The 52382-nt window shown below is 36.5% G+C and overlaps 9 protein-coding genes and 6 non-coding genes across 15 annotated transcripts; 9 read left to right on the top strand and 6 right to left on the bottom strand.

The window, feature by feature from the left end:
• Nucleotides 1-6548: 6548 nt before the first annotated feature.
• LOC123423594 (30S ribosomal protein S18, chloroplastic) lies at nt 6549-12708 on the bottom strand. The gene has a single exon (XM_045107871.1). It carries the CDS (start codon nt 12647-12649, stop codon nt 12137-12139), a length of 513 nt encoding a protein of 170 aa, XP_044963806.1. The 5' UTR covers nt 12650-12708; the 3' UTR covers nt 6549-12136.
• A 1326-nt stretch (nt 12709-14034) lies between these two features.
• On the top strand, nt 14035-14108 carry TRNAP-UGG. Its single transcript has one exon. It is a non-coding gene; the product is annotated as a tRNA-Pro (tRNA).
• Nucleotides 14109-14247: 139 nt separating this feature from the next.
• On the top strand, nt 14248-14321 carry TRNAW-CCA. The gene has a single exon. It is a non-coding gene; the product is annotated as a tRNA-Trp (tRNA).
• An 8107-nt stretch (nt 14322-22428) lies between these two features.
• On the bottom strand, nt 22429-24284 carry LOC123423591 (ribulose bisphosphate carboxylase large chain). Its single transcript, XM_045107868.1, has one exon. It carries the CDS (start codon nt 23970-23972, stop codon nt 22533-22535), a length of 1440 nt encoding a protein of 479 aa, XP_044963803.1. The 5' UTR covers nt 23973-24284; the 3' UTR covers nt 22429-22532.
• Nucleotides 24285-24373: 89 nt separating this feature from the next.
• LOC123423590 (ATP synthase subunit beta, chloroplastic) lies at nt 24374-26343 on the top strand. The gene has a single exon (XM_045107867.1). The coding sequence runs from the start codon at nt 24755-24757 to the stop codon at nt 26249-26251; it is 1497 nt and encodes a 498-aa protein (XP_044963802.1). The 5' UTR covers nt 24374-24754; the 3' UTR covers nt 26252-26343.
• Nucleotides 26344-28669: 2326 nt separating this feature from the next.
• LOC123423585 (NAD(P)H-quinone oxidoreductase subunit K, chloroplastic) lies at nt 28670-31086 on the top strand (the record flags this gene model as incomplete). The annotated part of the gene is made up of 1 exon (XM_045107863.1): nt 28670-31086. A coding segment is annotated over one exon (873 nt), but the record flags the coding sequence as incomplete, so codon positions are not given.
• TRNAF-GAA lies at nt 30711-30783 on the bottom strand. Its single transcript has one exon. It is a non-coding gene; the product is annotated as a tRNA-Phe (tRNA).
• Nucleotides 31087-32379: 1293 nt separating the features above from the next.
• On the top strand, nt 32380-32452 carry TRNAT-UGU. Its single transcript has one exon. It is a non-coding gene; the product is annotated as a tRNA-Thr (tRNA).
• A 1215-nt stretch (nt 32453-33667) lies between these two features.
• On the bottom strand, nt 33668-33754 carry TRNAS-GGA. The gene has a single exon. It is a non-coding gene; the product is annotated as a tRNA-Ser (tRNA).
• Nucleotides 33755-34046: 292 nt separating this feature from the next.
• On the top strand, nt 34047-36729 carry LOC123423593 (photosystem I assembly protein Ycf3). Its single transcript, XM_045107870.1, has 3 exons — nt 34047-34488; nt 35248-35475; nt 36199-36729. The coding sequence occupies exons 1-3, from the start codon at nt 34365-34367 to the stop codon at nt 36357-36359; spliced, it is 513 nt and encodes a 170-aa protein (XP_044963805.1). The 5' UTR covers nt 34047-34364; the 3' UTR covers nt 36360-36729.
• A 104-nt stretch (nt 36730-36833) lies between these two features.
• LOC123423586 (photosystem I P700 chlorophyll a apoprotein A1) lies at nt 36834-39283 on the top strand. The gene has a single exon (XM_045107864.1). It carries the CDS (start codon nt 37031-37033, stop codon nt 39281-39283), a length of 2253 nt encoding a protein of 750 aa, XP_044963799.1. The 5' UTR covers nt 36834-37030.
• On the top strand, nt 39213-42358 carry LOC123423587 (photosystem I P700 chlorophyll a apoprotein A2). The gene has a single exon (XM_045107865.1). It carries the CDS (start codon nt 39309-39311, stop codon nt 41511-41513), a length of 2205 nt encoding a protein of 734 aa, XP_044963800.1. The 5' UTR covers nt 39213-39308; the 3' UTR covers nt 41514-42358.
• Nucleotides 42359-42363: 5 nt separating this feature from the next.
• TRNAR-UCU lies at nt 42364-42435 on the top strand. Its single transcript has one exon. It is a non-coding gene; the product is annotated as a tRNA-Arg (tRNA).
• Nucleotides 42436-42454: 19 nt separating this feature from the next.
• LOC123423589 (ATP synthase subunit alpha, chloroplastic) lies at nt 42455-44178 on the bottom strand. The gene has a single exon (XM_045107866.1). It carries the CDS (start codon nt 44073-44075, stop codon nt 42561-42563), a length of 1515 nt encoding a protein of 504 aa, XP_044963801.1. The 5' UTR covers nt 44076-44178; the 3' UTR covers nt 42455-42560.
• Nucleotides 44179-46505: 2327 nt separating this feature from the next.
• Nucleotides 46506-48075, bottom strand: LOC123423592 (ATP synthase subunit a, chloroplastic). The gene has a single exon (XM_045107869.1). The coding sequence runs from the start codon at nt 47678-47680 to the stop codon at nt 46820-46822; it is 861 nt and encodes a 286-aa protein (XP_044963804.1). The 5' UTR covers nt 47681-48075; the 3' UTR covers nt 46506-46819.
• Between the last annotated feature and the right edge of the window lie 4307 nt (nt 48076-52382).

Here is a 52382-nt window from a genome sequence, read left to right as displayed (position 1 = left end):
CTTCTTTTTTGACTATATATTATATTTTTCTGTTTTAACAAATTCAATATAAAAATAAAAAAAAACCTAACTTTTTCTATTATCTATTAATGTGTATCTATCCGTACCGTAATATTTTTAAATATTATGGAATTAGAGAAATTTATTTACATGCTTTCTCATTCCATTCGCGAGGAGCTGGATGAGAAGAAACTCTCATGTCCAGTTTTGGAGTAGAGATGGAACTAAGAAAGAGAACCATCGACTATAACCCCAAAAGAACCAGATTTCGCAAACAACATAGAGGAAGAATGAAAGGAAAATCCTTCCGAGGCAATCGTATTTGTTTTGGTAGATATGCTCTTCAAGCACTTGAACCCGCTTGGATCACGGCGAGACAGATAGAAGCAGGACGAAGAGCAATAACACGATATGCACGTCGTGGTGGAAAAATATGGGTACGTATATTTCCCGACAAACCGGTTACACTAAGACCCACGGAAACACGTATGGGCTCGGGAAAGGGGTCCCCCGAATATTGGGTAGCCGTTGTTAAACCAGGTCGTATACTTTATGAAATGGGGGGAGTATCTGAAACTGTAGCTAGAGCAGCTATCTCCATAGCGGCCAGTAAAATGCCCATACGAAGTCAATTTATTCGATTAGAGATATAGAACCCTAAAAGGGGTATGGAAGAAAAAAAATGCCCGGTTTTTCTTTCTGGAAAGACAATATTTCTTTCATCCTTTTGCATTGAAATAACAAATTGAAATCAAAATAATATGATTCAACCTCAGACCCTTTTAAATGTAGCAGACAATAGTGGAGCTCGAAAATTGATGTGTATTCGAGTCATAGGAGCTGCTGGTAATCAGCGATATGCTCGTATTGGTGATGTTATTGTTGCTGTAATCAAAGACGCATTGCCCCAAATGCCTCTAGAAAGATCCGAAGTAATTCGAGCTGTAATTGTACGTACATGTAAAGAATTCAAATGCGAAGACGGTATAATAATCCGCTATGATGACAATGCTGCGGTTATAATTGATCAAAAAGGCAACCCAAAAGGAACTCGAGTTTTTGGCGCGATTGCCGAGGAATTGAGAGAATTGAATTTTACCAAAATAGTTTCATTAGCTCCTGAAGTATTATAAATACTAGTAGGCGAAATTTAGATCAAAGAATTAATATTAGTAGATTGTGTTTTACGTATATGTTTTAAAATCCAAAATGAAAAGAAAAAAAAAGAAAACATGTTGATTATAGAAAAATTAGGAGGAACCTAGAATTAGAGTCTTATGGGCAAGGACACTATTGCTGATTTACTAACTTCTATAAGAAACGCGGACATGAATAAAAAAGGAACAGTTCGAGTAGTATCTACAAATATTACCGAAAACATTGTTAAAATACTTCTACGAGAGGGTTTTCTTGAAAGTGTTCGGAAACATCAGGAACGTAACAGATATTTCTTGGTTTCAACTTTGCGACATCAAAAGAGAAAGACTCGAAAAGGAATATATAGAACAAGAACTTTTTTAAAGCGTATTAGCCGACCCGGCTTACGAATTTATACCAACTATCAAGGAATTCCTAAAGTTTTGGGTGGAATGGGAATTGCTATTCTTTCTACTTCTCGAGGGATAATGACAGATCGAGAAGCTCGACTAAACAGAATTGGGGGAGAAGTCTTATGTTATATATGGTAATCGCCCCGCCTATAGTGCTCGAATTCTACCTCGCCCTTCCTATTTTGAAAATAAAAATGGAAAAATAGGAGAAAAAAATATGACAGAAAAAAAAAATAGGAGAGAAAAAAAAAACCCGAGAGAAGCAAAAGTTACTTTTGAAGGTTTAGTTACGGAAGCCCTACCCAATGGAATGTTCCGCGTTCGGCTAGAGAATGACACCATCATCCTAGGCTATATTTCAGGAAAGATCCGGTCTAGTTCTATACGAATACTGATGGGGGATAGGGTCAAAATTGAAGTAAGTCGTTATGATTCAAGCAAGGGACGTATAATTTATAGACTTCCCCATAAGGATTCGAAGCGTATCGAAGACTCGAAGGATAGCGAAGATTTGAAGGATAGCGAAGATTTGAAGAATACCAAAGATTCAAAGGATTAGGTTTTTCTTTTTTTTTTCTAGGGTAATAAATTCTAAGTTCTAAAATTCAAGCGAAGAGACTTATTTTTTTCCAAAATATTAGATTCATAGTTTAAAAAAGGATACGGAAATATGAAAATAAGAGCTTCCGTTCGTAAAATTTGTACAAAATGTCGACTGATTCGTAGGCGTGGACGAATTAGAGTGATTTGCTCTAATCCGAAGCATAAACAAAGACAGGGGTAATCTTTCGAAAAAGAACTTTACTGTCTAAAAAGTAAAAAAAAAGTACCCGCGGAAATGTTCCAATTCCAAATAAAATAATTTCAAATAATTAAAGTAAAGGGTGTATTTTACCCTGAAACGGATATCTTTGTATCTTTTTTTTTATTTCTAACTCATATTTATGAGATAATAAAATATGGCAAAAGCTATACCAAAAATTGGTTCACGTAAGAAAGTGCGTATTGGTTTACGTAGGAATGCACGTTTTAGTTTACGGAAGAGTGCACGTAGAATAACAAAAGGGGTTATTCATGTTCAAGCTAGTTTCAACAATACCATTATAACTGTTACAGACCCACAAGGTCGGGTGGTTTTCTGGTCCTCGGCCGGTACTTGTGGATTCAAAAGCTCAAGAAAAGCATCACCCTATGCTGGTCAAAGAACAGCAGTAGATGCTATTCGTACAGTAGGTTTGCAACGAGCAGAAGTTATGGTAAAGGGCGCTGGTAGTGGAAGAGATGCCGCATTACGAGCCATTGCTAAAAGTGGTGTGCGATTAAGTTGTATACGCGATGTAACACCTATGCCGCATAATGGATGTCGACCACCTAAAAAAAGACGTCTGTAAAAGAATTAACCCGCTTTCAACTTTCAAGAGAAATAAACGATTCAATGATAAAATAATAATACTAGTCTATTATGGTTCGAGAGGAGGTAGCAGGATCCACTCAAACACTACAGTGGAAGTGTGTTGAATCAAGAGTAGATAGTAAGCGTCTTTATTATGGTCGTTTCATTCTGTCCCCGCTTAGAAAAGGTCAAGCGGACACCGTTGGTATTGCCTTGCGAAGAGCTTTACTTGGCGAAATAGAAGGAACATGTATCACACGTGCAAAATTTGGGAGCGTGCCACACGAATATTCTACAATAGCAGGTATTGAAGAATCCGTACAAGAAATTTTACTAAATTTGAAAGAAATTGTATTGAGAAGTAATCTCTATGGAGTTAGAGACGCATCAATTTGCGTCAAAGGTCCTAGATACATAACTGCTCAAGATATCATCTTACCGCCTTCCGTAGAAACCGTTGATACGGCACAACCTATAGCTAACTTGACAGAGCCCATTGATTTCTGTATTGATTTACAGATCAAGAGAGATCGTGGATATCAGACAGAACTCAGAAAGAACTATCAAGATGGAAGTTATCCTATAGATGCTGTATCCATGCCTGTTCGAAATGTGAATTATAGTATTTTTTCTTGTGGGAATGGAAATGAAAAACACGAGATACTTTTTCTAGAAATATGGACTAATGGAAGTTTAACCCCTAAGGAAGCGCTTTATGAGGCTTCTCGTAATTTGATTGATTTATTTCTTCCTTTTCTACACGCCGAGGAAGAGGGCACTAGTTTCGAAGAAAATAAAAACAGGTTTACTCCACCCCTTTTTACTTTTCAAAAAAGATTAACTAATCTAAAGAAAAACAAAAAAGGAATTCCATTGAATTGTATTTTTATTGATCAATTAGAATTAACTTCTAGAACATATAATTGTCTAAAAAGGGCCAATATACATACACTATTGGACCTTTTGAGTAAGACTGAAGAAGATCTTATGAGAATTGACAGTTTTCGTATGGAAGATAGAAAACATATATGGGACACTCTAGAGAAGCATCTCCCAATTGATTTACTTAAGAATAAACTCTCGTTTTAAATCCATTGCAATTTTTTTTCTTCTTCTTTTTCGAGTTAGAATAGAATAAAAAGAAAAAAGAAAACAATTTTGCATCTTTGGTACAATCTATATTTTCGCGAAATGGATCATAATAAAATAATAAAATGGATTTTAGGTATCTAGGGAAGATTCTACTTGGAAGTAACTATTTCCTAGATACCTATGGTACTTCATGGTTGAATGAATCAAAAAAAATCTAAAAAAGACCTAAAGTTAACGATTTATCAATGGGTAGTGTTGCTCCAATACCTAACCAAAGAGCTACTACAGTACCGATTAAAAAAACGGTCGTAGCTACTGGGCGGCGAAATGGATTTTGGAATTTATTGACATTCTCTAGAAAAGGTACTGTCAATAAGCCTGTTGGCACAGAAACCATTAAGAGAACGCCCAATAACTTATTGGGTACCGTACGGAGTATTTGAAACACGGGAAAGAAGTACCACTCGGGTAATATTTCCAAAGGAGTTGCAAACGGGTCTGCCGGTTCACCAATCATTGATGGCTCGAGAACCGCTAAACCTACATTACATGCAATAGTACCTAGAATTACTACTGGAAAAATATATAAAAGATCGTTGGGCCATGCGGGTTCCCCGTAATAATTATGTCCCATCCCTTTAGCTAATTTAGCTCTTAATACAGGATCATTTAAGTCTGGTTTCTTTGTTATTGGGATAGGTGAACTCTTTAGGATCCATCCCCCAAAGGAACCGGACATGAGAATTTATCATCATCCGGCTCGAGCAAGAGTGAAAGAAATAAGACCGCGGAAGATCCTTAATAGAATTAAGGTATATAATGACTCAATGACTCTAGACAAAAAAAGCTTTATCAGATTCTCTTTTCCAAAGTTGCACCTACCACTACTCATTGAAAATAATCCTATTCTTATGGGTAAATGCTCAATATCCAAGTGGGCTTACAAATTTGATCATGATCAATTGCTTTGTGGATTGTCTCATGTCTCTTGATTAGTTGGTATTTATCCCCTCAATATCGCAAGTTTCTTACCTCCAAACAAAATATTTACTTGTTACTAATAAAAAATCAAAAAGTTTAGCCTACATTCTTCCTTAGATCCCTTCTTTTACTCCGATAGTATTGCGGATCACAATCGATGCAAAGAAAATGAATGCATTTCCATACTATAATAAAAAGGTAAGTGTAATAAATAGAGAATTGGATCATGTCACATGACTGATTCCATTTCCACTCTATGGGATCTTACGGAGCCTGTTCATGGATGACATGGTTGCGGTATGATCATAGAAGATATTCTCCTCAAGTGAACCAGCCTATCCTTCCTAGGTAGGGGACTTACATGTTGATTGGATGCGGAGACACCTTTGGTTGTGAATTCTAATGTGGCAGATCCAATTCTTTATCTGCATGGCCAAATCAATAATTCAAGTCACACACTCCCATAATCCGCCTTTTTTCTTTCGTAAAATTAACTTCAACTATTTGTATCGTATAAAAATACTTCGGAGTTGAAGAGAAGTATCCAAATGACATGTGTTATTTTACAATAACCCATGCTTGTAGCAATGAAATACCACAACCTACCCGATATGATATATGAGAATTAGAATTCTCTATGATATGCCTTCCCTATAAAGGACCCGAAATACCTTGCTTACGTATCATTGGAAAGTGCATTAACATAAATACGGCAGTAAGCAGAGGCAGTACAAAGGTATGTAAACTATAAAAACGAGTCAAAGTGGATTGGCCCACACTAGCACTTCCGCGTAATAACTCCACTAAAGGCGATCCTATTACCGGAATGGCGTCAGGTACACCTGTCACAATTTTGACTGCCCAATAGCCAATTTGATCCCAAGGCAAAGAATAACCAGTTACACCAAATGATGCAGTCAAAACAGCCAAAACCACACCTGTCACCCAAGTTAATTCACGGGGTTTTTTAAATCCCCCTGTGAGATACACACGAAATACATGCAGGATCATCATTAAAACCATCATACTTGCTGACCATCGATGAACTGATCGGATTAACCAACCAAAGTTGGCCTCGGTCATTATGTATTGAACCGAGGAAAAAGCCTCTGTAACGGTTGGTCGGTAGTAAAAAGTCATAGCAAAACCGGTAGCGACTTGTACTAGAAAACAAGTAAGTGTAATTCCCCCTAAACAATAAAATATGTTGACATGGGGAGGAACATATTTACTAGTTATATCATCCGCAATTGCCTGAATCTCAAGACGTTCCTCAAACCAATCATATACTTTATTGAGATAGGTAACTAACCCACGCCCCCCTCTAAGAGCCGTATATGAAAATTTCATCTCGTACGGCTCAAGCAGAAACACACAAATTTTCAACGAATATTAGAAAAAAGGTTCAAAACTTCATCAGCCACTGAATCGGGTCGATTTGCCTTGAAGATAGCAAATAAAAAAAATCCGGAATATCTTCTTTGTGATGATAATGCCAAAAAATCTCAAGTTGGCGCGTCTTTCTTTCTTCCTTTCCCTTATGTTGGTCATTAGAGGCTTCTTGACTTTTCTCTTCCCTATTTTGGATTTTTTTTTATGCGTAATATAGAAATTATCTTGTTGTGATCCTATGAATCAGTTCAATTAAAACCTTAGATTCATACTAGAGCCACGATGATTTAGTCTCAAGCTAAACAAAAGGCAAGGGTTCTTCGAATAAGAACCGCTTGATAATCATTTATTGAAATTGAATCAGTGTAATGACTCGACAAAATCGATAGAAAAAAAGTTGTCTTTTGGGCAAACAAAATTGTAAGGAAGAAAATTTCTTTTTTATTTTTATTTAAGAACTACTTGAATTTTTCAGTCTGGTTGCGAGGTCTTAATAGTGAGTATGAATCATAGTTCCATTTTTTTTGATCCACTCTATCTATTTCGTGTTCCAGATACTAGAATAAATAATATCTGACGAATTAGAATCATCTTGATAGAGATAACAGGCCCTTTCTATGTATTATCAATAGGATCAATTCTAACAAGTCACACACTCATATTCCAGAGATACCGAAACAAAAAAATTCCGCGGTCGAACTACCATAATATCTAGAAATGTAGAGCTTAAACTAGAAAGGCTTTTTTGGATGGAAAAACTCTGACTTCCTAGTTTTAGTTAGTAGAAACCTAATTGGTTAAAATTCCATCCAGTAAAATGGAAGAATTATAAATTTCTAAAATGATAGATAGGAATATAGCGAATAAAGCCATTGCGACCCCCATAAAAGGAGTAGTCCCCCAACCCGGGGCGACTTTCCCATATTCCGAATTCAAGGGTTTCAGTAAACTACCTGCACCAGTTCGTTTTGGCCTAGGTTTAGAACTATCTTCAACGGTTTGTGTAGCCATAAATTATATTTAATCATTGGTGTTGACTTTGTATACTATTCCGTTGTAGTTGTAAATACACGATCTTTTCGTAGATCCATTGTAATCTTGAAATTCTATAAAAATGGAAACAGCAACTTTAGTCGCCATCTCCATATCTGGTTTACTTGTAAGCTTTACTGGGTATGCCTTATATACCGCGTTTGGGCAACCCTCTCAACAATTAAGAGATCCATTCGAAGAACACGGAGACTAATTTAAGTAAGAAGTCCCCCTATCTGGGAGACTTCTTACTTAAATGAAATTATTTTATTCTTTTAGTTGGAGTTGGTGGAACCTTAGGTGGTTCTCGGAAGAAGATAGCGAAAAAAATTATCCCTAAAGTCGAAACTAAAAGGAACGTATAAACCAATGCTTCCATAGATTCGATCGTGGTTTATTTACAATTATAACTTCCACACCTATTCATTTGTCATTTGGGAGAATTTCCCATATAAAGAAAGAAAAAGAGTCAAAGAAAGGATGGGAGATGTCAAATCAAAAAAGAGAGGTGAAAGATACCATAACAATGTGTATCAGACTGCCTGTTTCTTTGTAGTTGGATCTCCCACTTTTTGGAATGTTCCAAATTCCACTTGAGCATCCAAATCTGGATCAATACCAGCAAAAACATCTCGGAACAATGTTCTAGCGCCATGCCAAATGTGTCCGAAAAAGAAGAGCAAAGCAAAGGTAGCATGACCAAAAGTGAACCAACCCCTTGGACTGCTGCGAAAAACACCATCGGATTTCAAAGTAGCCCGGTCTAATTCAAAAATTTCCCCTAATTGAGAACGCCTCGCATATTTTTTTACAGTAGCAGGATCAGAATAATTTACTCCATTAAGTTCGCCACCATAGAACTCCACCGTTACGCCTACTTGTTCAACACTATATTTGGATTCTGCTCTTCTAAAAGGAACGTCCGCTCTAACAATTCCCTCCTCATCTACCAAAACAACCGGAAATGTTTCAAAAAAAGTAGGCATACGGCGTACAAAAAGCTCACGTCCTTCTTTATCTCTAAAGACGGGATGTCCTAACCATCCAACAGCTATTCCATCCCCATTGTCCATTGAGCCCGCTCTGAATAATCCCCCTTTTGCCGGATTATTACCAATATAATCATAAAAGGCTAATTTTTCGGGAATTTTAGACCAAGCTTCTGATAAACTAAGATTTTCGGCTAAACCATTGCTAACTCTTCGATATATTTCTTGCTGAAAGTATCCCTGATCCCACTGATAACGAGTAGGCCCAAATAATTCGATTGGGGTCGTTGCTGACCCATACCACATAGTTCCAGCAACTACGAAAGCTGCAAAAAAAACAGCAGCGATACTACTGGAAAGTACAGTTTCAATATTGCCCATACGTAATCCTTTATATAGACGTTGAGGCGGACGGACACTAAGATGGAATAAGCCCGCTAATATACCCAATGTACCCGCAGCAATATGATGAGAAGCTATTCCCCCCGGAACAAAAGGATCAAAACCTTCTGCACCCCACGCTGGATTTACAGCTTGTACTTTTCCAGTTAGTCCATAAGGATCGGATACCCATATCCCAGGACCATACAAACCCGTTACATGAAATGCCCCAAAGCCAAAGCAAGCCACCCCTGCAAGAAATAAATGAATTCCAAAGATCTTGGGCAAATCCAAAGAGGGTTTTCCCGTCCGCTCATCAGAGAATATTTCTAGGTCCCAATATACCCAATGCCAGATCGCTGCCAAGAAACACAAGCCAGAAAACACAATATGCGTAGCTGCCACACCTTCATAACTCCAAATACCCGGATTTGTTACAGTTCCTCCTGAAATACTCCAACCACCCCACGAATCCGTTATTCCTAAACGAGTCATGAAGGGAATTACGAACATACCTTGTCTCCACATTGGATCCAGAACAGGATCAGAGGGATCAAAAACTGCTAATTCGTATAAAGCCATTGAGCCAGCCCAACCAGAAACTAGAGCTGTGTGCATTATATGCACCGCAAGCAATCGACCCGGATCATTCAATACGACAGTATGAACACGATACCAAGGCAAACCCATGGAAATACCCCTTTAGCAAAGAAAAATAGACACGATGTCGCTTTATTTTATCGCATTGAAAAAGATTATCCATTGTACCTAACCCTTCTAGGGGATTCTGTGTCAGAAAGCGCGAATATTTATTTCATTCCATTAAAAATAAGAAGCCAATTCTGTTCATAAGAAGAAAGAGAAGCAGATCTATTCTATACTCGATAAGTGCCAATATGCAATGGGTAACTTGGCCAATTTGGAAAAAACGAAGAATAGATCGCTACCCCTCTTTGTTTAGCATTCGAATCACCCATTCCTTTTTCTTTATTCAATCTGTCTTACCTTTCTTATATGTATAACCTTTCCATCTATGTATTAATAGAATCTATAGTATTCATATAGAATAGAATAAGAATAAAATAGAATAGAATAAGAATAAAAATTAAGACAATAAACTGCAGATTCTTTCTTTCTGTTCCATTCTTACGTTTCCATATTAAAGTGTTTCTTACTTAAATTTAATAATATTAATCTAATATGCCCATTGGTGTTCCAAAAGTACCTTACCGGATTCCTGGAGATGAAGAAGCGACTTGGGTTGACTTATACAATGTTATGTATCGAGAAAGGACACTTTTTTTAGGTCAAGAGATTCGTTGCGAGATCACGAATCATATTACAGGTCTCATGGTATATCTGAGTATAGAAGATGGAATTAGTGATATTTTTTTGTTTATAAACTCCCCAGGCGGTTGGCTAATCTCAGGAATGGCTATTTTTGATACGATGCAAACGGTGACACCAGATATATATACAATATGCCTCGGAATAGCCGCGTCCATGGCGTCCTTCATTCTGCTTGGAGGAGAACCCGCCAAGCGTATAGCATTCCCTCACGCGAGGATTATGCTTCACCAACCTGCTAGTGCTTATTATCGGGCAAGGACACCAGAATTTTTACTAGAAGTAGAAGAGTTACACAAAGTTCGCGAAATGATCACAAGGGTTTATGCACTAAGAACAGGCAAGCCTTTTTGGGTTGTATCCGAAGACATGGAAAGGGATGTTTTTATGTCAGCAGACGAAGCCAAAGCTTATGGACTTGTCGATATTGTAGGGGATGAAATGATTGACAAGCACTGCGATACTGATCCAGTGTGGTTTCCGGAAATGTTTAAGGATTGGTAGTGTCCGGATTTCTTGTAAAGTTATTTCACAGCTAAATTCGTGTTTTCCTCGATTTAATAGAAAATAGAAAGACTTCATGATGAGCAATCATCAGGTTAAGATGGATCTAAACCAATCCATTTTTTTCTATATACATACAACATGCCAACGGTTAAACAACTTATTAGAAACGCAAGACAGCCAATACGAAATGCTAGAAAAACGGCTGCGCTTAAAGGATGCCCTCAGCGTCGAGGAACATGTGCTAGGGTGTATGTGCGACTCGTTCAGATCATGACTTCAAACAAATATAAAAAAAATTTGAAGTATCCCTGATTAGTACCAATGAATAGGATATAGCTTCTCTATCCTAGATTTCTATGGTATATGGAATTTCTGGTTTCCTTTGGTGCAAATCGAATTATCTAAATTTGGAAATAAGAAGCAATTCTCCCATTGGTAGCAAATGGTTATCCATTAAGCGGAGGAAATAGTAATAAAAAGAAAAAGGCTTATGCTCTTTTATCTTATAAAGAACGGACTAACAGGGTCAGCTACTTAGCCAACTTTCATAATTAAATACCGTCACTGTATGGATAACTCTTATTGTGAAAAGAGCTATTTACTCTATAATGGATAGGTAGAGCCAAAGAATGTGAACTATACAAGTTCGTAATACTTTTTGATGAAAGAAAGGGCTCCGGTGTATAGAGAGGGCCTCACCGTTTAAAAGGGAACCATAGAAACGATGGAACCCACTATTTTTTTTAGTATTATTTAGAATGAATTTGTTATTTCGTATAGAAATAACTGAACGGAGTGGAATAAAAAATCGTGGTTGGGAAGGTTACTATAGCAAAAGCCATTGGAATTAATATTTTATATATCGGAATAATTAGTTTTGTTATTAATGAGAAAAAGGGTGGCTAAAAGAAGAGAAATCATTAGTTATTCATTAAGGTTAATTTGATTCAATGACCAGAGTTCCGCGAGGATATATAGCCCGGAGACGACGAACAAAAATGCGTTCATTTGCCTCAAACTTTAGAGGGGCTCATTTAAGACTTAATCGAATGATTACCCAACAAGTAAAAAGAGCTTTTGTTTCCTCTCATCGAGATAGAGGTAGGCAAAAGAGGGATTTTCGTCGTTTGTGGATCACTCGGATAAACGCAGCAACGCGGGTATATAAAGTATTCGATAGTTATAGTAAATTAATACACAACCTGTACAAGAAGAAATTGATTCTTAATCGTAAAATGCTTGCACAAGTAGCTGTATCAAATCCAAATAATCTTTACACGATTTCCAATAAAATAAAGATCATCAATTAAAGGTATAAATAAAGTAATATACTGGAATAATAAAAGATGAATTCCCGGAGAGGGAACTCCGGGAAGATACAATAAATTAAGATTAAGTGGTAGGAATCGACGAGCTGGATTACTTTCTTTATAATATATATAGGTCTGGCCCTTGCGAATTCGAATAAAACATCAACAATCGGAACTTAAGTTCCGGTTGTTGTTTCTTAAATTTTGGTTGTAGTTTCTTAAGTTTCGATTGGAATTGTACTTTTGCGTTAATTGAGGAATATGTCTATTTTTTCTGGGTCTAGAACCTGTAATTATTGAAATTGACTGGGCTTGAAATTGTTTTTCGTTCTCATAGTTACGAAACGGTAAAAAAGATAAAATACGAGCCTGTTTTATAGCAAGAGTAATTAATCGTTGTTGTTTCAAGGTTAATCTATTTATTCGTCTCGATAATATTTTTCCTTGTTCACTAATAAATCTATTAATTAAACTCATGTTTCTATAATCAATTCGATCTCCCGGGCCAATCCGGGGACGCCTACGAAAAGGTTGTTTAGATTTACGAAAAGGTTGTTTGAATTTACGAAAAGTTTGCTTGGATTTACGAAAGGGTTGCTTGGATTTATTAAAAGTTTGCTTGGATTTACTAAAGGGTTGCTTAGATTTAAGAAAAGGTTGTTTAGATGTATACATGATTTATTCCTTATTTAATTTAAAATTGGAAAATGCACTTCTTTATTTTATTAATTTAGGATCCAGAAGAAGTAGTTTTTCTTTGATCCATATCTTATTTGATTCATATTTATAGTATATGAATACCCTCTATACATATGAAATAATATCGACCGGAAATCAGATGAGTTGATTTGTATTTTGTATTCTATACTATGTTTTATTTATATATAAAATATGAAGTTCTTACTCTTTCTGTTGTTTGGAAAGATCGAATACACGATGTTCCTATTTCTTTATTTCGTGATGAGTCGTATGCTTGCGACAATAACGACAAAATTTTTTGAATTCTAATTGTCCGGGTGTATTGTGGCGATTCTTTTGAGTACTATATCTAGAAATCCCCGTCGATTCCTCATTGGCACCTTTTCGAACACAACTGATGCATTCCAAAATAACTCTGATTCTAACATCTTTTCCCTTGGCCATGAACCTCCTTTTCCTTTTGGATTGACTTAATTTAATTCTTCTACTTATTCTTTTATTCTTCTATTTTGAATCCGAAGAAGAAGAATAAAATTCATTAGAATAATTTTTTTTTATTCTTAAATTAAGTAATAAAAAATAGAGAAATAATTAAAGAATACAATCCTTGTCGAATTAGCAAAGATTTTGGTTCGAAATCCTTTCATTTAATTAGTCAGCCCCGCCTTTTTCTATGCTCTGATTTCTGAGGCCTGATTTAGCTTGGGTACCCCTTTAAATTGAATTTCTATTTTTAAAAATAGGGTTTACCAAATTTTTAATGACTCTGAGGTTCAACCCAATCCATCTTTTCTTTCTTTTTCCTTCCGATACTAAAAAAAGATTGAAAAGGATAAGATAAAATTTTGTCATATCACGAAGAAATCTATCCCTCCCATAGCAATAACTAGAATTAAAAAAAAGGGAATGACAAAGCATCCGGGAATAAACGATTAATTTCTATCAATAAACCTGCTAAAGCACCAAACCATAGAGTACTTAGCACGGGTGCTACAGAGAGATATGTTTTTATATCCCGCATTGAAAATCCTCCTTCCTTGTTGGAATACATATATGATCATAAACTTATGCTATATATAAACTGAACCATAATCGACGAAATTTTCCGAAATTGTCCTATCCCTAAAAAATAAAAAGATGACCCCTTCTTCCTATATATTATCAAGGAAAAGTAATCTTTCTTTTATAGGCGAAATTCTATTGGATTTTAGCTGTATATAATTCCTTAATTATATGAGACCAAAAAGAAGAAATGACACGAGGGTTCTATATATAGATAGAGAAAGAATAAGAAAATTATGATGTGGAAAAGAAGACAGGAATTGTGTACAATGGCATTGCACAACAATTTAATTTGGAAAAGGGATGTAGCGCAGCTTGGTAGCGCGTTTGTTTTGGGTACAAAATGTCACAGGTTCAAATCCTGTCATCCCTACCTATTACTTCTTTCTTCTTTATAGGCAGTAGCAACGAGATCAATTAAAGTAAAGTGGGTATAACTGGAATTTGTGGAGACTATACGTACGTGAGATACATTAGGAATAGAAAAAGATTTTCTTTTTGAATGAATGAAAGCGCTCTTAGTTCAGTTCGGTAGAACGCGGGTCTCCAAAACCCGATGTCGTAGGTTCAAATCCTACAGAGCGTGATTCCATCTATCTTATGTCGAAGCAGAGTAAAATAATTTAACAAAATTGAATTGTAACTCCAATTTGACCTCCTCCAGACCAGAGAGGAGGTCAATAAAAAAAAAAAAATGACTCAATCAAAGATCCAACTGATCCCCACGCCTGTATTGCAAATACGCAGTCACGAATAATCCCGCTAAAGTAATAGGAATTAGGCCTAAGACGATTCCAAATAGAAAAACTTCAATCATTTCGATTTGTTCGGGGGGATAAAAAAAGAGGTACGATCTATCCCTAAATAGTACTCTAAATTATCCACGAATCTCAATGACCAAGAAAAGAATTCCTAATTAGTCTGGAAAAGAGTCGTAGAATATCAGGAATCCCAAAGAAAGATTTTGCTTTTCTGAATTATTATTATTCAGTCAATTCAAATAAGACGTATCTTGTTCAAGCCAATAAATAGAGCTGGGGTTATAGTTAAAGCAGCCAGTAGAAAACCGAAATAACTAGTTAAAGTAAGCATGAAAGAGTTAAATTCCATTTATTTTTTTTTACTACACTACATATGTTGGTAAAGCATTTACCTAAGTTATGGAAAATTCATAATTCATCAGTTATTTTAGATAATACTAAAAAACAAGATAGAGTGAGATACAGAAGTGTAAAAGAAAGTGGATTCATCAGATGATACATGAGTCCCTAATTTCGAATCAAGAGATTTGTTATGGAATTTTTCAATTGAGTAAAGTAATAATATTAAGAACTAGATCATATAACCCCATTGAATGAAAAAATGAAATTGGATTTTCAGGGAAATTTCGGAATAAGAGATAAATAAACAATTGAATTTGAAAAAAAAACTTCTTTCTATTTTGGATAATTTCTTTTTCAATAGGACCCTCTTTTTGGACTGAACGATCGAATATTCCCCTATTCCTTCTTATTTTAATTTTAACTGATTGTATTCTATATGGAATAAGAGGAGAAGAAAAGCATTCCACGACCTCCCGAGGGTCTGTTAAAAAAAAAAGAAAGCTCTTCCTTGAATTTACTTTATTTTTATTCCTTTTTCGAACTCCAACCAAAGTAGATTCGAAGACGAGTCACTTCAATTATCCTTTTAAGTTCTATTCTATCTTCTGTCTTTCCCTATTTCATCTCGTAAAGTTCCACGCTCGCAGTTTGGTCAAGAAAGTTAGACCTAATCCAACAAACAAGACAAGGATTAATTACGAATTATGAAAGGATAAATTTCACATATATATACTTGTCCTTGTATTGTGTCAGTATGAGAATATCCTTCCTAAATTATTTATCCAAACCTATTGATCATTAACTTAGATTTTCCCAAGATTTTGGCTGCTATTCCGAATTACTCTATTATTCCGAAGCCAAGGAAAATAAATAGAACCTACAAAAAAGGGGTTTTCTATTGACGCCTTGAATAACATATAGCTTACCTATAGACAAAAAAAAGTAATTATGTTTCGGAACCAGGCAAAACCAGATTGCTGTGCCATAGGAAGGATAGCTATACTAATTCGGTATACTCAAAATACACCTTTGGTACAAAATTGACAATCTCACAAGGATGAAATATCAGTAATTTTCTATTTACTGGTTGATCCCATCTTTTACGGAATCAATTCCTTTTTTGAATGTACAAAAATTTTGGGAGTTCAGCATGTCTGGAAGCACGGGAGAACGTTCTTTTGCTGATATTATTACCAGTATTCGATACTGGGTTATTCATAGCATTACTATACCTTCCCTATTCATTGCGGGTTGGTTATTTGTCAGTACGGGTTTAGCTTATGACGTGTTTGGAAGTCCTAGGCCAAACGAATATTTCACGGAAAGCCGACAAGGAATTCCGTTAATAACCGACCGTTTTGATTCTTTAGAACAACTCGATGAATTTAGTAGATCCTTTTAGGAGGCCCTCAATGACCATAGATCGAACCTATCCTATTTTTACAGTGCGATGGCTGGCTATTCACGGACTAGCTGTACCTACTGTTTTTTTCTTGGGATCAATATCAGCAATGCAGTTCATCCAACGATAAACCAAATTCCAACTATAGAACTATGACACAATCAAACCCGAATGAACAAAATGTTGAATTGAATCGTACCAGTCTATACTGGGGTTTATTACTCATTTTTGTACTTGCTGTTTTATTTTCCAATTACTTCTTCAATTGAGAGAAAGAAAGAGACTAATAAGAATTCTCTTATCCCATTTGGAAAGATACCATCCTTATAACTACCCATGACTGTTTTTGTCTCTAGCATGACCAATTGATAAAATGTGGAGGAAAGTAGGGGAAATGGCCGATACTACTGGAAGAATTCCTCTTTGGCTGATAGGTACTGTAGCTGGTATTCCTGTGATTGGTTTAGTAGGTGTTTTCTTTTATGGTTCATATTCTGGATTGGGTTCATCTCTATAGTAATCGGAGGGACCAGATTGTAAACATGAAAAAGTAGGAGCTTAGCGGGTCCTTACCCCCTTTATCTGATTAGAGCGGAAAGGACCCGCGGAATTTTTACTCTTATAACGCGAATTGAATCTATTCGATTCACTCTTATGAAGCAACAAGAAAAAGAGATCACTCGAGGATCCAATATCTTATTCCACAAAGGAAGTATCCTGAAAATCCTTGATTTAGTTTCGAGTAATAAACTAATAAAACCTTAATCAAAACTATTCAACTAGCCTAAAAATAAAAAAAAAACCTTCAATGGAAGAGTTTACTTTTTTTTGCAAAATTTCTGTAAGTTTGAAGTTAAACTTAATTAAACAAGCCAAGCAATTCTATTTGCTTACAATCACAAGAAATTTGTCCCCCGCCATATTTTCTTCCCCTCTGTTTGTCCACTACCTCGGCTAAACCTAAGCAAAAGAAAAAGAGGCCCAAGAGACAGACCCGAATAAAGAAGAAATAGTAAAGTAATCTTTGACGAATTAGGAAGAAAAAGGATTCTTATTTTGATACAAGAAGAATCGGCACAAGAAAAAGCCTTTTTCTTGTGCCGAATAGACGATTAAGAAGACCTGCAATCCCTCGAAAGAAATTTAAATTTTATTGTTCTCGCCTTTGCCTTGGATTCTCTTCTTTTGCATGAGATATAAATAAGGAATTCCAGACATCTCGTAAACAAAAAAAAGTCTAAACAAAAAAAGGATTTCCAAAAAAGATCATAGATAATTCTAGCAATTGCCAATAAATCGAGGCTTTTTACCAACTTGATGGTAAGAAATTCCGGGACCTAGAAATTCATTTCGTACAATTGAACCTTTTCAAACTGTTTCTTTTTGAGAACCAAAAAAACTTGTGCCAAAATAACGGATGCGAAGAAGAACAAAAGGCCTTGGACACGTAATGGATCCTGAAGCACGATTTCTGCGTCCCCCTGACCAAAACCTCCCACATTAGGATTGCTTGTTAATGGTTGATCAATCTTGATGGATTCCCCCTCTGAAACAAGAAGTTCTGGTCCGGGAGGTATAATATCAATCACTTGGCGTCCATCTGATGCATCAACTATGGATATTTCATACCCCCCTTTTTCTTTACGTAGTATTTTTCTTACTATACCTGTTGACGTAGCATTATAGACTGTATTGTTACTCTTGCTACCATCAGGATAGATCTGTCCTCTTCCTCGGTTTCCCCCTACATATATAGGATATTTTAAGAAATGAGCATCTTTCTTCGTAGCAGGATCAGGGGAAAGAATGGGAAAGACAATTTCACTATATTTCTTACCGGGAACAGGGCCTATCACAAGAATATTTTTTTTATCGGGACGATAACTCTGAAAAGCAAGATTTCCTATCTTTTCTTTTAACTCAGGGGAAATACGGTCGGGCGGCGCTAATTCAAATCCCTCGGGCAAAATAAGAACAGCACCTACATTCAACCCTCCCTTTTTTCCATTAGCAAGAACTTGTTTCAATTGCATATCATAAGGAATTCGAAGAACTGCTTCAAATACAGTATCGGGAAGCACAGCTTGGGGAACTTCAATATCGACGGGCTTGCTAGCTAAATGGCAATTGGCACATACAATTCGCCCAGTTGCTTCTCGTGGGTTTTCATAACCCTGCTGCGCAAAAATGGGATATGCATTTGAAATAGATGTCCGAGTTATTACGTATATCATGATCGATACAGAAATCGATCGAGTTATCTGTTCCTTTACCCAAGAAAAAGTATTTCTATTTTCCATGTCCAATCACAGATCCCAGAATTTCTACAATAAATTAGATAGGTAGCTAAGCTAATCTAGTTCCCTATACACGAATTTGTTGGCATTCTACTGCAACAGTTGTACTGCAATGATGAATACCTTAAAGCAGGTATAAATAGAAAGAATTTTGGTAAAATGGAAAAGGGCTTTCTTTCTAAAGAAAGATGCTAATTTGATTAATATTAATATCGGGAGATCAAATGAATTTATGCTTCACTAATTGAATGATAAATGACTACAAGCGAAGGAGATAGACGGTTTAAACAAAAAAAGACCCAAAATTTCAAACATGTATCTAGAATTACTGGAAAACTACAAACAAAAATAGTGAAAATAAGCTCATTAGGAGCCCATCCAAAATCGTTATAGACCCAACGAATTACTAGTTCCCAACCACGGGTGGAGTGAAATCCAACAAAAAAATCAGTAACTAAAAGAATAAAAAAAGCTTTTATTGAGTCATTTAAATTATAGAAGAATTCCTGAACCCAAGAATTCAAAATGACAAGTTCCTCTTTACCCAGAAAAAAAGAACCACTTAGAATAGCCAAACAGATTATATTTGTCGAGAAATGCAAAATGATATGGAGATGATCCTCATTATTTATTTTGACCCATTGTATTATTTCCTTGTGTATTCCTGTAGGAGGTTTTTGTACATGTGTCTTTAGTTTCCCTTTTATCATCTCGTCCAAGAGAGAAAGTTCTTCTAATTCTATGAATCTTTCTAGAATCCTTTTCTCTTGAATATCAGTTAAGAGAGTTTCGGATTGCCTGGTATTCCACCAATTCTTAATCCAAAGTTCCAGACATTTGTTAAATGAGGAAGAGACCCCCCAAGGCAAAAGTACGATAAATACAAGATATAGTAAAGAAGGCAATGCTTTCTTTTTTTTCATTTTTGATCTGTAAATGGAGTTGTTAATGAATATGCTTCATTCGCTGACTCTATTCCATTCCCTGACTCTATATGATGATATTTCTATTTCATGATATTTCTATTTCTTTGAAGCAAAAACTCTATAGGTTTGATACCCTGTATCTATTCTTCTTTTTTGTATATTAGTGGAATTTCAGTGCATTGGGTTCTTTCTTAGATCTAGATGGAATGAAATAGTGAAATAGAATAAAAAAAGCCCTTTCGGGTGAAAATGGAAGAGAAGAATAGTATGCAATATATCTAACTTCGACAAAAAAAATTTAAAATAATTTTATCTTATCCTCGTTTGTTCCTTCCTTTAGATAAATACTTAAAAATCCCCTTACAATAACAAATCCAATTTCGAAGGGACTTCCTCCCCATGTTGAGAAAACTTTTCTTCTTCCAATTTATCTTTTCTTCATTCAATTCAGTTCAAAAAAGATACCTCAAAATACTTCAATTGGTACGCGCAAGAAATAGGCCAATTCGGCAGCTTTTTGTTCAATTTCTCGTGGAGTAAAAAACTTATCATCAGTACGAGTCAAGGGAATGATCCCCTGGCCCCGGATTTCCATATAAAGAATACGACGAGGATAAAGACCCTCTTTAACCTGAATTCTAATTGATTGGATATCCCGCATAAGGAATCGAAGGAAGACGCGACGTTTTATTCCAGGGAATCCCCAACGAAAAATGCAAACTATTCCCTCTTTTCTATCGAATCGGTCATAACCACTACCTACATTCCACAAAATAGTACACCACAGGTAGGAGCTAATGAATAGGCCTGCGATTCCGTAGAAAGACATCACGACCCCCTGCGGAAAAAAAAGAATTTCTTGAGATGGAAGTATAGATATAATATTCTTACCAAGATAACTGGAAGTCCCAACCAATAAGAATCCTAGTGAACCTAGAAAAAGAATACAGGCCCAGAAAAAATTACTCCTTTTTCGAGAACCTTTTAGAAGTTCTACCCATATGTGTTCTGATCGCCAATTCATATTAGATATACTAAATCCAGCAGCGGTCGATTGAAATTGAGAGAATAAGCTAAATAATTTTGCCTTTACTTTTTTTGATTCTGAAATCGCCTTCAGCAACTAGTACTCCTGTGAAATAATAGGTTAGATACATTGACTTTCTATTCAAAAAATATTCGTTGATTCAATTAAAATAAATAAAAAAAAACTCGCTATACCAAGCTCTGCATATTCATGCATTTATGCTCGTAGCCTATATCTGCATCCATAGCCGTTTTTCATTTGTGTGTAGAAAGTGTGTGTAGAAAAAGTCACATACCCTACCATATTATATTACTTACACTAAAAAATACTAGACAATCTTTTTTTTTTGCACATAAAGAAATAAAGAAGTCATTGCAATTGCCGGAAATACTAAGCCTACTAAAGGCACGAAAATAGAAGGTAAGTTTAAATCCGTCATGGAATAGGTGTCTCAATTCAAATTTACTATTTCTATCTAGTCGAAAAATATCTTAAGATTCTTATGATATAATTAAGTATATCTATTATAAGGAATATTGACTATTGTATTTTTTTAGTTTGCAAAATATTCTGTAAAAAAAATGATAAGGATAATAAGAAAATTCCAAAAAAGGAGAACTAATTAAAAAGATTTTTTTTATTTTCCCATCCTCATGGCCTTTCTATCTTTCTAATCTAATTTGAAATTGGATTCAAAAGAAAGCGACTAGAATTTACTTCCTGCATACATACTTCTCTAGAAGCGCATACAATAATGCGTGGTAAAGGCAGAAAAATAGTATATTCAATCAAAATCAAAGGGCAAATTATCTTACCTACTATAGATCCCCTACTACCCTCTTAAGATCCCCTACTACCCTCTTAAGATCCCCCCTACTACCCTCTTAGACTTTTAAAGGCGATATACCACCCAAAGAAAGGGTATGAAAATGCCGGGTGGTGTTAGCTTTTCGACGAAGACCCGTCCTGTGCCGCGAAGTCCTGTTAGTAAGACCCCGCGCAATAATGGATTATAGAAGAATAGTATTCAAAATACTGCTCTGGACGCATATAGTAGCATTGCGATTCCTAATCTTTTTTATTTATGAATATGAACAGAAAAAATTCATTGTATCGTTGGGTCGGAGCGGAGGTTTGGTCCAGAAAAATTAGGAACAAAACGTCTACTCTACCACACTGAAGTCTATAGCGCTGTATTTCCACGAAAGTATAATTCTTACCATCAGGATACGCTCCTTTCAACGTCTCTCCGATGGGTCCAGGTTCTATGTCCAATCCCAAATCAAGGATTTCTCGCTCTTGATCGGAGTCATAAACTAAAACTACCTTTTTATCCTTTTTATTAAGGTTATAGAAAACTTCCTTATCTAGTTCTAGCATGTTGACTCACGATTACGCCTGTTAAAAGTTTCAAACGTCCTCTTTTTTGAAATTGAAAGAGAGTCTTATAAAAAGGTCTAACTTCCAAACTATGTCTTTTTTCATTCATTCTCCTTTAGTTTTTTTCTCTATCTAGAAGTGGAATAGAATAACCCGGTTGAAGGGTAATGATCATACGTCTGTAATGCATTGTACGGCCCAGAATAGGTCCTATTCTTCTACCTTTTCCAGGTAGTCGATGGCTATTCACAGCTACCACCTTAATCCAAAGAAGAGTTTGAACCAATGCTTTATTTCTGTCTTAGTGAATCCCGATTCGACATTAAAAGTATATTGATTCTTTCCCAATAAACGAAGACTTTTTTCTGTAAATACTGCGTATTTGATTCCATTATCATATGATACTACTATATTTTATTATTTTCTTTTTATTTCTTTATTGTATTATACCTTAATATATATATATATTCTAGATATATAGAATAGACGAATCTCGATTTGTCAAGTCTCATGATCATATCATGATCTATTTTTATTCGGCTCAATCTTTTTTATAAAAAAAAAGATTGAGCCGAGTTTAATTGCAATCAATTAGAAGAATAAAGAAGAATTACTGCATTTCATAACTTATTTTTTTCTCTTTTTATTTCGTTTATTTTTTTTTAGACCTTCTTATCGATAGTATCTACCGGCTCGAACTCGAATTTGATCGCCTTCCATACTTCACAAGCTGCGGCTAGTTCAGGACTCCATTTGCAAGCTGCTCGGATAATTTCATTACCTTCGCGAGCAAGATCACGCCCTTCGTTACGAGCTTGTACACAAGCTTCTAAAGCCACTCGATTAGCTGCTGCACCAGGTGCATTCCCCCAAGGATGTCCTAAAGTTCCTCCACCAAATTGTAATACAGAATCGTCCCCAAAGATTTCGGTCAGAGCTGGCATATGCCAAACATGAATACCACCTGAAGCTACCGGTATAACACCTGGCATGGATACCCAGTCCTGAGTGAAAAAGATACCGCGAGCACGATCTTTTTCAATAAAATCATCGCGCAATAAATCAACAAAACCTAAAGTCATTTCGCGTTCCCCTTCTAACTTACCTACTACTGTACCGGAGTGGATATGATCTCCCCCAGACATACGCAATGCTTTAGCTAATACACGGAAATGCATACCATGATTTTTCTGTCTATCAATAACTGCATGCATTGCACGGTGAATGTGAAGAAGTAAGCCATTGTCGCGGCAATAGTGAGCCAAAGTAGTATTTGCGGTGAATCCCCCGGTTAAGTAGTCATGCATTACAATAGGAACCCCTAATTCTCTCGCAAATACAGCTCTCTTAATCATTTCTTCACATGTACCCGCAGTCGCATTCAAGTAATGCCCCTTGATTTCACCGGTTTCGGCCTGTGATTTATAAATAGCTTCGGCACAAAAGACAAAACGGTCTCTCCAGCGCATAAATGGTTGTGAGTTTACGTTTTCATCATCTTTGGTAAAATCAAGTCCACCACGTAGACACTCATAACACGCTCTACCATAATTTTTTGCGGATAATCCCAATTTTGGTTTAATAGTACATCCCAATAAAGGACGGCCATACTTGTTCAACTTATCTCTTTCAACTTGGATACCATGAGGCGGGCCTTGGAAAGTTTTTGAATAAGTAGGGGGAATTCGTAGATCCTCCAAACGTAGAGCACGTAGGGCTTTGAACCCAAATACGTTACCCACAATGGAAGTAAACATGTTAGTAACGGAACCCTCCTCAAATAGGTCTAATGGATAAGCTACATAACAGATCCATTGGCTGTCTTCCCCAGCAACAGGCTCGATGTGATAGCATCGTCCTTTGTAACGATCAAGACTGGTAAGTCCATCAGTCCAAACAGTTGTCCATGTACCAGTAGAAGATTCGGCAGCTACTGCAGCCCCTGCTTCTTCGGGCGGAACCCCAGGCTGAGGACTTACTCGGAATGCTGCCAAGATATCAGTATCCTTAGTTTCATACTCTGGGGTGTAGTAAGTCAATTTATAATCTTTAACACCAGCTTGAAATCCAACACCTGCTTTAGTTTCTGTTTGTGGTGACATAAGTCCCTCCCTACAACTCTTGAATTAAGAATTCTCACAATAACAGGGTCTACTCGATGTTAATTAGGCGTAAATGAAACTTTAGCAAAAATCTCGTAAAACAAAAAGGATATTCAATTAATATAATATCAACTCATTAAAGAAAATTGAGGGCATGCTTAGGTTAATGAATATGTTTCATTCATATATAATGCGTACACCCTGTGTATGTTCTATCCTATAGGAATTCCACTATAGGAATTCGATAGGAATTGAGTTGTTGTTATGGTAAGTTAACACGGTTCGTTATTAAACCATGGATTTGATTTACCAAATCCATCATTATTGTATACTCTTTGATAGGTATAGCGCAACCCAAATTAATCCCTAATCCTTATTTTACAAGTTCTTAATAGGTCTCTTTTCTTATTTGGAATGCAAATACCTAACTAAATACTAATAAAATTCTTTGTTGACAGCAATCTATGCTTCACAGTAGTATATATTTTGTATATCGAAGTCCTAGATAGGAAAGTAGAGTAGGCACAGATCCTCCACAAAAGGCAAAATGTATATGAAAAAAAGATTGATTGAACTTTCCAACGGACTCATTCCATGAGTAAACGATTGAATGGGATTCGCTTGGGCAACGAAATCAAGTCCTGGTCCCCTTTTCTCTCTTATTGAATTAACTAATTCATTTCCTTTTTACTTTTGGATTTTTTTTGATTTGATTTGGCATTATTCAACAATAAAAAAAGAAAAATTTCGACAAATTCCTTTTTTTTAATTATGTGATAATTATGAGAACCAATCCTACTACTTCTCGTCCCGGGGTTTCCACAAGTGAAGAAAAAAGTACAGGTCGTATCGATCAAATTATTGGACCCGTGCTGGATGTCACTTTTCCCCCGGGCAAGTTACCTTATATTTATAACGCTTTAGTAGTCCAGAGTAGAGACACTGCCGATAAGCAAATTAATGTGACTTGTGAGGTACAACAATTATTAGGAAATAATCGAGTTAGAGCTGTAGCTATGAGTGCTACGGACGGGTTGATGAGAGGAATGGAAGTGATTGACACGGGAGCTCCTCTCAGTGTTCCGGTCGGTGGAGCTACTCTCGGACGAATTTTCAACGTTCTTGGGGAGCCTGTTGACAATTTGGGTCCTGTAGATAGTAGTGCAACGTTCCCTATTCATAGATCTGCGCCTGCCTTTATCGAGTTAGATACGAAATTATCCATCTTTGAAACAGGTATTAAGGTCGTCGATCTTTTAGCTCCTTATCGACGTGGAGGAAAAATAGGACTATTTGGGGGGGCTGGAGTAGGTAAAACAGTACTGATCATGGAATTAATCAATAACATTGCTAAAGCTCATGGGGGCGTATCCGTATTCGGTGGAGTAGGGGAACGGACTCGTGAAGGAAATGATCTTTATATGGAAATGAAGGAATCCGGAGTAATTAATGAAAAAAATATTGAAGAATCAAAGGTAGCTCTAGTCTATGGCCAAATGAATGAACCACCGGGAGCTCGTATGAGAGTTGGTTTAACTGCCCTAACTATGGCAGAATATTTCCGAGATGTTAATAAGCAAGACGTGCTTTTATTTATCGATAATATCTTTCGTTTTGTTCAAGCAGGATCAGAGGTATCCGCTTTATTAGGGAGAATGCCCTCCGCAGTGGGTTATCAACCTACTCTTAGTACAGAAATGGGTTCTTTGCAAGAAAGAATTGCTTCTACTAAAAAGGGATCTATAACTTCGATTCAAGCAGTTTATGTACCTGCGGACGATTTGACCGACCCTGCCCCTGCCACAACATTTGCACATTTGGATGCTACTACCGTACTTTCCAGAGGATTAGCTTCCAAGGGTATTTATCCAGCAGTAGATCCTTTAGATTCAACATCAACTATGTTACAGCCTCGGATCGTTGGCAACGAACATTATGAAACTGCGCAAAGAGTTAAGGAAACTTTACAACGTTACAAAGAACTTCAGGACATTATCGCAATTCTTGGCTTGGATGAATTATCGGAAGAGGATCGTTTAACTGTAGCAAGAGCAAGAAAAATTGAGCGTTTCTTATCACAACCGTTCTTTGTGGCAGAAGTTTTTACTGGTTCTCCAGGAAAGTATGTTGCTCTTGCGGAAACTATTAGGGGATTTCAACTAATCCTTTCCGGAGAATTAGACGGCCTACCTGAACAGGCTTTTTATTTGGTGGGTAACATCGATGAAGCTAGCACGAAAGCTATAACCTTAGAAGAGGAGAACAAATCGCAGAAATGAAATTAAATCTTTATGTACTGACTCCTAAGCGAATTATTTGGGATTGTGAAGTGAAAGAAATCATTTTATCCACGAATAGTGGCCAAATTGGCGTATTACCAAACCACGCCCCTATTAACACAGCAGTAGATATGGGTCCTTTGAGAATACGCCTCCTCAACGACCAATGGTTAACGGCGGTTCTGTGGAGCGGTTTTGCGAGAATAGTTAATAATGAGATCATCATTTTAGGAAATGATGCGGAACTGGGTAGTGATATTGATCCGGAAGAAGCTCAAAAGGCACTTGAAATAGCCGAAGCTAACTTGAGTAAAGCTGAGGGTACGAAAGATTTGGTTGAAGCGAAGCTCGCTCTCAGACGAGCTAGGATACGAATCGAGGCTGTCAATTGGATTCCCCCATCCAATTGAAGACAATCCAGTGGTTTATAGTTGATACAAAGAAAAAGGGAAGAGGGGTAGAAAAAGTTATTAGATAGCGAAGCGAAGTAAGTCCAATGCTATCTAGTAATTTTTCTACCTACTTACCTACTATTGGATTTGAACCAATGACTCCCGCCGTATGAAAGCAATACTCTAACCACTGAGTTAAGTAGGCAATTTATCACCACAAAGGAAGACCCATTACTTCGATCGATTATATATTGAATCCCTTTTCTAAGCAATACCGCTCTGTTATTGGTCTGTTATATACTAAATACTAAACTAAATACTAAACAGATACAGATCAAAGGGATATCCTCTGGCATTAGAAAATATTCATCTTGACAAGAAATTCTCTATATGTTAAGATATCTCTGATAAGGGCTATAGCTCAGTTCGGTAGAGCAACTCGTTTACACGTGCGCCAATGCTTTTCAAAGGAGCTTATTATGCAATGAACATAATCGATCTTATTGCAAAATCAATGTCTTACTTCATAGATTCGAGAGAATAGGAGAACAGTAGCCTGACAAACAGTCGGTTCAGTCCGATTCAGGTGCCAATTCAGGTGCCTAATCAAATAGAACCCTTATGGATTTGCTAGTTGATAAGGTAAATATCCAGCCCACTAAATGCTAGGCGTAATGAGGATAAGGGCCTCCAAAAAACTTCTTTTCGTTCTATGAACTTTAAGGTGTATGAAGTCTCATAGTTAACTCTTGCAGTGGAACGATAGAGACTCCATTTCACTTAGGTTGATTTAATTTAGACCAGAGGCAGACCTAAGTCAAGGTAATCCTCCTTTGAAACACTTTGGTATTGCTCCTAGATAGATCATAATACAAAAAATCAATCAGAGCACAGGGAGCCATCTCATTATCTTTCCGTAAAGAAAAACTATGGTGGACTAACTGATCTTTAAATCAGTTTATGAAAGAGCCCAATGCAAAAAAATGCATGTTGGGTCTTTGAAACAGTTCAAATCATTTCGATAATAATCCGTTTGATCTGTTTTACCGAGAAGGTCTACGGTTCGAATCCGTATAGCCCTAATATGCCCTTTTTTCTATTTTAGGATCTCTATCCTATGTTTTCTTTAGTTTAGTATAGTTTTCATTTTCGCATTAGTATTTGTTTATAGACTGGATAGGCGCCTGCGACATAGAATAGAGATAAAAGCATTACCAAAGGCTCATTCATCGAAAATCAAAATCATACAGACAGGAAAAGAAAAACGAAAAATAGAAAAAATAAAGTAAAGAGTAAATAAGAAAACAGAATATTCTGTCTCATAGTTCTGAAATAGAGTTCTTTATTTTTATTTTTATAGTATTACTTCTCATTATACTGCATAGATTAGTCCTACTATCTTAATTAGGTTCTAATTATTCTAATTAGTAGTATTCTCATTTTTATTTAATAGTCTCTTATTATTATTAAATAGTAAATAAAGGATAGAGCTATTCTTTTTTTATAGAGATTCTAGAGAAAGCGAGACAAAGTGAAACGATAAAGTTTTCTTTATATAAGAATTAGATCTACATACACCATATCTAAATAGAATGGAAATCCAAAAGAAAGGGAGTTGGGATTCCATTGGATGAATCTTTAAAGAAGATGCAGCACAGAGGAAACAAAGGCTAAACTAAGCGCTTTTGTTTGAACAAAAAAGATTCTTGTTTCACCGAGGAAAAGAGAGAAGTTCTGGATAAATTGACAATGCTGAATTGAATTGACTAATTTAAGTTCCGCCTATTCCACATTAATGGGAGTACATTATGTTTCTGCTTCACGAATATGATATTTTTTGGACATTTCTAATAATAGCAAGCCTTATTCCTATTTTGGCATTTTCGATTTCAGGGCTTTTAGCCCCGGTTAGTGAAGGACCAGAGAAGCTTTCTAGTTATGAATCGGGTATAGAACCCATGGGAGGGGCTTGGGTACAATTCCGAATACGCTATTATATGTTTGCGCTCGTTTTTGTTGTTTTTGATGTGGAAACCGTCTTTCTATACCCTTGGGCAATGAGTTTCGACGTATTGGGTGTATCCGTTTTTATCGAAGCTTTGATTTTCGTGCTTATCTTAGTTGTCGGTTTAGTTTATGCATGGCGAAAAGGAGCCTTGGAATGGTCTTAACTGAATATTTAGACAAAAAAAAAGAAGGAAAAGATTCTATTGAGACAGTTATGAATTTGATTGAGTTTCCCTTACTTGACCAAACAAGTTCCAATTCTGTTATTTCAACTACACTAAATGATCTTTCGAATTGGTCAAGACTCTCCAGTTTATGGCCCCTTCTATACGGTACCAGTTGTTGTTTCATTGAATTTGCTTCATTAATAGGTTCACGATTCGATTTTGATCGTTATGGATTGGTACCAAGATCAAGTCCTAGGCAAGCAGACCTAATTTTAACAGCCGGTACGGTAACAATGAAAATGGCTCCGTCTTTAGTGAGATTATACGAGCAAATGCCTGAACCAAAATACGTCATTGCTATGGGAGCCTGTACTATTACAGGGGGAATGTTCAGTACGGATTCCTATAGTACTGTTCGGGGAGTTGATAAGTTAATTCCTGTGGATGTCTACTTGCCGGGCTGCCCTCCTAAACCGGAGGCAGTTATAGATGCCCTAACAAAACTTCGTAAGAAGATATCGCGAGAAATAGTTGAGGATCGAACTCTATCTCAAAATAAAAAAAGATGTTTTACTACCAGTCACAAGCTTTATGTTAGGCGCAGTACTCATACAGGAACTTATGAGCAAGAATTGCTCTATCAATCACCATCGACATTAGATATATCTTCTGAAACTTTTTTAAAATCCAAAAGTCCAGTACCTTCCTACAAATTAGTGAATTAGGAGGGGGGGGCTCTTTTGTGTAGAAAAAGAAAAAGCAGAGCAATCTTTCAAACTTGCATCCGAAATGGGAAATATTTATACAAAGAGGGAGAGATGAAGACAATGCAGCAGGGTTGGTTATCTAATTGGCTAGTCAAACATGAGGTGGTTCATAGATCTTTGGGCTTTGATCACCGAGGAATAGAGACTTTACAAATAAAAGCAGGGGATTGGGATTCCATTGCTGTCATTTTATATGTATATGGTTATAATTATTTACGCTCCCAATGTGCTTATGATGTAGCACCCGGTGGATCTTTAGCTAGCGTGTATCATCTTACAAGAATACAATACGGTATAGATAATCCAGAAGAAGTCTGCATAAAAGTCTTTGCCCAAAAGGATAATCCTAGAATTCCGTCTGTCTTCTGGATTTGGAGAAGTGCCGATTTTCAAGAACGCGAATCTTATGATATGGTGGGAATCTCTTATGATAATCATCCGCGCCTTAAACGTATCCTAATGCCTGAAAGTTGGATAGGCTGGCCCTTACGTAAGGACTATATAACCCCCAATTTTTATGAAATACAAGATGCTCATTGAATGATAAGAAATTCGTGCTCACTTATACAACACAACTCCAGATTTTATTCAAGTCAAGGAATATTTTTAGGTTCTTTTCCTAGATGAAACGGAATACCTATTTATAATTAATTCCTATTATACAAAAGCATTCCAGATAGACTGAGCCAAAAAAGGGTTTCATTTGGATTCCCCTATTTTGAAAATCACATATTAATTTCCTTCATATGAACAGAAAAATAGGATGACTCAAAGAAGTTCTCTACCAGGAACTTTGTATCGCGCACATGACTTAGCACAACTAGGAAAATAAGATAAGATAAAGATAAGCAAGACTAAAAAAATATTCGTCGGAATAGTGGAATACAAAATAAAGAAACGCAAAAAAATAAAGGGGAACCTAATCTCACCCCCTTCCTTATCATAAAGAAAGGGTATATTTTAAAACTTCTCTAAAAAGAAGTGCCTCTATATTTATATTATAGATTTATCCACTTAGATGAATAAATCATACTCTATCTATATTATATATTATTAATAAATATGTATCACAATCCATCTCGAGGTATTTGGATCAATACCTATTCGGTGGATCTTTTTTTTTCTCTGCCAGGAACCAGATTTGAACTGGTGACACGAGGATTTTCAGTCCTCTGCTCTACCAACTGAGCTATCCTGACCTTTTCTTGTGCATCATCCTAGTAGAGTATTTGTATCTATGTCAATTAAAAGGACTAAAAAATCAATTAAAGTATTTCAAATTCAAAATTTGAAAGGGGGGGGGTAGCCCTATGCATTGTGCATGGTTTACTTAAATAATACTTAAAAATAGAGTGAATAACCAAGATTTCTTGCCGATACTCTAATAAAAAAGAAATCTATTCAATGAATAGGATAAGATCCATTGAGTTCTCTTCGCATTCCTTTCCTTTGTGAAAGAGTAGAATGAGAAAGCTAATGAATCTTAAACCCATTGATAAAAAGAAAAAAAAAGAGGATTTGGGGATAGAGGGACTTGAACCCTCACAACTTAAAAAGTCGACGGATTTTCCTTTTACTAGAAATTTCATTGTTGTCAGTATTGACATGTAGAATGGGACTCTCTCTTTGTCCTCGTCCGATTAATCCACTTTCTTTTTAAAAGTTCTCAAAACTTTGAATTTGAATTGAAGAATTTGATTATTCAATATTCGAATGGAGTGGATTCACAATAATTCAAAATAAAATTATGATATGAGTTTTTTATTTCATAATCATTTCGAATTTTATTTTGAAATTTTAAAAAAGATAAAGAACCTATATTATAATATGAGTTCTGTGATTAATCGTTTGCTATGTCAGTATCTATACGTGTTTATTAAATGTATAAAGTATAAAACCCCTCTTTCTCTAATTTAGAATTAGAAGGAATTCCACTAACAACACAACGTAATTAACTCGATTCGTTAGAACAGCTTCCATTGAGTCTCTGCACCTATCCTTTTCCTTTGTATTCTAGTTCGAGAATCCCTTCTCAAAACACGGATTTGGCTCAGGATTGCCCTTTTTTAATTCCAGGGTTTCTCTGAATTTGGAAGTTACCACTTAGCAGGTTTCCATACCAAGGCTCAATACAATCAAGTCCGTAGCGTCTACCGATTTCGCCATATCCCCACTTCCCTCTTCTTTGAGACCAGGATTCCTTGTGTAATTTCATCCATCTCTTAGTTTTTTTTTTGAATCATTGAGTTCATCACTCAACGTAGTCTAGCAGTTCAGTTCGACTCTATTTGAGAGACCCCGCTTGCTTATTGCAATTCTGAATTACATTGATTCTATCCTTGATGTATTTGCAATTCAATCCGAATCAATATATCCAAAACTTTTTATCTCCCCCACCTCCCGTCTTACTTTTTTATAGTATTCGAAATTATACTATAACGCTGGATATTTATTCTTTTTTTCTAATCAGAATTATCAATTTTATTTACTCTGACTTTATGTTCCCCTTAGTGAAATATTAATCCTCAAATTATTAACAAATAATAAAGTCTATAATGATCGAATGAAAATACCCATAAAGTCTATAATTTTCTTTTTAAATATCCTATAGTTAAGCATATCAAGCTAACTTTATCTTTAAGAAGTTTTAGTATTTTTTTATTTAGTATTTTTTTATAAGTAGAACTTCAAATTTAGAACTAGTTAATAGCTAAGAGTAATAACTAATATCTGAGATTTTACGGATTTCCTATACTATACCTATTTCTATTTGTTACACTATTTCCGTTATGTAAGCCCACTTAGCTCAGAGGTTAGAGCATCGCATTTGTAATGCGAGGGTCATCGGTTCAAATCCGATAGTCGGCTTTTTTTTTCTCTATCGATGTTCTACGAACAAGAATCTCTTTTTTTCCGAATTAAATGGAGAATCCAGGATCTTTTATGTTTTTTACCTTACTATTTTGCTAGATACAAAACAATAAAATAAATAATATATATACAAAAAATACAAAAAATACAGATTTTGATGAAATTCCATTTTTTGTGGTACTTTAGTTGATTTTACTCTGTTTATCCTGTAGTTTAATTCAGTTTTAATTTCGATGTATTCTGTAATGTAAATACAATGAAATTAATTGTGTAAAATGAAATTTCAATAAAAAAAAGGAGTCTTCATGTCCCGTTATCGAGGACCTCGTTTAAAAAAAATACGCCGTTTGGGAGCTTTACCAGGACTCACTAGAAAAACACCTAAATCCGGAAGTAATCTTAAAAAAAAATTCAATTCTGGGAAAAAGGAGCAATATCGTATTCGTCTTCAAGAAAAACAGAAATTGCGTTTTCATTATGGTCTGACAGAACGACAATTACTTAGATATGTACATATCGCTGGAAAAGCAAAAAGGTCAACAGGCCAGGTTTTACTACAATTACTTGAAATGCGTTTGGATAATATCCTTTTTCGATTGGGTATGGCTTCAACCATTCCTGGGGCCCGCCAATTAGTCAACCATAGACATATTTTAGTTAATGGCCGTATAGTCAATATACCAAGTTTTCGTTGCAAACCCCGAGATATTATTACTACGAAAGATAACCAAAGATCAAAAGGTCTGGTTCAAAATTATATTGCTTCATCGGACCCGGGGAAATTGCCAAGCCATTTGACGATTGACACATTGGAATATAAAGGACTAGTAAATAAAATCCTAGATAGGAAGTGGGTCGGTCTCAAAATAAATGAGTTGTTAGTTGTAGAATATTACTCTCGTCAGACTTGAACTTAATGAAAAAAGGAAAGGTTCATAGAATTTTCTTCCCCTTCCCCTTTCCCCGAACTAAATAGCCCTAAGACCATTACCATTAATTCGTATTTTCCCATCAACTAGCTAAAATTGATTAACCCTAGGATTAGGATCCTTTTTGCTTTTTTCCTCTATGTTTACATACCACAGTAATTTGCTATAGAGAATTTTTAATTTCTATTAAATAAAAATAAGATAATATAAGATATTATTACTGGAATAAATTGCTATTTGATTTGATACATTGTGATCCTTAACGTTGATGAATTAAGAAAAACGGAAAGAGAGGGATTCGAACCCTCGGTAAACAAAAGTCTACATAGCAGTTCCAATGCTACGCCTTGAACCGCTCGGCCATCTTTCCTACATAACTTATTATGGAAAATAAACTGAGTGAATAGCGAGTTTTCTTATTCCTGCAGTACAGGTACAACCGCAACCGCTCGGGGGTTCCCTAGTTCTATTGGAAAAATTCCTTTTGATCTAGGTGGAAGGATACAGGATTTTTTACTAGAAATTGCGCTCGCTATAAAATAAAAGTTTTAATTTAGGTTTTCCCGCAACTAAAGAAAAAGAGAATGCAAGAATTCTTCTTATTGCATAATAAAATAAAGAAACCTTAGAATTCCGTTTGCATAAGATACGCTACACCATTGAAATCAAAAATAGAGTATGAGACAATTAATAACTTTGAAAACACGAAATAGTTGATGACATAAGTTGTTGTTCAGAAATAGGAAAGTGGAATGAAATCCAGTCTTAGTCAAATATTGCATATCTCTTCGTGTCCAAGCAGAAGGAAAAGGATACAATTTGAGCTGAGCGGAAAATCCATATCTCTCTTATCCATTTAAAACATATGGATTTAGAGCATATGGATCAATCTATTTATAATTATAAGAATCGAATGTGTTTGTTTTTATGTTATTTTGTGAAGGAATGAAAACAATTCTATATAGAATGGCTTGGGAATTATGCCTAGATCCCGTGTAAATGGAAATTTCATTGATAAGACCTTCTCAATTATAGCCAATATTTTATTGCGAATAATTCCGACAACCTCAGGAGAAAAAAAGGCATTTACTTATTATAGAGATGGTGCGATTTGACTCTTTTTTTTTTTGCTTTTTTTTAGACCTACCTATACCTCAGTCTTAGGAAAAAGAAAAGGGGTTGGCATAGAGAGAACCAAATTTGTAAAGCAAGCAAACCCACGCTTCGGGAAGGTGAGGCGAACTAACAATTCCTTCCGTCGTGTATCCTCGATTGATGCGGCTTCAGATACTTCAATTGTAGATTTGAGTATTGAGCGAAAGGTTACACCTACAGGATATGGTATGGTATGGATTACAGGCCACTCTATTAGTATCCGTAGGCAGCATAGGGGAGAAAAGCACTACACCTAGAAATAGGAATCAACAAGAGAAAAACTTTGGTAGAAATTACCCCTTTCCTGATCGGTATCAGGGCTGGGAAGAATGGTTGGGATAACAAACAACCATCAGGTTTGTACTTTGGATACCCCTATAACCATCAAAGATCGTTGAAGTAGCTAATTCCTCTAAATAGGAGGCGTTGAGAACAAAGAAATTATTGGAGCTATCGTTTTCCTCTAGCATTAATAGAATTCATTGGTGTTAAGAAAAACCTCTTGTGGGAAGGTTGGCTAGAGATTTCTTGGAAAAATACCAGCCCCTTTCGGTTCATAATGAGACGGGACTAATTCTATTTTGATTCTATAGATTAAGATTATTTCGCTTAGTACTATTATGTACAGAAGGGAGGAGCCGTATGAGATGAAAACCTCATGTACGGTTTTGGAACGGAGATTTTTTGAATAGAATGAACGACCGTAACGGATGTTGGCTCAATCCGAAGGAAATTATGCGGAAGCTTTGCAAAATTATTATGAAGCTACGCGACTAGAAATCGATCCCTATGATCGAAGTTATATACTCTATAACATAGGCCTTATACACACAAGCAATGGAGAGCATACAAAGGCTTTGGAATATTATTTCCGGGCACTAGAACGAAACCCCTTCTTACCGCAAGCTTTTAATAATATGGCCGTGATCTGTCATTACGTGCGACTATCTCCACTATAGAAAGACAAAAAAAGAGAGGATCAAATTTTCTAGTAAATACTGGAAAAAAGGGCTTTCTACATAGGGATCGTAAAAACAACGATTTTTCCCTATCAGCTGTAGGAAGGAAGGACACTTCACGAGAATCAAAAAACGAAGAAAGTATGGCCTATACTACTACTCTATGGATAAAGTTTCTCAAATTGATAGAGAAAGCACCGTAAAGATCAATTAGTGAGCGACTGGGTCGATACAACTAAAAAAAACTGCTTACTTATCCCATGATATGGGGCAAAATTTAGGAATCCGCTTATGTAATAGAGCCGATCCACTAAGGGATTAAGCAGCGGTGTAGTATCAGATCCCAAAGATAGTAAGTTCTTTTTTCTTTCTTATGGAAAAAAGTCTTTTTCAAGGATTCTATAGAGATTTCATATATGAAACCGGGATAGTTACCTTTCAGAAAATTTGAACGAAGGCTCTATATCTATCTATGCTTCATTCTTCTGAAGGTGGGAAAAAAGATCAAACTAATTATTGAGAAAAATTAGGGTTTGAAACTTAGGTAATTAATTTCTTCTGCTTAACACAAGAACAAATTGGATCGATTTTTGATAAATCGAATTCAGTTAAGATAGGGGAAATTAAGATAGCAATTTCTGAGCCGTATGAGGTAGGAAACTCTCAAGTACGGTTCTAAGGGAAGGAACTGCCTATTCCGACCGAGGAGAACAGGCCATTCTAGAGGGTGATTCGGAAATTGCGGAAGCTTGGTTTGATCAAGCTGCTGAATATTGGAAACAAGCTATAGCGCTTACTCCGGGAAATTATATTGAAGCACAAAACTGGTTGAAGATTACGAAGCGCTTTGAATTTGAATAAGACCATGCTCCTTTTTTTTCCTAAAATGGATGGTTTGGTTGTTGATCCATTAATCAAATAAATTAGGTCGTAAGATCGAATCAAGAATTTCATTATATCCATTTCTTATACCTTCTATTTTATAAGATATTTCATAAGAATAAACCATAGGGATAGGGTCTAGAATAGAAGTAATAAAGTGAATAAAAAAAAGGGGGCCAATCTAAATATTGCTAATATATTAGAACCATCTTATTAATAATTCTAATGAGTTATCTTGGAATTTAGAATCAAATAAAAAATAAAAAACCCTATATTATGCTCAAGGAAAGTAGATATAGATAGGAGCTTATGCCCTAAAAAAAAATACACTAGTTTCTTAAATTTAAAATAAAAAAGATTTTTTCTTACGCCGAGAAATATTTGTTTTTTCAAGATAAACAATGTCCGTTAGGCACCTAACCTTTATGTCATAATAGATCCGAACACTTGCCTCGGATTGACTTTAATATATAATTGCTCCAGTGAATAACTAAAAAAAAAGAAGGGTGGTAGTATAGTAAAGAAAAGAACTAATCACAATATCTATCTTTCAAAATCTATCTTTCAAAATCTATCTTTCAAAGATTCACTAAAAAAAAAGACAGTTGGCGGGTCTCTTTGTATGTCTTGTCCGGAAAGAGGAGGAGTTAATGATTATTCGTTCGCCGGAACCAGAAGTAAAAATTGTTGTGGATAGGGATCCTGTAAAAACATCTTTTGAGGAATGGGCGAGACCCGGCCATTTCTCAAGAACACTAGCTAAGGGCCCTGATACTACCACTTGGATCTGGAACCTACATGCTGATGCTCACGATTTCGATAGTCATACTGGTGATTTGGAGGAGATTTCTAGAAAAGTTTTTAGTGCTCATTTCGGGCAACTTTCCATTATCTTTCTTTGGTTGAGTGGCATGTACTTTCATGGTGCCCGTTTTTCCAATTATGAAGCATGGCTAAGTGATCCTACTCACATTGGACCCAGTGCTCAGGTAGTTTGGCCTATAGTAGGGCAAGAAATATTGAATGGTGATGTAGGTGGGGGTTTCCGAGGAATCCAAATAACCTCTGGTTTTTTTCAGCTTTGGCGAGCATCTGGAATAACTAGTGAATTACAACTCTATTGTACTGCAATTGGTGCATTGGTTTTTGCAGCGTTAATGCTTTTTGCTGGTTGGTTCCATTATCACAAAGCCGCTCCCAAATTGGCCTGGTTCCAAGATGTAGAATCCATGTTGAATCACCACTTAGCGGGATTATTAGGACTTGGGTCTCTTTCTTGGGCGGGACACCAAATTCATGTATCTTTACCAATTAACCAATTTCTTGACGCTGGGGTGGATCCTAAAGAGATACCACTTCCTCATGAATTTATCTTGAATCGGGACCTTTTGGCTCAACTTTATCCTAGTTTTGCCGAAGGAGCAACCCCTTTTTTCACTTTAAATTGGTCCAAATACGCAGAATTTCTGACTTTTCGTGGAGGACTAGATCCAGTAACCGGTGGTCTCTGGCTGACCGATATTGCACACCATCATTTAGCTATTGCTATTCTTTTCCTAATCGCAGGTCATATGTATAGGACCAACTGGGGTATTGGCCATGGACTTAAAGATATTTTGGAGGCTCACAAGGGCCCATTTACAGGACAAGGCCATAAGGGTCTTTATGAAATCTTAACAACGTCATGGCATGCTCAATTATCTCTTAACCTAGCTATGCTAGGCTCTACAACCATTGTTGTAGCTCATCATATGTATTCTATGCCTCCCTATCCATACCTAGCTACTGACTATGGTACACAACTTTCCTTGTTCACACACCACATGTGGATTGGCGGATTTCTAATAGTCGGTGCTGCTGCACATGCAGCAATTTTTATGGTAAGAGACTATGATCCAACTACTCGATACAACGATCTATTAGATCGCGTCCTTAGACACCGCGATGCAATCATATCCCACCTTAACTGGGTATGTATATTTCTAGGTTTTCACAGTTTTGGCTTGTACATTCATAATGATACCATGAGTGCTTTAGGCCGTCCACAAGATATGTTTTCGGATACCGCCATACAATTACAACCTATCTTTGCTCAATGGGTACAAAATATCCATGCTACTGCGCCTGGCGTAACAGCTCCTGGTGCAACAACAAGTACTAGCTTAACGTGGGGAGGCGGCGAGTTAGTAGCAGTAGGTGGCAAAGTGGCTTTGTTACCGATTCCATTAGGAACCGCAGATTTTTTAGTCCATCACATTCATGCATTTACCATACATGTGACTGTATTAATACTTTTGAAAGGTGTTTTATTTGCTCGGAGTTCCCGTTTGATACCCGATAAAGCAAATCTAGGTTTTCGCTTTCCTTGCGATGGGCCTGGCCGAGGGGGAACATGTCAAGTATCTGCTTGGGATCATGTTTTCTTAGGTTTATTCTGGATGTACAATGCAATTTCGGTAGTCATTTTCCATTTCAGTTGGAAAATGCAGTCGGATGTTTGGGGTACCATAAGTGATCAAGGGGTGGTAACTCATATTACAGGGGGAAACTTTGCACAGAGTTCCATTACGATTAATGGGTGGCTTCGAGATTTCTTGTGGGCACAGGCATCGCAAGTCATTCAGTCTTATGGTTCTTCATTATCTGCATATGGTCTTTTTTTCTTAGGTGCTCATTTTGTCTGGGCCTTCAGTTTAATGTTTTTATTCAGCGGCCGTGGTTATTGGCAAGAACTCATTGAATCTATCGTTTGGGCTCATAACAAATTAAAAGTTGCTCCTGCTACTCAGCCTAGAGCCTTGAGCATTATACAAGGACGTGCTGTAGGAGTAACCCATTACCTTCTGGGTGGAATTGCCACGACATGGGCATTCTTCTTAGCGAGAATTATTGCAGTAGGATAGTGGCTAGGAGGATTTGAAAGGCATTATGGAATTAAGATTTCCCAGGTTTAGCCAAGGCTTAGCTCAGGACCCCACTACTCGTCGTATTTGGTTTGGTATTGCTACCGCACATGATTTCGAAAGTCATGATGATATTACTGAAGAACGTCTTTATCAGAACATTTTTGCTTCTCACTTTGGGCAATTAGCAATAATCTTTCTATGGACGTCCGGAAATCTGTTTCATGTAGCTTGGCAAGGAAATTTTGAATCATGGATACAGGATCCTTTACACGTAAGACCTATTGCTCATGCGATTTGGGATCCTCATTTTGGTCAACCCGCTGTGGAAGCCTTTACTCGAGGAGGTGCTGCTGGTCCAGTGAATATTGCTTATTCTGGGGTTTATCAGTGGTGGTATACAATAGGATTACGCACCAATGAAGATCTTTATACTGGAGCTCTTTTTCTATTATTTCTTTCTACGCTGTCCTTAATAGCGAGTTGGTTACATCTACAACCCAAATGGAAACCAAGCCTTTCGTGGTTCAAAAACGCGGAATCTCGTCTCAATCATCATTTGTCAGGACTTTTCGGGGTAAGTTCTTTGGCTTGGACAGGACATTTAGTTCATGTTGCTATTCCCGCATCCAGGGGGGAGTACGTTCGATGGAATAATTTCTTAGATGTATTACCCTATCCCCAGGGGTTGGGACCCCTTTTGACGGGTCAGTGGAATCTTTATGCCCAAAACCCTGATTCGAGTAATCATTTATTTGGTACCGCTCAAGGAGCGGGAACTGCCATTCTAACTCTTCTTGGGGGATTCCATCCACAAACACAAAGTTTGTGGCTGACTGATATGGCTCACCATCATTTAGCTATTGCATTTATTTTTCTCATTGCCGGTCACATGTATCGAACTAACTTCGGAATTGGGCACAGTATTAAAGATCTTTTAGAAGCGCATACTCCTCCGGGGGGTCGATTAGGGCGTGGGCATAAGGGCCTTTATGACACAATCAACAATTCGATTCATTTTCAGTTAGGTCTTGCTCTAGCTTCTTTAGGGGTTATTACTTCCTTAGTAGCTCAACATATGTACTCTTTACCTCCTTATGCATTCATAGCACAAGACTTTACTACTCAAGCTGCTTTATATACTCATCACCAATATATTGCGGGGTTCATCATGACAGGGGCTTTTGCTCATGGAGCTATTTTTTTCATTAGGGATTACAATCCGGAACAGAATGAGGATAATGTATTGGCAAGAATGTTAGACCATAAAGAAGCTATCATATCTCATTTAAGTTGGGCTAGCCTCTTTCTAGGATTCCATACCTTGGGCCTTTATGTTCATAACGACGTCATGCTTGCTTTTGGTACTCCAGAAAAGCAAATCTTGATCGAACCTATATTTGCCCAATGGATACAATCTGCTCATGGCAAGACGACATATGGGTTCGATATACTCTTATCTTCAACGAATGGCCCCGCTTTCAATGCGGGTCGAAGCCTATGGTTGCCCGGATGGTTGAATGCTGTTAATGAGAATAGTAATTCGCTTTTCTTAACAATAGGACCTGGGGATTTCTTGGTTCATCATGCTATTGCTCTAGGTTTGCATACAACTACATTGATTTTAGTAAAGGGCGCTTTAGACGCACGCGGTTCCAAATTAATGCCGGATAAAAAGGATTTTGGGTATAGTTTTCCTTGTGACGGCCCAGGGCGCGGCGGTACTTGTGATATTTCTGCTTGGGACGCATTTTATTTGGCAGTTTTCTGGATGTTAAATACCATTGGGTGGGTTACTTTTTATTGGCATTGGAAACATATCACATTATGGCAGGGCAACGTTTCACAATTTAATGAATCCTCCACTTATTTGATGGGATGGTTAAGAGATTACCTATGGTTAAACTCTTCACAACTTATCAATGGATATAATCCTTTTGGGATGAATAGTTTATCGGTATGGGCTTGGATGTTCTTATTTGGACATCTTGTTTGGGCTACTGGATTTATGTTCTTAATTTCTTGGCGGGGGTATTGGCAGGAATTAATTGAGACTTTAGCATGGGCTCATGAACGCACACCTTTAGCTAATTTAATTCGCTGGAGAGATAAGCCTGTGGCTCTTTCCATTGTGCAAGCAAGATTGGTTGGATTAGCTCACTTTTCCGTGGGTTATATATTCACTTATGCAGCTTTCTTGATTGCCTCAACATCAGGCAAGTTTGGTTAATTTAGTTTGTTTTTTTGTACTGTATCAGCACCTAGTTCATTACTCTTGATAGAGAGGGAGGATCCGCCTTCTTAAATTTCTTTTTCTATTTATTTTTCCATCTAGGATTAGAACCGTATACTTGATAATAATAGCAACGGCACATTATGGCAAAAAAGAGTTTGATTCAGAGGGAGAAGAAGCGGCAGAAATTAGAACAGAAATATCATTTGATTCGTCAATCTTTAAAAAAAAAGATAAGAAGCAAAGTTTCTCCCTTGAGTTTGAGTGAAAAAACGAAAATGCGAGAAAAATTGCAATCCCTACCGCGTAATAGTGCACCTACACGCCTTCATCGACGTTGTTTTTTGACCGGAAGACCTAGAGCTAACTATCGACATTTTGGGCTATCCGGACACGTACTTCGAGAAATGGTTTATGAATGTTTATTACCGGGTGCAACAAGATCCAGTTGGTAAGGATAAAATACCCTTTCGTATTTGTATGGATTTCTGGAATTGATAATCATAGAGGAGCCCTCTTTACCATTCTGTATAAATGGACTATTCTATTTGTATAGATATGGTAGAGGGACGTATCGAACCCTCTTTTATCCACTAGTTACCCCTCTTTAGTTTAAGAGTATAGAGCAGTTTGGTAGCTCATAAGTCTCATAACCTTGGGGTTGCGGGTTCGATTCCCACTACCGGCCCCATACTCCTTCTTTAATGATATATGCATGATATATACATCATCCATTTGTATCTGGATTTTTTGATTTCCTAAAAGAGTTTTGGTCTAACAGTTTTTTCTCGGAAGAAGACAACAAATAAAAGAAAGAATAAAAGAAAGAATAAAATACGAAAGAAAAGCGTCCATTGTCTAATGGATAGGACAGAGGTCTTCTAAACCTTTGGTATAGGTTCAAATCCTATTGGACGCAATCTTATTTCTATCTATTCTTTAAATAACTATACTAAACTAAAAACAAAGAAAACTTTTTTGCATGATTCAAATAACAAGAGTAGACATGCAAAATAACAAGAGTAGATATGCCAAATTTATTTGTTACTGAAGGGAAAACCGTTCCAGCTGTTCCTGAATAGCTTCCTTCAAAAGGATTTCCGCTTGCTCGGTGAATGTCTTGCTAGAAGATATAATTTCTTGGAATTGAGGTTTAGTATCTTTTAGGTGTTTACGTAACTCATCCAGAAATTTATTTACCTGTTCGATTTCTAACGAATCAAGATATCCTCTTGTTCCGGTATAAATAGTAGCTATCTGCTCTTCCACTGGGAGAGGATTTGCCTGGGATTGTTTAAGCAATTCCCTTAATCGTCGACCCCTTGCCAATTGATTCTGACTTGTTTTATCGAGAGCAGAGGCGAATTGTGCAAAGGCTTGTAACTCTGCGAATTGAGCTAGTTCCAATTTTGATTTGCCAGCTACTTGTTTCATGGCTTTAATTTGAGCCGCGGATCCTACTCTGGAAACAGAAATACCCACATTAATAGCGGGTCGAATTCCGGCATTGAATAGATCCGCCGATAAGAATATTTGTCCATCTGTAATGGAGATTACATTAGTAGGAATATAGGCGGAAACGTCTCCAGATTGAGTCTCAACTATTGGTAAAGCGGTCATACTTCCTTCGCCTAAAAGAGAATTTAATTTAGCGGCTCTTTCTAAAAGGCGTGAATGCAAATAAAAAACATCCCCTGGATAAGCCTCACGGCCGGGAGGTCTTCTTAATAGAAGGGACATTTGGCGATAAGCTTGTGCCTGTTTGGAGAGATCATCATAAATTATTAAAGTATGCCGTTCGCGGTACATAAAATACTCAGCCAGGGCTGCTCCCGTATAAGGAGCGAGGTATTGTAATGTAGCAGGTGAATCCGCCATTTCAGCTACTACAATAGTGTATTCCATGGCCCCCTCCTCATGGAAAGTAGTTACTACTTGAGCTACGGAGGATGCTCTTTGACCGATAGCTACATAAACACATATTACACCTTGCCCTTTTTGATTGAGAATTGTATCTGTAGCTACTGCTGTTTTGCCAGTCTGTCTGTCCCCAATAATTAACTCTCGCTGACCGCGCCCTATAGGAATCATCGAATCGATAGCAATAAGCCCTGTTTGAAGAGGTTCGTATACGGAACGCCTGGAAATTATACTTGGAGCAGGAGATTCAATTAAGCGAGATTCGGAAGCTATAATTTCGCCTTTCCCATCAATAGGTTTAGCCAGAGCATTTACAACACGACCCAAGTAAGCCTCACTCACGGGTATCTGAGCAATTCTTCCTGTTGCTTTTACAAAACTGCCCTCTTGTATCATCAACCCATCGCCCATTAATACAATCCCAACATTTTTGGATTCCAAATTCAGAGCAATACCCCTAGTACCTTCTGCAAATTGGACTAATTCACCCGACATTATTTCACCAAGACCTATAATACGAGCAATCCCATCCCCCACTTGAACTACGCGACCTATATTCTCAATCCCTACTTTCCTATTATATTGTTCAATACGTTCGCGGAGAATTTTATGAATTTCGTCGACTCGAAGGGTTGCCATTAGTGTTTCTTGACTCTTTTTTCGAAAGCAAGGGGAAAAATAATGCCTAAATTCTAAACGAAAGTAGAAGTTCAAGGCCTAATTAATTTAATTATCTCTTCCATTCCAGGGACCCGAGAATGCCAATATTAGCACGAATCGTACGGAAATGTAACTCGGTATTCAAACAACTATTCAGAGTTCCTAGAGCTCCTTGTACGGCCTGTTGGAAAACCCGCTGTCGGACCTGATTCATTGCCCTTTGTTTTTCAAAATAAAGGGTTTCGTTTTTAGACTTTTCTAATTGTTCCAAACTAATAGAAGTAGCATTAATCAAATTTGCTTTTTCTCGTTCTATCTCAGAGTATCCATTCATTCGATACTCATCCGCTTCTAGTTCGACTTTCTGTAATCGAATCCGAGCTTTTTCGAGTTGCTCAATGGTCCCTCTACGCAATTCTTCTGAATTTCGAATAGTACTCAAGATCCTCTGTTTTCGATTATCTAATAAATCTTTTAATGAAAGTAGATTATTTTGTAAGTTTACAACTTTTATGATCTCTTCCCGAACCAAACATGAATCTTTCGATTCATTTGGCTCTCACGCTCCTTTTTTTCTTTTTTTGCTATAGCAATTTCCATATCTTTTTTTAAGTATAAGTAATGAGCCTATCCTCTATCTTATTTTTTATGTTTATATTTCAATATACCGAAACCTATATAAGACTAGATAAATATTAAGAGGACTCTTCCGCCTAGATAAAAATATATCATGGTCAGCAAAGTTGTTTCTTTATTTATATTTGCCCTTTAGTTAATAATTTCAATTTCATTAAGAAAAACTAACTAAATAAATGGAAAATGAAAATTAATAGAATTCTTTTTTTTTTTTCTTCAAATCCAAAAAATTTCTCTTTTTTATACATAGGTCGTCGATTCGGCATTGGTTAAAAAAGGGCAGGGTGCCCCTTCTTTTTTTTTCTAGTAAATAGTTCAAACCATTTTATCGATATGAGTGTTCTATATCAGATAAATTTTACATTAGCTATTTCCCGTTTAAATTCGGTACTAATACTAATATAGTTGTAGAAAGAGTACCTCTTTTTGCCTGGACTTCAAGCAGTTTAGCTTTAACCGTGTTAATGGTCTCACATTCTTGGTTTATAGAGAATCAAAATTGATTTACCAATGAGTCGCGAAATGCTATGGTTCTTCCATATGATTTCTGAATTTATTCAGAAGTAATTCGTCGAGATCGTGCACCCTTTTCTTATTTATCCGAAAAATACTAAAAAATATTCTAAAGTGCAGCCGGATAGATCCAATCTATTCTTGAAATAGACAACTCGCACACACTCCCTTTCCAAAAAAAATCAAAACACCAACCACTACAGTTAGATTTATTAGATTTGTTGCTAAAATATCGGTATTAAGCCCGAAACTGCCAGCGGATGGCCAGTGAGCTAAAAAAACGAAAGAATGGGTTACATTTTTCATATGCTCTCCTCTTATAGATAGGACGAACAAAGAACAAAGTTTTTCGATCACTTACTTCGCTCGCCCTTTTTTGATCGGTTTTTTTAATGCAAATAGATTCAATCTAGTAATTTCTTTTAGATTAAGTCTTAGGTCTTGTTTGACCGGTGAAAGGCTTCCTTTGTTGAAATGTTCCGTTCCCAAAATTCCTAAAATAAAAGGAAAAAACTTTCCACTTTCCTAAACTAAGGACGGGAAATAAGAAGGCGAGCATATCTTCTAAATTAATCATACTCAACTCAGCCCTTCCTAGAATGCGGTATTATCTGTCCCGATAAATAGATAATTCCAGGAGTAATAAATAGGAGTAAATTAAATAAAGTATTGATATAATTGGAATTGCGGAAGCAAATACCAATTTACTAAAAAAAGAAAAAAGTATCTAATCGAAATCGAAAGAACTTTTTTTTTTAGGATTAAACAAAAGGGTTCGCAAATAAAAGCGCTAGTGCCACAACTAGTCCATAAATTGTTAAAGCTTCCATAAAAGCTAGACTAAGCAATAAAGTACCTCGTATTTTACCTTCTGCTTCTGGCTGTCTCGCAATACCTTCTACAGCTTGTCCTGCAGCAGTACCTTGACCAACTCCAGGTCCAATAGAAGCAAGCCCTACGGCCAATCCAGCAGCAATAACAGAAGCAGCAGCAATTAGTGGATTCATGGTGAGTAGTTCCTCGTGTCAAAAAAAAAGAAATGGTTAAGGATACAATCAACCAAAAAATTCTTACTTCTAAGCTCTATTGGGGAGAAGTAAAGTAACTAAAAAGTACAAATTGAAATCAAATTGAAATGTGAATTGTCCGAACTACATAGAAGGGAATTCTATATCCATATATCGGATTAGATAATGAATCTAACCTAGGAATATATAATATAATATCAATATCCTATATACATTTGTTTCTTCTATTTTGTTTGCATATTTTCTCATTTTCTATTGAATCGGATTCTAAAATCATTGCTTAAAGTGGAAACCCGCATAAAAGAGGACTCCACTTATAGATATTAAGGATATTTATTATAGTATAGATCTAGCCTGACTCCACCCTCCTTAATGCATATATACTTTGAAAATTCCATAATATAGTCTATTCTATTCTCTCTCCTACAACTCTAGGCTATATATTCATACGCATTTCTAACTATTGCAACCAAGCAGATTATCTGGAACCATGCATGAATTGAGCTAAGCTGAAAAAAAAAATACTATATTCCAAAACTAGTCAATTCAATGATGACCCTCCATGGATTCACCTATATAGGCTGCGGCTAATGTTGCAAAAATAAGAGCTTGAATACCGCTTGTAAATAATCCAAGAAACATGACCGGTATAGGGATTACTAAGGGGACTAAAGAAACAAGAACAACAACGACTAATTCATCCGCCAATATATTCCCGAAAAGTCGAAAGCTAAGCGATAATGGTTTTGTGAAATCTTCTAGGATGTTAATTGGTAAAAGGATTGGGGTTGGTTTAATATATTTCTCGAAATAGCTCAATCCTTTTTTGCTAAGACCAGCATAAAAATATGCCGCTGACGTGAGTAAAGCTAAAGCAACAGTAGTATTTATATCATTCGTGGGCGCTGCTAATTCCCCATGGGGTAACTCTATAATTTTCCAAGGTAAAAGAGCACCCGACCAATTTGAAACAAAAATAAAAAGGAACATAGTTCCAATAAAGGGAACCCAGGGACCATATTCTTCTCCAATCTGAGTTTTGCTCAAGTCTCGAATAAACTCAAGGACATATTCAAAAAAATTCTGCCCGTCGGTCGGGATGGTTTGTGGATTCCGAACAGCTATGACAACTGAACCTAGCAAGATAGTAATTACGACCCAAGAAGTGATGAGTACCTGGGCATGAATTTGAAAACCTCCTATTTGCCAATAGAAGTGTTGGCCTACTTCTACACCCGATATATCGTATAACCCCTTGAGTGTTTTAATGGAACAAGGTATAATATTCATATTGTCCTCTGATAAAAATTGAACTTCAAAAAAGGAATTCTTTTGATTCAACCATCTCTTTCTCAACTCAGCAACTTGAACTATTAATTTGATATTTAGGATACCAAGAAAGCACATCAGATCATAATATATATCAATACCCTCTAATATATATCAATATTCCCCTTCTTTTTTCTATGCAAAACAAATTCTATGCAAAAAAAGATATAGTAAGTCATTCCATAAATCTACGCAGTTGTCCAAGAATTCACTATATATTCTTAATCAACGATTTCTTATATAGAGAGAACGGCCCTCACAAATTGAAAATACTAATTTGTTAAGAATCAATCGAATTGAAGTCATAGTGTCATCGTTGGCTGGAATCGATATATTCGCGAGATCCGGGTCACAATTTGTATCGACTAAAGAAATAGTAGGAATTCCCAAAATGGCACATTCCCGAAGAGCTATATACTCTTTTTGCTGATCAAGGACGATCACAATGTCTGGCAATCTCGTCATATATTTGATCCCGCCGAGATACCTTTGTAAGGTAGATAATTTTCTCTTCAAGATTGCCACATCTCTTTTTGGGAGATGGTGGAATTTTCCCATTTTTTCTTCCGCTCTTAAGTCTCTAAATTGAGAAAGTCTAGTTTTCGTAATCGACCAATTCGTTAACATACCACTGAACCACTTTTTATTAACATAATGACAACGAGCCCTTATTGCAGCTGATGCTACTAAATCTGTTGCTCTTTTTTTGGTACCAACAATTAAGAAACTTTTTCCCTGACTTGCTGCATCAAAAACTAAATCACAAGCTTCTGATAAAAAACGGGCCGTTCTAGCGAGATTTATAATATGAGTACCTTTACGCTTTGCCGAAATGTAAGGGGCCATTTTAGGATTCCATTTCTTAATACCATGACCAAAATGAACTCCTGCTTCTATCATCTCTTTCAAATTAATGTTCCAATATCTTCTTGTCATTTTTTCCACACTTCCTTTTTTTTTCATCCTAACATTCCATTACGGAATTTATTTCTTTTTGAAGATTAAGAAAGATCCGAAATAGCTTGAAATAAATAAAATAATAATTGTTCTGAGAGAACCTTGTACTAAGAGTTGGCCATTGATACATTGATACATGGTATAAACAAAACCTTAATTTAATGAATTAACTGACTTGTTTTACTTATTAAAATAAAAATCTTAAAAATCTAAAATTTAACCTGTTAGTGTTCTAAGTTCAAAAGTCTAGTAAAGTAAAAAATATGTTTTATGTATCCTTAGGGTTAAATGTTAAATGGGGGTTTTTATGTCTCATAAAAATTGTTTGTTACGTCAGAATCTGAAGAAACTAATTCTGTATGGAGAAACAAAAAATCTCTCATTTCCGACGCGAATAGATTTTTTTTTTTTATTTCGAAATAAAGGTTCTTGTCTTGTGGGGAACGATGCACAAATTTTTGGAATCCGGTACCAACAGGTATAATCCCCCCCAGAACTACGTTTTCTTTCAAGCCTTTCAACCAATCAATGCGACCTCGTAGGGCAGCTTTTGCTAAAACTCGAGCAGTTTCTTGAAAACTTGCTTCAGATATGAAACTTTGGGTATTCAGGGAAGCCCTTGTTATTCCCAATAAGATTGCCCGATAATAGATCGATTCATCCAAAGCTCGCCCTGCTCGTTCCGCTCGCAATAGTCCGATTAATTCCCCAGGCGAAAAAACATTAGACATTCCATCTTCGGAAACCCGCACTTTTGATGTTACTTGGCGTATAATAATCTCTATATGTCTATTATGGATCTGTACCCCTTGGGATCGATAAACCTTTTGGATTTTATTAACCAAAGAAATACGACTTTGGGCTATGGTTAGCTCAGCTCCAATCAAGAATCCCCAAGGGACCCCAAGAATTCTTGGTATACGCTCATTCCAATCCTCAATTCTCCTTTCGAGATTGGGGGATAATGAATCAATTGAACGCGCTTCAAAGATTTGTTCCACTTTTGGAAGACCTTGCGTTATGTCACTAGATCTCGATTTTTCATATATAAACGTAACTAACCTATCTCCCTTGTAAAGGATTTCTCCATAATGACCATTAACAGTTGCTCCTGTAGTGGCCAAATAAGGTTTAGCTGCTCTTATAACAAAGGAATCCATATTTACACTGAAAATTTGACCAGATTTTTTTATGTGCGATTTAAATAGACATACATTTTCACAAATAAATTGTCCAAGGTGAATTATTGCCAATGTCTCTTCCCAAGAATCATGATGGACAAAGTGACAATTCAAAAGGAATGGATCCAACATTATGTTACTATCGAAATTGGAAATCCTTTTATTTTCATCTATTAAAGAGTATTTAAGTTCTTGAAGTACTTGGAAGGTTTGTTTCAAATTGTCAACGAACAAATATTTTTTTAGCAGGATTTTATTATGCGTTAGTAAATAGTAAGATGAAGAAAAATGCGATATACTAGCTACAATAGCCCCTAAGGGCCCAAAAATTTCTAGAATAGGAATTCTAGGATTCCATTCTTTTATCGCATTGGGATGTTTTGAATTCTTGAATAAACCAATTCGAGAACAGTTGGATGCCGACAAAATCATCAAAGATTGGTATTCTTTATTTCGATTCAACAAAGTGCCAATAGCTTCTTGATGTTGGCTAAGTGATTCAATCTTCGCCTTGGAATAAAAAGAATTGCTATTGGCGCGATCTAACCTATTATGGGGAGTCGGTCCTCCACTTGTCCTATCATACCTTTTTCGTGTATACGAAATAGTGGACTTGACTAACTCAATTCTTAGGAAATCGCGAATAAGATCATTTGCTCTTACCTCAACAAGGGAAGCACCAGCCTTTTCTTTTTCTTCTTGTTCCCAATTCACTACTAAGCAAGTTCTAACAAATTGACTATTTGTGTGATAAATTCTTTGAGTTAACTTGCTATTTTCATGATAAATAAAATTGACAAGTCGAATTTGGAGATTATTTTCTTCTTGCAAGAGATCCTGCGGGAAAAGTGTTGCTAAATTTCTTCCTTCGTCCATTTCATATGCCACTGTAGGGCGAACGGAAACAAAATACTTTTCCTTGCTCTTGAGAATTTTTTTCCGTTGAACATAGACCCAATTTTTCTTTTTTTTTGATTCCTTAGAATCTTTTTTTTGTCTTTCTGGCGGTATCAAACACCCACCTAATATCTTATCTGCCTCTTCAGGAAAATGAATATCTCCGGAAAATATTTTGAGTTCCGTATGGCTTTTTTTTCTCTTCACTCGGACCAGTCCGCCTAGTCCACTTCTTGTATTTTTTGTGAGTTGTGTATCCACTCCAATAATACTATTGTCAAGTATCTTTAGGGATGAAGATCTCGGCAAGATATGAAGTTCTTGAAGAATGAAAAAAAACCGATCTACTTCTTTTTGGTATTTTAGACTAAATTCTTTTGTTCCTCGATGCTCAATCAAACCCTCTTTTTTTAAGATGGAATCTTCCTCTGGGCTCTCGTATTCGTCCTCTGAGTCTTCTTCTGAGTCTTCCTCTAAAGTACCATATTTTTCCTCGCCGCTTTCCCCGGGGCTGCCATATTCGTCTTCTGAGTCTTCTTCTAAAGTTCCATATTCGTCCTCTTGGGTCCTATATTTGCTCTCTGGGTTCCCATATTCCTCTTCTGAGTCTTTCTCTAAAGTCCTATATTCGTTCTCTGGGTTCCCATATTTGTTTTCTGGGCTCCCATATTCGTTTTCTAGGGTTTCATATTCGTATTCGTCTTCTAGGATTCCATATTTAGATTCTTCTAGGGTTTCATATTCGTCCTCTCGGGTCCTGTATTCGTGTTCTAGGGTCTCATATTCCTCTTCTGAGTCTTCCGCTCGAGTCCTATATTCTTCTTCTAGGGTCCTATATCTAAATTTAACAATTCCTGAACCCTTTTTATCTTTTCTGTATCGGGGATCGTCAAAATAAGCAAAAATAGTATTTCTACGTAAAACACCCATAAAGGGGATTTCAATCGAAATCCCAAAACAGGATATTAGTTCTTTCTCTTGTTCTTGATGATATTGTAATGGAATGACGAACCTATTTCTTCGCTTTTTCGCCAACAAATCTGAATTATCTTGAAAAATAGAAGGATAGATCAAATTCCAATGGCCATTGGACATGATTCGATCCGACGTTGAATAATCAAGAATTTCCCTATCTTTTTTACCATAAGTATTCATTTGATCTTGATCCTTGTGGAGTGAAAAAGACGCTATACTGGATCTGCACATACTTACGGATAATATCCATAAATGGCTTGTTTTTGGTAATCGACGAAGATTACCATATTGATATTCGGGCGCATGGTAAACATCAGTACTCCAGTGCATTTCGCCGTCTGATTCAGAATAAATATGCTTTTGTACCCTTTCTTTAAAATGTAAAGTGGACGTTCCGGCACGAATCTCCGCAATTACTTGTTCAGATTTTACATATTGATCATTTTGCACTAGAATCAAGCTTTTTGAGGGAATATTCACACTATATAGAATATCTTGACTCTGAATAGTTACATGCAAGTCTATATAACATAGAAAAGCAGGCTGTCCATGACGGGTACGTGTGGGGTGAACCAAATTCTCATTGAATTGGATTTTTCCATTCGAAGGGGATCGTACAAGGTCGGCAGTACCCCCTGTGAATACTCCGCCAGTATGAAAAGTTCTTAATGTTAGTTGAGTCCCTGGCTCCCCAATTGATTGACCCGCAATAATACCTACGGCTTCTCCCAATTCCACCAGATCACTATGAGTAGGACTCCGGCCATAGC

Source organism: Hordeum vulgare, unplaced genomic scaffold (genome assembly GCF_904849725.1).
Source record: "Hordeum vulgare subsp. vulgare unplaced genomic scaffold, MorexV3_pseudomolecules_assembly, whole genome shotgun sequence".
Classification (NCBI taxonomy): Eukaryota; Viridiplantae; Streptophyta; class Magnoliopsida; order Poales; family Poaceae; genus Hordeum; species Hordeum vulgare.
This window is presented reverse-complemented; position numbering and strand designations above follow the sequence as displayed.

Coding starts and splice junctions, on each gene's coding strand:
- LOC123423594 (XM_045107871.1), bottom strand. CDS start 12,649: ATGTATACATCTAAACAACCTTTTCTTAAATCTAAGCAACCCTTTAGT.
- LOC123423591 (XM_045107868.1), bottom strand. CDS start 23,972: ATGTCACCACAAACAGAAACTAAAGCAGGTGTTGGATTTCAAGCTGGT.
- LOC123423590 (XM_045107867.1), top strand. CDS start 24,755: ATGAGAACCAATCCTACTACTTCTCGTCCCGGGGTTTCCACAAGTGAA.
- LOC123423593 (XM_045107870.1), top strand. CDS start 34,365: ATGCCTAGATCCCGTGTAAATGGAAATTTCATTGATAAGACCTTCTCA. Junction 34,489..35,247: donor ATTTACTTATTATAGAGATG/GTGCGATTTGAC, acceptor AACGACCGTAAC/GGATGTTGGCTCAATCCGAA. Junction 35,476..36,198: donor TATGGCCGTGATCTGTCATT/ACGTGCGACTAT, acceptor CTGCCTATTCCG/ACCGAGGAGAACAGGCCATT.
- LOC123423586 (XM_045107864.1), top strand. CDS start 37,031: ATGATTATTCGTTCGCCGGAACCAGAAGTAAAAATTGTTGTGGATAGG.
- LOC123423587 (XM_045107865.1), top strand. CDS start 39,309: ATGGAATTAAGATTTCCCAGGTTTAGCCAAGGCTTAGCTCAGGACCCC.
- LOC123423589 (XM_045107866.1), bottom strand. CDS start 44,075: ATGGCAACCCTTCGAGTCGACGAAATTCATAAAATTCTCCGCGAACGT.
- LOC123423592 (XM_045107869.1), bottom strand. CDS start 47,680: ATGTGCTTTCTTGGTATCCTAAATATCAAATTAATAGTTCAAGTTGCT.